Here is a 72,089-nt window from a genome sequence, read left to right on the forward strand (position 1 = left end):
GGCTAGAGAAAAATAAATAGATAATGTGTTTAGAGTGCACTCCACTAAATAGATATACTTAGGATCCATTGCAACGCATGGGTCGGCACATTGGTACTAGTAGTAAGAAACAAATTCCGAGTTTGGCACGAGGTTCAGTGGCTTAGTGCATCGGCCTATGAGTCAATGACATGTGGACCTTAAATGTGGCTGGCCCACATGTCATTCTCATGGTGGTGGCGTGGTTCGCGACTCACTCGTTCGAGATGAATCGGCCGGTGGTGGCGTGGCCGTGGCGAGGGTGCCACAGCTGGGCGTCGGGGCGTTACGAGGCGTAGATGGCCAAACCAGTGGGTACTACCTGTAGTGCAGAAGTACTCCAGCTGAGGATTGATGCTCGGGACGAAATGTGTCACAGCCGCTGGATGAAAATTCGATGGTGCGGGAGTACGGATCGGAGCATAGGAGCGGAGCAGGCAAACCGCGTCCAATCGGGTGTGGCTGTGGTAACTTGATGGTTGCCGCAGTTCAGCTGGCCCGCATGTCATGCACACAAAGGCAGAGGAGCGGTGGGCCGAGAGGGATGAGGCGCACGTCGGGGGACGTCATGCCGTGGGTTGGAGCGGCATCGTGCTAATCGCGTGTGGCAGTGGTAGAAACGTGATGGTCGTCGTGGTTCAACTTCCATGGACAAGCTGTCATGTCTGCTGACACATGCATTGCATACCGCTCACTGCAAGGAGCAGTAGTAGAGAAAACTTGTTCCTACCATTTTTCCGATAAAATTCTCGAGATATCATTAGTTTTTACACATGGGATTACTCCTGCAAGGGTCAATCACAATAGGTGTTTTGTAAAAAAATGCATCTTGATGTTCCCTGCAATGCAAGGGCATCTTGCTAGTTATAGAAGAAGCCCACACGGGCATCTTGCCGCAGGGTGTGCCACCGACCCAATCTCAGTTTTTTTCAGACGCTTAGGTGCACCGGATGCCGTGCCGTGCTACAAAATGTAAAAAAAACGTCTCCAATTTTTTTTAAACCTGTTATCTTCAAACCAGCCACACCCGTCCCTCACCTCATCAAAACAGCCCGAGAATATATTTTGAGTGAAGCATGATTTATTTTTACTCATATATGTATATCAAAACTAGAGTGTTTATCTTTCATGCTCGTGAACAAGTATTATTCTACTACTTTGGATCCATTGCAACGCACGGGCCAGCACATTGGTAGTACTGGTCTCTATATCTACTCTCTACTCTTATAAAAAACATTGTTGATGATGGTGTGCCTGCCATCCTGCAGTATAGGCCGTCCGATTTATATCTGACGCATAGGAAGGAAACTATGTCAATTTTGCAAAAAGATACCCACACCCCTCTCCACATTTGCAAATAAGGCCTTCCCTCGTTCATCCTTTTCTCCCACAAGATAAACTACTCATACAAATGCATCTTGATGTTCCGTGCAACGCACGTGCATCTTGCTAGTTCTACTACTTTCTTATAAAAATCAGAGTTGGTGATGATGGTGTGCCTACCATCGTGCAATATAGGCCGTCCGATTTATATTTGACGGATAGGAAGAAAACTATGGCAATTTTGCAAAAAGATACCCACACCCCTCTCCACATTTGCAAATAAGGCCTTCCCTCGTTCATCCTTTTCTCTCACAAGATAAACTACTCATACAAATGCATCTTGATGTTACGTGCAATGCACGAGGATGTTTCCTTGGGGGTCTCTCCAGCGCGGTGTGGCCGTAGTTGCAAGTTGACGCCCCTTAAGATGCCGACGTTGAGGGGCACTCGAATTTTGTCCAATGAGCATGTAAGTGATGAGTTTAATCACGTAGTAAATGCATTCTAAAGACTACTTCCGTGTCCATTTCCTAATTCTCCCCCTGCCCACTGTTTCACAGGTTAGGCTCGGTGCCACTGGAGATTGGCTTGCATATGTATGCGAGGGTACCAACATCAATTTGCACAACATTTACAACTGTGACACCGTTCCCATAGAACCTTTGTCCAACATTGGGATCAGCCATGCAACGGGCCACCGCCTGAATTGGTACGATGGAACCATGGTGCGATTGAAGAAGATAGCAATCATGGAAGCCCCGATAAGGTCGTCCTCCAACCAAAATTACACTCTCATCACGGTGTTCGACATCGCGATTGCTTTCACGAACCTTGCACATGGCGGTCAAAGGTGGACCATGCTGTCTGCGGCCGATTTGTGGCCATACGAGTATGAAGACGCTGTGCTCCTTTCTAACTGCATCTTCGCGGTGACAAACCAGGGGCCTTGTTTCGTATGGGACACATCCTACGGTATACTCCCTCTCTTCTAGTTTATTTGTTTTGAATTTTTTTCATTTTATAAGTTTCAAATTCAAATTTAGAGCTCCCCATCACATTTGAGATTACAATGTCCATTAAATCGTTGCGTGCATGTACTAGTAAGAAACAAATCTCGAGTTTGGCATGAGTTCGTCCAGCGGTAGCACCACACTACTGGAAACAGAGAATTTGCCATCAGTCAGTTCTTTGCCGTCTGCCAGCGGATGGCAAAGAACATCTTTGCCATCTGCTTACAAAAAACAGACGGCGAAGAACTGACAGATGGCAAAGAACCTGGTTGCCATCAGCCAGTTCTTTGCCATCTCCCAGCCGATGGCAAAGAATTTTTGCCGTCCGCTGGCAGACGGCAAAGAGGTGGGTGGGGTCCAGTGCTATAAGGGCCAATCAACCCACCTCTTTGCCATCTGCCAGCAGATGGCAAAGAATCTTTTCCGTCTGCTGGCAGATGGCAAAGAAGTGGGTGGGGCCTAGTGGATGACAGAGCTGTAACGGCCCACTAGCCCCACCTCTTTGCCATCTGCCAGCCGACGGCACATATTCTTTGCCATCAGCTGGCTGATGGCAAAGAGGTGGGGCTTTGCCATCTGCTGGCTGATGGCAAAGATGTGGGCCTTTGCCATCCGTTGGCTGATGGCAAAGAAGTGGGACTATCTCCTCCCCTCTCTTCTTCACAAAAAATCTCCTCCCCTCTCTCCCAGCCCGGCCCCACCCTTCTCTCTCTCCCAGCCCGGCCCCACCCCTCTCTCTGCCAACCTCTCCCAGCCACCACCGCACCGCGCCCCAGCCCCGCGTTCCCGACGCCGCCCAGCACCACCACCGGCCCGCCCCTCCCCGCCACCGCAGCCCGCCCCTCCCCGCCACCGCAGCCCGCCCCTCCACCGTTCCAGGCCGCGGCGCCGCCCCCTCCCCCAACCCTTGAGGCTCTTTCCCCTTCCCCCAACCCTAGCCGCCGCACGCAGCAGCCATGGCGGAATGCACCTTCAGCGCCTCGTCCATGCCGTGAAGCCATCCCCGCCCTGCTCGCCTTCGTCCGCCGCCGTCGCGGACCGTCTCCTCCGTCCCCGACCACACATCCCCGCCCTCGTCTGCCGCCATCACCGACCGGCTCCTCCGTCCCCGACAAGTCATCCCCGTCCTGCTCGCCGTCTTCCGCCGAAGAACCCGGCGGCTGTGTCAATTCTCTGCCTCCCCGACCACCTCTTCCAATTTTGTGAAGGTGATGCCCTCTTTGCTGCCCGACCACCTCTCCCTGTACATGTTCATGCTCTGCTGCTTATATGTTCAGAAAGCTGAGAACCATTTTGACTTATGTGATCTGAAGACCCCCCAACCTGCAGAAAATGTTTGAAGACCCCTGATTAAACATGCCTAGAGCTATGTGATCTACACCATTTTAGCAAATGGGAAATATGATATATGTGATGACTGCTGAGACAATCCACCAGGAGCATTAATTTGCTCAGAGACTAGAGAGTGTGCAACAGCAAGTTCCTGATTGATTCAAAAATTAGCATGAAAGCAAAAAAAGTAACACACACACACAGACAGACAGAGTATAATCTACGAGTAGAATAATCACCGTGAGAATTCGGAAGAAACGTTCAGTGAATTCGTCTCCCTTCAGCAGGCCAATATGTTGCAACTGCATAACATAACGACTATAGGCCGCATCACTAGCATTTGGATGATCACATATTTGGCACCACTCAGAAAATAGGTGTGCAACCTGTGAATCAACCAATAGAATGCATCAAAAATCCTAGCATGTATTCATTCTGATGTGTAAAAATGGACCTTTAAAATAATATGTTACACTGCTGATACATGTATTGTTCACAGAAGATCCCAATCGGTGAAAACTGAGAACCATTTTGACTTTTGCTCTCATTCCCACAGCCACACTCTACAGTTCACAAACAGAGACACACCAGGTGTGCTTCTTTCTCACTTGTGTAGTTTGCCTTCTATCTCAACTACTCTATTTTTCCAAGCCAAAATCTGGGATGAGGATATAAATCCTTTTTGTTTTGTTTTGATGAAGACACAAAAATCATGCTAGTTCTATTCTCTTCAGTTTGTACTTTGGAGCACATCAGGAAGCGCCCACACTGGTACAATATGAAAAATCTTGCATTTTGGTATCCTAATTCACAACATTCATTGGTGGATATAGTTTTGTTTCAAAGTATTGGTTGCAACATTAAAAAATATGGAGATTAGTCTCTGTAGGATAAGACTCCATTTCCATTTTCATAATAAAAAATGAGGCCGTGTCCTTTGATCAAAAAAAAATCTTGCCTATATTATCAACACTTACGGTTATAGTAGTACATATTTTGCTATACTCAGTGTCAACTCCTATATATTCCGCCAGGCTTAGTTGCATTTTAGAGTTGTCCTTGATGTTCGGCCCCCCTTATGTTTATTTCCTGGCTCCGTCGTTGCCTACTTCACATACAGATTGGATATTTAGTTGTATATTTAGCACCAACAAAACCATAAAGCTTACTATAGTCTCCATATATATATTTTATAGAAGATTAGATCACGTTTCTTTATACACACACAAAGAAGAATACCTTTCTATTATGATTACTTATTCATCATTATTTTAGGCATATTAGTATGGAAGCTAGGCTAGTATTGTGGTAGTGATTCCAGTTTGATCCGTTGAAATCTGCAGCTCTTTGTTCCAACTCCGAGGTTGGCGCTGATGTCATTGGTGAGAAAATTAGATGGAAAAAAACATCAAAAGCCCCTCAAAGAACATCCCACGATAATACCCAGTCTCATCTGCCGCCCTCTGATTATTGGCCAGCTTGTTGCACTATCCCATGTGAAGAAGCAATCTATCTGAGAAAGAAATTTTAAGAGGCTGGCCTATTAATTTTAAGGGGATTTTTAACCCAGCTTTTTCTGTTTAGTGCTGGTTTGGCTTGCCTTAGCTTTTATATTTGAACAATCAGGTTCACAAATAGATACCAACCTAGACACGAGCTGGATAAACCCTATCTGATTTTCTTTTCTCCACTTGAGATTTGCAGGGGGGGTTGCATTGGCCGGAGGAAAGGCAGAGGAGGGTGATGCTGATGATGCAGCAACATCATTAAGGGAGGCAAAGGAGGAGATTGGGCTTAATCCAGCCTTGGTCACTGTCGTTTCCTCGCTTGAGCACTTCTTGCCCAAGGTAAGATGTTTATGAGTTCTCGCTTATACCCCTACTGGAAAAAATCACATTGTACAGTGGACCGACTATTTAAGTGCACACTAAAAGGCATGTTAGTTTTTTTTCTTCTTAGACTTCCCAAAAACACATGCATGCAGCCAAGATTTAGGATATGCTTATAGATGTTTTGAGGATTATGTAGCAGGCTTTTCTTTACAGTCCACTTTTGCCGGATAGAATTTATCTTTGTCCCTTTGACACCACGACACCCAGACACGACACCCCTGACCCCCGACACCTCTTCGGCTTCCTGTTGACTGAAAAGGTGCTTTTCGGCCTTCCAGAGGCCGACGGGGTCATATATTTATGAATTATGAGTTAGGTCATATATTTTCCGATTTTGTTATGAAAAACATCATATATATTTGTGTTGATCGAGTGGATTTAAATGTGCAGTTGTTTCGTTGCTGCGAGGGTCTGGTGTTCGACGACCTCCCCGTGCGTTCAACGAGCTCCGCCCGGCGTTCATGGGTGAGCACAAATGACATCTCCTCCTCCCCCAATCATTTGTTATGTTCCGGTCTTCGTGCCGATGAAACATGCTAGCTGTAGGTAGATTGAATCATCAGTATGCGTGACCACTATGCGTCTCCCGTTCGAAAGGGTTACATCTATAAATATGCATGCATTTGCATATTTATAACCGTGATTCTTTCGAATTGTCCAACGTTATCCATGGACAGCCCGAGTATGTGTAGATTGGGTTCGTTTTCCCATATGCTCTGCTCCGGATCCGATGCCGAATTTCGTCAGCGCCTCCCTGTTGTTCTCCGGGTACACATCCTCTTTGCTTATTGTGGAGACGTGTATCAGGAGAACAGTGGGGAGGTGCTGCCGAAATTTTGCGTCGGATCCGGAGTAGAGCATGGGAAAGCGAACCCAATCTACACATACTCGGGTGGGATTAGGACCTATCTTTACCTATTAGCGTCTAGGTTGCATGGACGTAATAAAACTGACAAACTCTATTAACTGATGAATATGGTTTGCTGAATTATGTATATATTTCTTGTGTGTCCAGCAGCTAGGCAAGATGAGTGATCGTGCGTGGATGTACACCGGTCACACTAGTCAGAAAGACATGACCCATGAATGGATAACAAAAACCAAGGGGTTTGTGAGAGTCGCATTTGCAAATGGACAGAGACAAACCTGGTGCCCCTGTGTCGAGTGCGACAACTATCATAAGAGGTCAGAGTTTGAAATTATCAAACACCTGCAGAAGTGGGGTTTTACGCCTAATTATACGGTCTGGACATTTCATGGTGAGTCTGCCCAACGTGCCAGAGCTGAGGAGGGCCGTCGTCGCACCGACGAGCATGGTACCGGGATGGAAGACATGGTGGAAGACTTTGATGATGTTCGGGATTCGGATGATGAGATGGAGGAATCTGCAAAGGCCTTCAATGATATGTTGGAGTCTTCAAAACGTCCTCTCCACGAGCACACTAAGCTTTGTCAGTTGGATGCCATCGCACAAGTAATGGCTCTAAAGGCTCAATTCAACTTGGGCAGAGAATGCTACGACGCGATGATGACACTATTTGGACGCTTTCTACCCAAAGGCCATGTAATGCCTGCAAACCTGTACCAATCGGACAAAATCCTCCGTATACTTAAGATGCCCTATGAGAAGATAGATGCCTGTGAGAAAGGATGTGCCTTATTTAGGCTTGAGTATGCGGACTTGAAGTATTGTCCCGTTTGCCAGTCTTCCAGGTATGAAACTTGCTACTATTGGTAACATGTGTTGGATATGTGTTGGATATATTTGCGTTCATGACTATTGGTAATATGTGTTGAATATGCTATATTGGTCATATATATATATATATATATATATATATATATATGTTTGATTTTCTGTGAAAATGAATTGATATAAGAAAAAACAAAAATAAATGAGGCAATATAGGCTCTTTGCCATCCGCTGGCAGATGGCAAAGAGGCCACGTGGCAGCAACCTGTGTAGCGCTTGTCTGGCCTATTTGTTCTCTTTGCCATCGGCCAGCAGATGGCAAAGAGCCTGCATCCTTTGCCATCAGCTGGCGGATGGCAAAGAGCCTGCAGCCTTTGCCATCAGCTGGCCGATGACAAAGAGCCTGCACCCATTGCCATCAGCTGGCCGATGGCAAAGAGCCTGCAGCCTTTGCCATCTGCTGGCGGATGGCAAAGCACGCCGTTAGCCTCCTAACGTGGCTAACCCCGTTCCTCAGGCTTTGCCATCGGCCAGCTGATGGCAAAGGCTACAGGCTCTTTGCCATCTGCCAGCAGACGACAAAGAAGCCTTTACCAGAGTTTATTCAGCCGGCCCTTTGCCATCTGCTGGCAGATGGCAAAGCCCTTTGCCATCCGCCGTCCGTGGCTTTGCCATCTGCCATGGCAGATGGCGAAGTGCCTGATTCCAGTAGTGCCACAAGGCCTGGCGCAGGAGTTACATTTCCCTCTCGGGGCCCTCGGGACTGAGCTTCAGCATCTTACTACACCTGCCGTTGAGTCAATAACATGTGGACCCGCTAGGTGGCTTGTCCACATGTAATGCTCCCGAAGGCAGAGGGGCAGTGGGGCCGAGAGGGGTGAGTCGCAGGTCGACGGACGTGTGGTGTCATGGGTTCGAGCAGCGTCGTGGGAATCGCATGTGGCTGTGGTAGAAACTTGGTGCTCACTGCATTTCAGGTGGCCCACAAGTCATGCACACAAAGGCAGAGGGGTGGTGCGACCGAGAGGGGTGAGGCGCATGTCGGGGGACGTGGTGCCGTGGGTTGGAGCGGCCTCGTGGGAATCGCGAGTGGCAGTGGATGCAACGTGATGTTCGCCATAGTTGAACTTCCATGGACAAGTTGTCATGTCTACAGACACATGCATTGCATATCGATCACTGGAAGGAGTAGTAGAGAAAGCTAGGCGGATAAATAGTTCCTTATAGTCAAGCGGACCCACGCTACTACTTGTTCCAAAGACATGCACACCATCGGAATAGTCCATCAATATCAATATACACAGAGAGGAAATATATTTTTTACAAGAGAGGAAATAGTTCATCCATCCATAATGCCCTGCTGCTGGCGCAGCTTCTTCTTCTCCTTATTCTTCTTGTTCTCATTTTCCGTGGGAGACGGCCTCGCAACAAGCTCTCTGGGCCTTGCAGCTATCTCGAAACTCACACGGGCATCGAAGGTAGCATATTTTATCCGCTCGTACGTCAAGGGATAATTCTCCCATCCAGACGACCTTAATGCCAGCGTCTCGTCACCCTTCTGAAGAATTGTTCCGAGCACAAAATTTGGTACGTCGAATAGGGATGGTGTCGGTTTATCGCAATCTTCTACAGGAATTTTTATTTTGGTTTGTACGTCAGCGATGCTACAGGAATTTTTATTTTGGTTTATCGCAATCTTCTACAGGAATCTTCTACAGGAAACTTTTGTTTGTCCCCTGCGATGGCTGCCCCACAGAAGTATATGTCCTCCCGAGACAAGAAATCGTGGAGCTCACCTGGTATGGAGGGCACGTGTATGATGTGGTACACCAAAACATCATCTTCGAGGCACAGCTGAAGGACGACGGCGTGTTGGATCTTCCCAGTGGCACGCTCCGTGTACTCTGCGTCGAGACCGATGACCTTCATTTCCACCTTTTGGAGGGAGTTGGATACATTGTTGATCCACTTCCGAACAACCCTTGGGTGGTCGGTGATAGTGGCAACTATGCTCAACGAGCCTTCGACGAGGGCATGTTGGACGCTAAAAACCTGCATCTCGATCTCTTTCGCCATTTGGAACCGCTGGACCGGAGGGCTATGGTTTGGAGAATTAGGATTAGATGGCTAGTCTAACTGAAGAAGATGATTATTTAAAGGGGCTTCAGAACTACTCCAGGAGTATGTGAAGAGGTTAAAACAACGTGAATGCAGCGTGGGTTGGATGCAAATGAAGATGAAGGAGAGGTGAAGAAGCCGAGGAAAATCGGTTCCCGATGGAGAAGTAAATGGGAGAAGTGGCCTGTAGGCAGTTGATTAGATGGCTAGGTAGACTAAACGAAAAGGCTATGCGGGTAGACTGAGGAGTGGTACATGTCCGTGTACGTGCCCATCCTTCTAGCGCTAGATGTGCCACTGGCTAGTCGGTGTCACTCTTTCGAATCACCGTGGCGAGACACTTTTTATTTCTGCACCCCTCCTGACGGGTGGGACCTATGCAAACAGATATAAAAAATGTGTCGTAGCTGGTTCGGATGGATATTGGTGCGTGCGTGGGATACACAACATTCTATGGTTAATGAATATGCGGTTATCCTCAAAAAAGAAAAAGCCTTCTTTGCGCTTCCGCATGCACGAGAATTTGGTTCTGCTCGCAATATGGATGGTACCTGGAGGATGAAGTGAACCCAGAGGCATGCATGCTAGCACGGGAGACCTATTTCCGCTATACAGTACTACTCCGTATGTTCCTACTAGTAGTAGTACAACTGTGGTACACTTGATGGTCAAAATATTATTCATCCGGTCCTCACTGTGAAGTGACAAGACCCTGCGCCTGAGGTGGCACTAGTCCAGGTGGCATGTTCGGGTTACCAAAGTCAGCCTCACCTTGTGCATTGTGCAGTCACTGTCAGCGCTATATAGCATGCCTCGCCTCATCTCCCTCTCCCCTAGCACCACTCCATCTCCATACCCGTCTCGCCGGAGATCCTGAGGTCACTCTTCATCATCTCACTGTGCCCCCGCGTACCCTCGCCTCGCTCGCCTCCCCCAGTACCACTGTTCCCTCGCTAGCCGCTCCAGCATCGAGAGCCTTCTCCCCCGTAAATCAAGCCCCCAAAATCCCACCTTCCAAACCCCACCATGGCCGAACGCGAACCGCGCAACATCCATATGAGCCGTGATTGGAGCAAGCTCCCCAGTGACATCCTTGACCTATGTTGTTCGTGTATGGATATGTTGAGCGCCGTGCGGCTGGCTGCATGCTCGAGGGACATGCACACGGCCATCGTCGAAGCGAGGCCTAAGCTTTTCAAGACACCCTACTTGCTGCTATCTGGTCTTGCAAGATTTTCTCACCATGATATGGAGGCGTACATGATGCCCCTCGACTTCAATCCAATCTCCATTAGCCGAAACTTCTTTGCAGGTATGTAGCGGGTCGCCGTACATCATTTCCCTCGATTTTGATCCGATCACCATCGCCCGAAATTTCTTGGCAGGTATGTACTGGCTTGGCATGAATTCCCACTGGATGGCTGCCGTCAGAGAAGACGGGAAAAATTTGGTGCTCGTGAACTTCCAGACCTCCCATGAGATTATCCTTCCTCCGTTGAATTATATAGAGTTTTACCATCACGGTCCAAGTCATCTAGATTACCACGTCAGTTGGACAGACCTTGTTTTGCAGAAGATTGTAATCTTCCAAGTGCCCACACGACATGCGGATTACGCAGACTTCAAGCTAATTTCCTTGTTCGACCGCGAACTCGCCTATCTTTACGTCGGTGCCTTCTTTAGCTGGAGACAACTCAGCTCACAGTGGATCATCGTCGAAGCTGATACACACTTCTGTGATGCTATTGAAAACAATGGCATCTTCTACGCGATCGACAAAGCAGATGGCACCACGTATTGCTGGGACGGCGCGTGTAAGTTATTTCCATCTGATGTTAATGATAATGCCATGACACTGTTTGAACTTTTTGTGATGATTGGCATATCCCTGTTTGAGCAGAATTTGAGTAGAACTATGGCAATGTATTAGAGACGACATAAATCAGCTATATTTGGAATGAGTTAATTCATGTGATTGACCATGTCATTACAGCCAATTTGTACCCCTGAATAATCAAACGGTTAGGAAGATATGGATATTCTCCTTATTTTATAGTAATCTATATACTACTAAATATGAGTGTGTATCAATGGCCATGTTAGTTTCCTCATTTTCATGATGTAGAAACATGCATCACACTGTTGGTTTCATCTAACCATACATTAGGGAAGTAAATATGCATATGGAGAACTCTATATTTGGAAGTAGTGAAATCCTGTAATGCTTACCATGTGCACATACCTATATTCGCCCTTCAGCAATCAATGGCTAGAATAATATCCTCACAAAAAATTTGCCCATAGAACATGAGTATATAACAATGCATGGTCTGTTAGTTTCCTTGAAGAATTTGTTTGTGAGGAAAGAACATGATTACATAACATGCATGACATGGTAGTTTCCTGTGAAGAATCGATTGCGAGATAACATGAGTATAACCATGCATGGCGCTTCTATATTTTCGAACCCAGTATACATTTCCCTGTATTTTCCTCCCAGTTCCAACAGGGACATATCAATGATATTTCTTGCATTATCCTACTCATACTTTGAACAATGCTGATCTTACATTAACAATGCCTGTCCTTTTTGATATGATGCAGTGTCCCTACAGTTACTGCCCTTTGTAATCACACCACCTTTGCCAAAAATAGGGAAGCACAACTGGTTCCTCGCTCGATCAGACGACGGCAAAAGACTGATGATCATTCGGACACATGAGCCGGAAAAGTTATATTGCAAAAACCCCACTGTGTACAAGCACCATGAAATAGTGAGTATCTGGACAGTGGCTGTTACGTCTATGAGCAGGATACCAGCTTGTTGGGGCCTTCAGGATTTTTGAGTTGGAGGCGGGTAAACACCCTTGGTTCACGCTCTCTGTTTCTCGGACTCAATTATCCGATTAACCAGGAGATCACCGTTGGCAAGGACCTTGATGGCAGAGAGGCTCTGTTTGCTATGGAAAACTGCGTCTACACGGCAAGCCCTAGGACTTCGGGAGCAAGCTCCCCTGATTGTCAACGATACAGCTTGCAGCCAAAAGAACGTGAGAATGACAAAGGCATCTGGATGAACTTTGATCCTTGGACGTCTCAAGTCCGACAGGCAGTGATGTGGTTCAAGCCTTCAGGTTGATAGGTAATTGGGCTGTTGCGTTGAAAGGGTGGAGTACTGGTGTCTCCGGATCACTGGTCGCTGAAGCGGGGCTGCAAATTATGATGGTGTTGGATCATCCCTCCTCGAATTACTTATTGTCTTTGCTGCTTGTTATGGATGGGTAGTTCTCTCTTTTGTTATGCATATTCCTTGTCATTTGGTCATCCTCGTCTATGTCACTCTTACTATGTAATAGTTGCCTCTATTTAGAATGTCTTTCTCGTCTGGATCACGAGAGTCTAAGCGCTGCAGATGGGTGCGTTTTGGTGGTGTAGCAAGACTTCTTATGAACTATCATGTCTTGTTGTTTATGTCAGTAGTAGTCACTAGTCAGTGTTTGAATGTTGTATATATCGTTGTTTCGAACTATTTATTTTCTCGAACTGCTGGTGGGCTAAATGAGGGCATCACCATTCTCCAATGTTCAGAGTATATCTCCTTTTTTTAAGTTATAACTTGAGCTCAGTGTCTTTTCAATGATGTACACTTGTTTGGGCCAGTGAGGTGTGGTTGAATATGGGCCGAGTAGTAATGCAATGCCAAACAGGTCAATTATGACTCTCAGGCCGGGCTCTCAAAAGATCCTCAAGAAAAAGGCCGGGCTCTCAAAAAAAGAAAGAATAAGGACTCTTAGGCCGAAATTGGGCGCCACCGGTGTTTTCGTGCGCTTCCGCGCCGAGAGCATATTGGCGCGTGTTCGAAATTCATGCTACCTTTTCATCCCCAATCTCCCGCCCCTCCCGCACCTCTGGAATCTCGATCCCTACTCTAGTTCCCCCAAATCCCCCTCCTATACTCCCTGTACTCAAGCGCACTATCATGTCGCTGGTCAACGCGGATCTCCGAGCCGGAGATCCTGAGGTTCGTCCTGCCTTCGGGCGCCGCGTGTTGTCGCTCAACAGCGGCATGGTGGCACTTGACGACCAGTTTGCCGGCAAAGTGCTGATGGTAACCATCAACGGCGACCGGCCTCCCGTCTCGCCGGACGACCTTGTCAAAGCTCTTGGCATTGCGCACGGCATCCAAATAAGTGACTTGCTCATCGAAGTCTGTCCGCCACTGGTTGATTTCTTCGTCAGGTTTCGGACAAATTTCAATTGCAGTCGCGTGTTCGAATCTTCCCGGCGTTTGTTTTGTGATGGCGCGCTGGCGAGCTTTGATCGGTGGCACCCAGGATGGGGCTCAGTGCCCTCTGAGCTTGTGTTTTTAACAAAGATTACCTTCCACGGCATGCCTCGACGTGCTTGGAACAGCGAGTCCATGAATGAGCTTATCAACGACCTTGGAGGTGAGCTCGTAAGTATGTTTGTTCCTCCAGACAGCTGGGCTCTGACGGTTATGGCATGGATGAAGAAGCCGTCCACCATACCGAAGGTGATTGGTGTTGAGATACTGGTGCAGGAACCGGGGTTGTACTATTCGTCGCCACCAAGGCCGCCGCGGACCACGTTAGGAATGTACCTGTATCGAGTGTTCAAGCATGTCGAAGAAGTGGTCAATCCATCAATCGAAGTCATGCCGCCGCCGCTGGTGCCAGGGTCCGTTGACAACGTCTATTACAGGAGTCAACGTCATACTTTCCCCGTGTTGCTCGGAACGATGGATGGCACAGGGCCTACTCCATCGCGCGGCGGAGGCCACTGCTTCTTTGGGAGAAGAGGCAGGGCTGGCTGCCTAGATGTGCTCTAATTTGATGTAACAACTGAATATTGTCAGATACTAGTTAAATCGGAGTTATGGGTGTGAAGCACTCATGTGCCAGTACATTTGATTGTGACCTGTTCTATTTTTGTACCTGGACTTTTTTTAGAAAGGGTTGTACGTCAACTTAATGTGCTAGCAGAACTTATTGTGTTGTCTGTCTGTTTTCTTTGCACAACATTCAAGATATTTCCCCGTCATTGATAAATACGATGAACCGTTATGTACGACTTTGTTGGTTTCAACATAGCCCTACCCGTAGCGATCCACTGCTTCCACCATGATTGTGCCGCCTGCGTGAAATTTTTGTATGCAAGTTCAGTGTGCTATGATGTTCTATATGATTGTGTCAACTATATAAGTTTTTACTGAGCATCAGCAATGCATTTGGCTGAATGATGTATTTGTGAGCATCGACCGATGGGTCTCTCTCTCACACACACACACGCACGCACACACACACACAAGTGGGACCCGTTGAATTATTTCTTCGCTTGTGACAGCTTTTAATTAGGTTCCATTGTACTCTTAACTTTTTTCTTAAGTTATTAATTGAGCTCAGTGACTTCAAAAAGTTGTACAGAAGCCTTGTTTGGGCCTTTCCGGCGTCGCTGAATGTGGGCTGGGTAGCCATATCAAGTTGTATTGTACTACACATGTCTTTTTTTGAACATCAGCAATGCAACTAGGCCGACAGTTGTACACAATATCCAGGTCAACTTGTTATTCTCCGCCCCGCTGGGCTGCAAATCTTTCCTAGGAGGGATGCATTAGGCTTAACAAGAAAATGGGCTTTAAGAAATAATAAATGGGATGTAATTATAAAAACTGGGCAGTAACTATAAAAAATGCACCAAATACGTAATTAGTTTAAAAAAATATTATTTTGGATTTTGAAAAGTTTAATTTCATTACTTGTTGCGCGTGTAATACAAATTTATTTTAAAATTATATTTAATCTGACTAGAATTTTCGGGATAAAAATATTTCGGATCCCATCAAAATGTGGGAAATTTTATTGAATTATGTTTTGAGTGGTTGGTTGGAATTATTAATCGTTGTCCTAGCTAGAAAATGGGTTGTACTTTTGACAAACTGTAAATGGGTTGTAGTAAATTCCATTAGAATTCAAAAATGGGTTGTACATTCTTACAAATCGTAAATGGGCTATATGTTCTCTACCACACACTTGTGGGCCTACTAAGTTGGCGTGTCCCCTAAATAAAACTAAGTTGACGCATATAGAAGGCTTTGTCAACTTATAGTCAACACACGGTTCTAGCAGCAGTAGCCGTTTGATGTCCATCCAACGGATGTCGTGCTTCTTCTTCAATCTCGGATATTCTTGCTTCATCCGCCTAAAAAATAATTCCTCCCCCTGACATCTGGGCACGCCATTTTGGAGGCTGACCTAGGGGCCTACTAAGTTGACGCGTACCAAGGGCTCTGTCAACTTAGTCAATATAAACGATTCTAGCTGCAGTGACCGTACGATGTCCATGCAACGGCCGTCATGCTTCTTCAACCTCTGGTCTTCTTGCTCCAGCCGCCCAAACCAGCGCCGGCCGTGCCGCCTACTCCTGCCTCCCGTGTCCGGCTGTGCTGCCACCGCTGGCCATGCCATCCCTCTATACTCACGCACACCTCCTGTTATTATCCGGCGACGGTAGCCTCGCACCGCAGCCGAAGCAGTCAACCCACGTACTCCCCTCCACGTGGGCATCCACTGCCGCGTCTTCCCCGGCTCTGCGTCGTTCCCTTCCTAGGCCTCGCCGTCGTCCACCGCCTTGGTGCTCTCAGCGCGGCGTGGTCAACGTGGTCAACGAACGGCATCCATCGGAAGTGGACTGTACGTGGAGAGGTTGACAGCTAGGTCCATGGCCGCACACAAGGAAATGCCTCCTTATTACGTGCAAAATAATGATTCCTCCGCCTGACAGCTGGGACCCACCGGAAGGGCCTCTGTATTTCGCAAAAAAAAACGTTTCCCCCGCTGACAGCTCGGACCCACCAGCTATATCTTCGCACACAAGGAAGTGCCTCCTTATTACGCACAAATAAATGAATACCCCCCTGCTAGCTGGGACCCACCATAGTGGGAGGCTGACTTGTGGGCCTACTAAGTTGACGCGAACGGAGGGCTTTGTCAACTTAGTCAATATGAACGATTCTAGCTGCAGTGACCGTACGATGTCCATCCAACGGCCGTAGTGCTTCTTCAACCTCTGGTCTTCTTGCTCCAGCCGCCAACCAGCGCCGGTCGTGCCGCCTGGTCCTGCCTCCCGTGGCCGGCTGTGCTGGCGCGGAGGCCTCACCGCCCCCTACTACTCCCGCCGCTGGCCAGGCCATCCCTCTACTCACCCACACCCCCTGTTATTCTGCGGCGACGGCAGCCTCACACCGCAGCCGAACCAGTGAACCCTCGTACTCCTCTTCGCGTGGGCATCCACTGCTGCGTCTTCCCCGGCTCCACGTCGTCCCCTTCCTAGGCCTCGCCGTCGTGCACCGCCTTGGTGCTCTCAGCGCAGCATGGTCAATATGGTCAAGGAACGACTTCCATCGGAAGAGTACTGTACATGGAGAGGTTGACAGCTGGGTCCGCGCTACAGCAAGGAAGTGCCTCCTTATTATGCGTAAAATAATGATTCCTCCACCTGACAGCAGGGACCCACCGGACGGGCCACCGTATTTCATGAAAAAAATGTTTCCCCCCTGACTGCTGGGACCCACCAGCTTCATCTTCGCACGCAAGGAAGTGCCTGACAGTCGGGACCCACCTGGTCGAAGCATACGTACCGTTGTCATTCTGGTCGCGAACGTGTACGTACATACTGGTCGATTGGTTTGTCTGTAGGCTACAGCGATGAACTATGGCCGAGTAAGGAAGGGCACGTGTCGTAGTAGAGGCGCGCACGTAGCATGTACACGTACGTACAGCCACGATGCAAGAAAGTAAATACGGCCACGTACGTACATACGGGCGGGGTCTCGAACGCCTACTCGCGCATACGTACGGCCAGGGCTCGTGTACATGGCTGGGTCCAAACAGAGAAATTGCATCGTCGTGTTCATCGGGAGCCAACCGGCTTGGATGGAACAACCGATCAAAATGAGGCCCGGCGTACCGCAGAACGGAGGAAACAGCCTCGTTTCGACCGCCTACGGTCGAAACGGGATCCTGTTCACCGGGAGGGGTGTGGAGTACCGCAAAACGGAGGAAACAGACTTCTCTTGGACCTCCTACGGTCGAAACGGGGTCCTATTGATCGGGAGGGGTGTGGCGTACCGTAAAACGGAGGAAACAGACTTGTGTTGGAGCGCTACGGTCGAAATGGGGGTCCTATTCATCGGGAGGGGTGTGGCGTACCGCAAAACGGGACTCCACGGGCTACTGTTCATCTCCACCGTCGACCTCCTCCAGCCTCCACGGGCTACTGTTCATCCACCATCGACCTCCTCCAGCTTCCACCTGCGACTGTTCATCCACGGGCGCCTGTTCATCTAGCCTCCACCGCTCCTCCACCGGCTACTAGTTCAACCAGCCCTCTCCACGGGGTCCTGTTCAACCACCCCTCCACGGGCTACTGTTCATCCAGCCCTCCACCGGCTACTGTTCATCCAGCCCTCCACAGGGTCGTCCTATTCATCCAGCCCTCCACGGGGTCCTGTTCATCCACCTCCCAACCGGCTCGATCGATCGGGGTCCTGTTCATCCAGCGGCAACGACCTCTACTACCACGGGGTCCTGTTCATCCAACCCCCCACCGGGAACTATTCATCCAACCCCCCACCCAACAACGCTCACTGTTCATCAAGGAAAGGAGGCAATAGTTTGATCGGCTTCAGTTAGCAGCAGTAGCGAAGGAATCGCTTGATCGGGTTCTGTTAACAGCCAGATCGATCGATCGCTCGGGTTCAGTAACGCGTAGCCTGCAGTGCAATTGCTCGGGTTCAGTAGGCGAACGCCTCGCTCGGGTTCAGTTAGAGCCCAACGCCTCGCACCCACGTGCGTACGTGTACGAGAGAAACGTGCATCGCTCGGCCCCCGACCACCCACCGTAACCGGGAAATCCCCGATATTTTCCTCGCCCTCGCTTCTACCAGGGTTTTTTCCGTCATGGACGTCCCAAAAAATGTCATGCAGCTGCGTCTCCAGCCCGCCTAGGACGAAAAGCCCATTTTATGTCATGATTTTTTGTCATAGAAGTAGGAGCCCACCACATCTATGATGATACCGGGCTTTGTCACAATTATCGTCATAGAAGTGTCATAAGCATGATAGAAACAAATTTCGTTCGGCCCAAAATGTCACGGATGTGTCTTTTTTTTGTAGTGCCCCCGGCCACCTCCATATTGTCTGGCCATCTCCACCTCCATAGTGTCCAACCATCTGCACCTCTTCCGCTTCTGGCAAATGGGTAGGGAACTGTAGATCAGGTTCGAAGGGGTGACATACATCACCTCTGTGCTGAGGGGGTAGGCCATCTAAACACCAAAAGGCCCCCTGGAAAGCATACTTTTGTGGGTCCCACGTGCCACCTGGATCAAACATAGAATGACCACTAGGCCCAAAGGCACCGCCAGCCGCCATGGGTTCAAAGCGACACCCTTGAAGTGTTGGGAATCATTGCATGGAAAACAAAAAAAATTCTATGCACACGCAATGATCTATCCATGGAGATGCATAGCAACGAGAGGGAGAGTGTGTCTATGTACCCTCGTAGACCATAAGCGGAAGCGTTTATCAACGCGGTTGATGTAGTCGTAAACCTTCACGATCCGTCCCGATCAAGTACCGAACGTACGGCACCTCCGCGTTCAGCCCACGTTCAGCTCGATGACGTCCTGTGAAGGAAATATACCCTAGAGGCAATAATAAAGTTATTATTTATTTCCTTATTTCATGATAAATGTTTATTATTCATGCTAGAATTGTATTAACCGGAAACATAATACATGTGTGAATACATAGACAAACATAGTGTCACTAGTATGCCTCTACTTGACTAGCTCGTTAATCAAAGATGGTTAAGTTTCCTAACCATAGACATGAGTTGTCATTTGATTAACGGGATCACATCATTAGGAGATTGATGTGATTGACTTGACCCATTCCGTTAGCTTAGCACTTGATCGTTTAGTATGTTGCTATTGCTTTCTTCATGACGTATACATGTTCCTATGACTATGAGATTATGCAACTCCCGTTTACCGGAGGAACACTTTGTGTGCTACCAAACGTCACAACGTAACTGGGTGATTATAAAGGTGCTCTACAGGTGTCTCCAAAGGTACTTGTTGGGTTGGCGTATTTTGAGATTAGGATTTGTCACTCCGATTGTCGGAGAGGTATCTCTGGGCCCACTCGGTAATGCACATCACTATAAGCCTTGCAACCATTGTAACTAATGAGTTAGTTGCGGGATGATGTATTACGAAACGAGTAAAGACACTTGCCGGTAACGAGATTGAACTAGGTATTGAGATACCGACGATCAAATCTCGGGCAAGTAACATACCGATGACAAAGGGAACAAACGTATGTTGTTATGCGGTTTGACCGATAAAGATCTTCGTAGAATATGTAGGAGCCAATATGGGCATCCAGGTTCCGCTATTGGTTATTGACCAGGAAGTGTCTCGGTCATGTCTACATAGTTCTCGAACCCGTAGGGTCCGCACGCTTAACGTTCGTTGACGATATAGTACTATGAGTTATGTATGTTGGTGACCGAATGTTGTTCGGAGTTCCGGATAAGATCACGGACATGACGAGGAACTCCGGAATGGTCCGGAGATAAAGATTGATATGTGGATAGTAGTGTTTGATCTCCGAAAAGGGTTCCGGAATCCATCGGAAGGGGTTCCGGATGTTTCCCAAAATGTTTGGGTACGAGAACACTTTATTTGGGCCAAAGGGGAAAGCCCACAAGGTTTTTGGAAAGCGCAAAAGGAAGTTTTGCGGAGTCCAGGGGCCAGATGCCAGGGTCCCTGGCGTCTGGGTCCAGACGTCGGGAACCCTGGCGTCTGGTCCTGGAGTCCGAGAAGGACTCTTACCTTTCGGGTGAAACCGACTTTTTGGAGGCTTTTACTCCAAGTTTCGACCCCAAGGCTCAACATATAAATAGAGGGGTAGGGCTAGCACCCAAGACACATCAAGAAACACCAAGCCGTGTGCCGGCAACCCCGTCCCCTCTAGTTTATCCTCCGTCATAGTTTCTGTAGTGCTTGGCGAAGCCCTGCGGAAATTGTTCTTCACCAACACCGTCACCACGCCGTCGTGCTGCCGGAACTCATCTAATACTTCGCCCGTCTTGCTGGATCAAGAAGGCGAGGACGTCATCGAGCTGAACATGTGCAGAACTCGGAGGTGCCGTGCGTTCGGTACTTGGATCGGTCGGATCGTGAAGACGTACGACTACATCAACCGCGTTGATAAACGCTTCCGCTTACGGTCTACGAGGGTACGTAGACTACACTCTCCCCTCTCGTTGCTATGCATCACCACGATCTTGCGTGTGCGTAGGAATTTTTTTGAAACTACTACGTTCCCCAACATCCTGGCCTTCTCGATCCAGCAAGAGAGGCGAAGTAGTAGATGAGTTCCGGCAGCACAATGGCGTGGTGACGGTTGGTGATGAAGAACAATCTTTGCAGGGCTTCACCAAGCACTACAGAAACTAGATGGAGGATAAACTAGAGGGACGGGGTTGCATGGCACACGGTTTGGTGAATCTTGATGTGTCTTGGGTGCTAGCCCTGCCCCTCTATTTATATGTTGAGCCTTGGGGTCGAAACTTGGAGTAAAAGCCTCCTCAAAGTCGGTTATGCCTGTAAGGAAGAGTCCTACTCAGATTTCCAGGACCAGACGCCACAGTCCTTGGCGTCTGGCCAAGACGCCATGGGCCTCAGCGTCTGGCCCAGGGCCAGACGCCAGGGTCTCCGGCGTTTGGCCCCCTGGCCTCCGCAAAACTCCTTTTGCATCTACCTAAAGCCTCGTGGGCTTAACCCCTTGGCCTAACCATATCATCCTATATATCAATATTTACCTCCGGACCTCCTCGTCATGTCCGTGATCGCATCCGGGACTCCGAACAACATTCGGTCACCAACATATATAACTCATATAATCCTATATCGTGAACGAACGTTAAGCGCGTGGACCCTACGGGTTCGAGAACTTGTAGACATGACCGAGACACCTCTCTGGTCAATAACCAATAGCGGAACCTGGATGCCCATATTGGCTCCTACATATTCTACGAAGATCTTTATCTGTCAAACCTTATGACAACATACGTAATTCACTTTTTCCATCGGTATGTTACTTGCCCGAGATTCGATCGTCAGTATCTTCATACCTAGTTCAATCTCGTTACCGGCAAGTCTCTTTACTCGTTCCGTAATACATCATTCTGCAACTAACTCATTAGTCACTTTTCTTGCAAGGTTCTTATGATGTGTATTACCGAGAGGGCCTAGAGATACCTCTCCGATACTCGGTGTGACAAATCCTAATCTTGATCTATGCCAACTCAACAAACACCTTCGGACATACCTGTAGAGCATCTTTATAATCACCTAGTTACGTTGTGACGTTTGATAGCACACAAGACATTCCTCCGGTATCCGGGAGTTGCATAATCTCATAGTCGAAGGAATATGTATTTGACATGAAGAAAGCAATAGCAATAAAACTGAACGATCAATATGCTATGCTAACGGATGGGTCTTGTCCATCACATCATTCTCCTAATGATGCGATCGCGTTCATCAAATGACAACACATGTCTATGGTTAGGAAAGTTAACCATCTTTGATTAATGAGCTAGTCTAGTGGAGGCTTACTAGGGACACGGTGTTTTGGCTATGTATCCACACATGTATCAAGTTTCTGGTTAATACAATTCTAGCATGAACAATAAAGATTTATCATGATATAAGGAAATATAAAATAACAACTTTATTATTGCCTCTAGGGCATATTTCCTTCATGAATGGCAAAATTTGTGCTCGCCCAAGATCGTTTAGCTCCAACCTACCAGAATTGATAAAATCAACCCCGAACCAAGCACATACTTTGACCAAAAGGCAAGGATACCAGATAAATCCTTTCTCGCAAAAAATCTCGAACCAGCACACCATCAGAAACTAATTCGCAACATAAATCATTAATAATAACTGAATTATTCTCAGCTAAATTCATGTCATCAGAGGATGCAAGAGTACGAGTCCCACTCCTCCCCTCATTTGGTAAGACGCATTCACTACAATCCTCAATAGCAAGATAATCAAAATCTAAGATTTTTCATAGCTCATGGTTTACCCTTCCTTGAACTAGAATTATTAACCACAATTCTCACTCCACTCAATCATCAAGGAGAATGCAAGTATTTTGAAGGAAAACATGACTTACTTAGGTTTAACGAGTTCCCACCCTCCTCGTTGAAATCTTCCCCGGCCAGCCAGAAGCGGTTACCGGCCGGGGAGACCCCTACCCCGTCGTCACGGGGCGAGAGAGGCTTGTTGGGGATCGTAGCAGAAATTAAAATTTTCTACGCATCACCAAGATCATTCTATGGAGTTTACTAGCAACGAGAGGGGAGGAGTGCATCTACATACCCTTGTAGATCGCGAGCGGAAGCGTTCAAGAGAACGGGGTTGATGGAGTCCTACTCGTCGTGATCCAAATCACCGATGATTCAAGCGCCGAACGGACGGCACCTCCGCGTTCAACACACGTACGGAGCGGTGACGTCTCCCAAGCCTTGATCCAGCAAGGAGGAGAGAGAGGTTGAGGAAGAAGGCTCCAACAGCAGCACGACGGCGTGGTGGTGGTGGAGTGACAGTTCTCCGGCAGGGCTTCGCCAAGCACACGCGGAGGAGGAGAGGTGTTGGGGAGGGGAGGGGCTACACCTTGGATGTGGTGCTGCAGCCCTCCCCTCACCCCTCTATTTATAGGGAGAAGGGGGAAGGGGGCCAGCCCCTCTAGATGGGATCTAGAGGGGGGCGGCGACCAAGGGGGAGGTGGCTTGCCCCCCAAGCAAGGGGGGGCGCCCCCCTTTAGGGTTTCCCCCAAACCCTAGGCGCATAGGCCCTAGGGGGGTTGGTGCCCAGCCCACTAAGGGCTGGTTCCCTTCCACCTACAGCCCATAAGGCCCTCCGGGGCAGGTGGACCCTCCCGGTGGACCCCCGGAACCCCTCCGGTGGTCCCGGTACAATACCGGCATACCCCCGAATATTTCCGGTGACCGTATGGTGACTTCCCATATATAAATATTTACCTCCGGACCATTTCGGAACTCCTCGTGACGTCCGGGATCTCATCCGGGACTCCGAAAAACATTCGGTAATCACATACAATCCTTCCTTATAACCCTAGCGTCATCGAACCTTAAGTGTGTAGACCCTACGGGTTCGGGAATCATGCAGACATGACCGAGACACCTCTCTAGCCAATAACCAATAGCGGGATCTGGATACCAATGTTGGCTCCCACATGTTCCACGATGATCTCATCGGATGAACCACGATGTCGAGGATTCAAGCAATCCCGTATACAATTCCCTTTGTCAATCGGTACGTTACTTGCCCGAGATTCGATCGTCGGTATCCCAATACCTCGTTCAATCTCGTTACCGGCAAGTCACTTTACTCGTTCCGTAATGCATGATCCCGTGACTAACTACTTAGTCACATTGAGCTCATTATGATGATGCAATACCGAGTGGGCCCAGAGATACCTCTCCGTCATACGGAGTGACAAATCCCAGTCTCGATCCAAGCCAACCCAACAGACACTTTCGGAGATACCTGTAGTGCACCTTTATAGCCACCCAGTTACGTTGTGACGTTTGGTACACCCAAAGCATTCCTACGGTATCCGGGAGTTGCACGATCTCATGGTCTAAGGAAATGATACTTGACATTAGAAAAGCTTCAGCAAACGAACTACACGATCTTGTGCTATGCTTAGCATTGGGTCTTGTCCATCACATCATTCTCCTAATGATGTGATCCCGTTATCAATGACATCCAATGTCCATGGTCAGGAAACCGTAACCATCTATTGATCAACGAGCTAGTCAACTAGAGGCTCACTAGGGAGATGTTATGGTCTATGTGTTCACACATGTATTACGATTTCCGGATAACACAATTATAGCATGAACAATAGACAATTATCATGAACAAGGAAATATAATAATAACCATTTTATTATTGCCTCTAGGGCATATTTCCAACAATCTCCCACTTGCACTAGAGTCAATAATCTAGTTACATTGTGATGAATCGTACACCCATAGAGTTCTGGTGTTGATCATGTTTTGCCCGTGGAAGAGGTTTAGTCAACGGATCTACGACATTCAAATCCGTATGTACTTTACAAATATCTATGTCTCCATTTTGAACATTTTCACGAATGGAGTTGAAGCGACGCTTGATGTGCCTGGTCTTCTTGTGAAACCTGGGCTCCTTGGCAAGGGCAATAGCTCCAGTGTTGTCACAGAAGAGAGTCATCGGCCCCGATGCATTGGGAATAACTCCTAGGTCAGCAATGAACTCCTTCATCCAGATTGCTTCATGTGCTGCCTTCGAGGCTGCCATGTACTCCGCTTCACATGTAGATCCCGCCACGACGCTTTGCTTGCAACTGCACCAGCTGACTACCCCACCATTCAAAATATACACGTATCCGGTTTGTGACTTAGAGTCATCCAGATCTGTGTCGAAGCTAGCATCGACGTAACCCTTTACGACGAGCTCTTCGTCACCTCCATAAACGAGAAACATATCCTTAGTCCTTTTCAGGTACTTCAGGATGTTCTTGACCGCTGTCCAGTGTTCCATGCCGGGATTACTTTGGTACCTTCCTACCAAACTTACGGCAAGGTTTACGTCAGGTCTGGTACACAACATGGCATACATAATAGACCCTCTGGCCGAGGCATAGGGGACGACACTCATCTTTTCACTATCTTCTGCCGTGGTCGGGCATTGAGCCGTGCTCAATCTCACACCTTGCAATACGGGAAAGAACCCCTTCTTGGACTGATCCATATTGAACTTCTTCAATATCTTGTCAAGGTATGTGCTTTGTGAAAGACCTATGAGGCGTCTCGATCTATCTCTATAGATCTTGATGCCTAATATGTAAGCAGCTTCTCCAAGGTCCTTCATTGAAAAACACTTATTCAAGTAGGCCTTTATACTTTCCAAGAATTCTATATCATTTCCCATCAATAGTATGTCATCCACATATAATATGGGAAATGCTATAGAGCTCCCACTCACTTTCTTGTAAACACATGCTTCTCCATAAGTCTGTGTAAACCCAAACGCTTTGATCATCTCATCAAAGCGAATGTTCCAACTCCGAGATGCCTGCACCAGCCCATAGATTGAGCGTTGGAGCTTGCATACTTTGTCAGCATTCTTAGGATCGACAAAACCTTCCGGCTGCATCATATACAATTCTTCCTTAAGGAAGCCGTTAAGGAATGCCGTTTTGACGTCCATTTTCCATATTTCATAATCGTAGAATGCGGCAATTGCTAACATGATTTGGACGGACTTCAGCTTCGCTACGGGTGAGAAGGTCTCATCGTAGTCAACTCCTTGAACTTGTCGATAACCCTTAGCGACAAGTCGAGCTTTATAGATGGTAACATTTCCATCCGCGTCCGTCTTCTTCTTAAAGATCCATTTATTTTCTATCGCTCGCCGATCATCGGGCAAGTCTGTCAAAGTCCACACTTTGTTTTCATACATGGATCCTATCTCGGATTGCATGGCTTCAAGCCATTTGTTGGAATCTGTACCCGCCATTGCTTCTTCATAGTTCGAAGGTTCACCGTTGTCCAACAACATGACTTCAAGGACAGGGTTGCCGTACCACTCTGGTGCGGAACGTGTCCTTGTGGACCTATGAAGTTCAGTGGTAACTTGATCATGATCGTCATCATTAACTTCCTCTCTAGTCGGTGCAGGCACCACAGAAACATTTTCTTGTGCTGCGCTACTTTCCGGTTCGAGAGGGGTCATCTCATCAAGTTCCACTTTCCTCCCACTTACTTCTTTCGAGAGAAACTCTTTCTCCAGAAAGGACCCGTTCTTGGCAACGAAGATCTTGCCTTCGGATCTGAGGTAGAAGGTATACCCAATGGTTTCCTTAGGGTATCCTATGAAGACGCATTTTTCCGACTTGGGTTCGAGCTTTTCAGGTTAAAGTTTCTTGACATAAGCATCGCATCCCCAAACTTTAAGAAACGACAGCTTAGGTTTCTTTCCAAACCATAATTCATACGGTGTCGTCTCAACGGATTTTGACGGAGCCCTATTTAAAGTGAATGCGGCAGTCTCTAAAGCATAACCCCAGAATGATAGCAGTAGATCGGTAAGAGACATCATAGATCGCACCATATCCAATAGAGTGCGATTACGACGTTCGGACACACCATTACGCTGTGGTGTTCCAGGCGGCGTGAGTTGTGAAACAATTCCACATTTCCTTAAGTGTGTGCCAAATTCGTGACTCAAATATTCTCCTCCACGATCTGATCGTAAGAACTTTATTTTCCTGTCACGTTGATTCTCAACCTCACTCTGAAATTCCTTGAACTTTTCAAAGGTCTCAGACTTGTGTTTCATTAAGTAAACATACCCATATCTACTCAAGTCATCAGTGAGGGTGAGAACATAACGATAGCCACCGCGAGCCTCAACGCTCATTGGACCGCACACATCAGTATGTATGATTTCCAATAAGTTGGTTGCTCGCTCCACTGTTCCGGAGAACGGAGTCTTGGTCATTTTGCCCATGAGGCATGGTTCGCACGTGTCAAATGATTCATAATCAAGAGACTCCAAAAGTCCATCTGCATGGAGTTTCTTCATGCGTTTGACACCAATGTGACCAAGGCGGCAGTGCCACAAGTATGTGGGACTATCATTATCAACCTTACATTTCTTGGCATTCACACTATGAATATGTGTAACATCACATTCGAGATTCATTAAGAATAAACCATTGACCAGCGGGGCATGACCATAAAACATATCTCTCATATAAATAGAACAACCATTATTCTCGGATTTAAATGAGTAGCCATCTCGCATTAAACGAGATCCAGATACAGTGTTCATGCTCAAAGCTGGCACTAAATAACAATTATTGAGGTTTAAAACTAGTCCCGTAGGTAAATGTAGAGGTAGCGTGCCGACGGCGATCACATCGACCTTGGAACCATTCCCAACGCGCATCGTCACCTCGTCCTTCGCCAGTCTCCGCTTATTCCGCAGCTCCTGCTTTGAGTTACAAATATGAGCAACCGCACCGGTATCAAATACCCAGGAGCTACTACGAGCGCTGGTTAGGTACACATCTATAACATGTATATCACATATACCTTTGGTATTGCCGGCCTTCTTATCCGCTAAGTACTTGGGGCAGTTCCGCTTCCAGTGACCGTTTCCCTTGCAATAAAAGCACTCAGTCTCAGGCTTGGGTCCATTCTTTGTCTTCTTCCTGGTAGCTTGCTTACCGGGCGCGGCAACTCCCTTGCCGTCTTTCTTGAAGTTCTTCTTACCCTTGCCTTTCTTGAACTTAGTGGTTTTATTCACCATCAACACTTGATGTTCCTTTTTGATCTCCACCTCCGCTGATTTCAGCATTGAATATACCTCAGGAATGGTCTTTTCCATCCCCTGCATATTGAATTTCATCACAAAGCTCTTGTAGCTAGGTGGGAGCGACTGAAGGATTCTGTCAACGACCGCGTCATCCGGGAGATTAACTCCCAGCTGAGACAAGCGGTTATGCAACCCAGACATTTTGAGTATGTGTTCGCTGACGGAACTATTCTCCTCCATCTTACAACTGTAGAACTTGTTGGAGACTTTATATCTCTCGACCCGGGCATGAGCTTGGAGAACCATTTTCAGCTCTTGGAACATCTCATATGCTCTGTGCTGCTCAAAACGCTTTTGGAGCCCCGGTTCTAAGCTGTAAAGCATGCCGCACTGAACCAGGGAGTAATCATCACTACGTGACTGCCAGGCGTTCAGAACGTCTTGAGTTGCTGGGAAAACAGGTGCATCACCTAGCGGTGCTTCAAGGACATATGCTTTCCTGGCAGCTATGAGGATAATCCTCAGTTTACGGACCCAGTCCGTGTAGTTGCTACCATCGTCTTTCAGCTTGGTTTTCTCTAGGAACGCGTTGAAGTTGAGGGCAACAATAGCGTGGGCCATTTGATCTACAAGACATATTGTAAAGGTTTTTAGACTAAGTTCATGATAATTAAGTTCATCTAATCAAATTATTAACGAACTCCCACTCAGACAGACATCCCTCTAGTCATCTAAGTGATACATGATCCGAGTCAACTAGGTCGTGTCCGATCATCACGTGAGACGGACTAGTCATCATCGGTGAACATCTTCATGTTGATCGTATCTGCTATACGACTCATGTTCGACCTTTCGGTCTCTTGTGTTCCGAGGCCATGTCTGTACATGCTAGGCTCGTCAAGTCAACCTAAGTGTATTGCGTGTGTAAATCTGGCTTACACCCGTTGTATACGAACGTTAGAACCTATCACACCCGATCATCACATGGTGCTTCGGAACAACGAACCTTCGCAACGGTGCACAGTTAGGGGAAACACTTTCTAGAAATTTTAGCGAGGGGTCATCTTATTTATGCTACCGTCGTTCTAAGCAAATAAGATGTAAAACATGATAAACATCACATGCAATCAAATAGTGACATGATATGGCCAATATCATTTTGCTCCTTTTGATCTCCATCTTCGGGGCGCCATGTTCATCATCGTCACCGTCATGACACCATGATCTCCATCATCATGATCTCCATCATCGTGTCTTCATGAAGTTGTCTCGCCAATTATTACTTCTACTACTATGGCTAACGGTTAGCAATAAAGTAAAGTAATTACATGACATTTCAGTTGACACGCAGGTCATAAATAAATTAAGACAACTCCTAGGCTCCTGCCGGTTGTCATACTCATCGACATGCAAGTCGTGATTCCTATTACAAGAACATGATCAATATCATACATCACATATATCATTCATCACATCCTTCTGGCCATATCACATCACATGACACTTGCTGCAAAAACAAGTTAGACGTCCTCTAATTGTTGTTGCAAACTTTTACGTGGCTGCTATAGGATTCTAGCAAGAACGATTCTTACCTACGCCAAAACCACAACGTGATATGCCAATTTCTATTTACCCTTCATAAGGACCCTTTTCATCGAATCCGATCCGACTAAAGTGGGAGAGACAGACACCCGCTAGCCACCTTATGCAACTAGTGCATGTCAGTCGGTGGAACCTGTCTCACGTAAGCGTACGTGTAAGGTCGGTCCGGGCCGCTTCATCCCACGATGCCGCCGAATCAAGATAAGACTAGTAACGGCAAGTAAATTGACAAAATCAACGCCCACAACAACTTGTGTTCTACTCGTGCATAGAAACTACGCATAGACCTAGCTCATGATGCCACTGTTGGGGATCGTAGCAGAAATTAAAATTTTCTACGCATCACCAAGATCATTCTATGGAGTTTACTAGCAACGAGAGGGGAGGAGTGCATCTACATACCCTTGTAGATCGCGAGCGGAAGCGTTCAAGAGAACGGGGTTGATGGAGTCGTACTCGTCGTGATCCAAATCACCGATGATCCAAGCGCCGAACGGACGGCACCTCCGCGTTCAACACACGTACGGAGCGGTGACGTCTCCCACGCCTTGATCCAGCAAGAAGGAGGGAGAGGTTGAGGAAGAAGGCTCCAACAGCAGCACGGCGGCGTGGTGGTGGTGGAGTGACAGTTCTCCGGCAGGGCTTCGCCAAGCACACGCGGAGGAGGAGAGGTGTTGGGGAGGGGAGGGGCTGCACCTTGGATGTGGTGCTGCAGCCCTCCCCTCACCCCTCTATTTATAGGGAGAAGGGGGAAGGGGCCGGCCCCTCTAGATGGGATCTAGAGGGGGACGGCGGCCAAGGGGGAGGTGGCTTGCCCCCCAAGCAAGGGGGGGGCGCCCCCCTTTAGGGTTTCCCCCAAACCCTAGGCGCATAGGCCCTAGGGGGGTTGGTGCCCAGCCCACTAAGGGCTGGTTCCCTTCCACCTACAGCCCATAAGGCCCTCCGGGGCAGGTGGACCCTCCCAGTGGACCCCCGGAACCCCTCCGGTGGTCCCGGTACAATACCGGCATACCCCCGAATATTTCCGGTGACCGTATGGTGACTTCCCATATATAAATCTTTACCTCCGGACCATTCCGGAACTCCTCGTGACGTCTGGGATCTCATCCGGGACTCCGAACAACATTCGGTAATCACATACAAACCTTCCTTATAACCCTAGCGTCATCGAACCTTAAGTGTGTAGACCCTACGGGTTCGGGAATCATGCAGACATGACCGAGACACCTCTCTAGCCAATAACCAACAGCGGGATCTGGATACCCATGTTGGCTCCCACATGTTCCACGATGATCTCATCGGATGAACCACGATGTCGAGGATTCAAGCAATCCCGTATACAATTCCCTTTGTCAATCGGTACGTTACTTGCCCAAGATTCGATTGTCGGTATCCCAATACCTCGTTCAATCTCGTTACCGGCAAGTCACTTTACTCGTTCCGTAATGCATGATCCCGTGACTAACTACTTAGTCACATTGAGCTCATTATGATGATGCAATACCGAGTGGGCCCAGAGATACCTCTCCGTCATACGGAGTGACAAATCCCAGTCTCGATCCGAGCCAACCCAACAGACACTTTCGGAGATACCTGTAGTGCACCTTTATAGCCACCCAGTTACGTTGTGACGTTTGGTACACCCAAAGCATTCCTACGGTATCCGGGAGTTGCACGATCTCATGGTCTAAGGAAATGATACTTGACATTAGAAAAGCTTCAGCAAACGAACTACACAATCTAGTGCTATGCTTAGGATTGGGTCTTGTCCATCACATCATTCTCCTAATGATGTGATCCCGTTATCAATGACATCCAATGTCCATGGTCAGGAAACCATAACCATCTATTGATCAACGAGCTAGTCAACTAGAGGCTCACTAGGGACATGTTATGGTCTATGTGTTCACACATGTATTACGATTTCCGGATAACACAATTATAGCATGAAAAATAGACAATTATCATGAACAAGGAAATATAATAATAACCATTTTATTATTGCCTCTAGGGCATATTTCCAACAAGGCTGACCAGCTGCAAAGATCGGCGGGGAAACCATAGAGAGCGTCGTGGCATGTGCACAACTTCCCTGACCCCCCTATTTCGCCGCATCTTGACCTCATTGTCTTCGCTCAAGATCAGTACCTCTAGGAGCCCGGTGACGGCAACGCCATCACCATCGCGACTGCATCCTATTCCTAGCCGAGAAGGTGTTGTATCCGTGAGCGAAAGGCAGCCCACCTCGACCTTTGAGCCAAATTTGCCGATTTAGCCTCCTCCAGACCCAGAGGATGGGCTCGATCAAGGAACAACACCCTTTTGCCGAATAGCCACTTTTCCTCCTCCACGTTCACCTCCCTTGAGATATCCAGTGCCTTCTTCCACATCTCCCGCAAGTTCGTGAACCACAAACTGATCTCAAGGAGCGTCGCCAACTTCAGCGGATCCCGCCCGCGATCTTCACCGTACGCGCTTCCCACTTCGTCATCGCAATTCGGATGGAACGGAGATCTACACCGATTGCAGGAATTAGCATTGGATTCACAGAGCCGAGAAGAGGGAACAAGTGATGGGACAACCGCTATCAAGAGAGGAGAAAGAGCTCGGAGTAGGCAAAGGGTGGGGGTTGGGGTAGTTATGGCGAGATGGGAATGGTACCTTTTCGCCTCCCACACTTCCAGTGTACCACTCCACTTCCATACATGGAGTTTCTTAGCTCGAGCTGACATGAGCTCGGGTGAACAGTAAACTCCAAAAAATAGTTTTTTGTTTAAAAAATTCTGATTTTTGTACAAGAAACATTGATGTTCTTTCTATCCGTGCATATTTTCACGATGGAAACACATTTGTAAGGTGTGTGAAGAAAAAACAAAATGGATGCTACAAAAAGAGTGTTTTTGGAAGCATTTTGTAGCATTGATTTTTTTGCCCATACCTCCACCCTGGCGAAAGTTTGCACACGTAAACATCAATGTTTCTTGCGAAAATAATAAGAAATTTTAATTTGTTACTTTTTTTGGAATTTACTGTTCACTTGAGCTCACAATAACACTTTCGTCCACTTCCTCCCTACTTCACCAAAACGTATGTGCAAGTATTTGCCCGACCCAAGGAACACTAGAAAGTCTTACGTATTTTCAAACACAACAAACGGACGACGGATTATAAGCCGAACATTGGCCCGGTAATAGTGCTACATAGTTAACCCGCAATTTAAAAAAAAAATACGGTGCTACATAGTCAGAGCGAGTCGCGCATGGATCGGTCTGCAGATCGCATCTGGAAATTATTAACCTGGGTGGTCCCAGCCGGACTGTGCACAGACAAGGCAAGAGCAGAGAATTGTTTCCCAAATAATCACAGATAAGCTACGGCTAGTTTTCCAGATTATTCAAGTCTTGAGTATAATCACAACACACCGATTGTTTCTCGCCCAACGATCGCTGTGCAACTCCAGAAGGTATTATTGCTCTTCTCACGATGATCATGCTCAGGCTTGATCTGGCTTCTTCTTCTTCTTGCTGATGTCCTCGGCTATGGACTCGGCGTCCTCGCAGCTCCCGTAGAGGCCCCTCCTCACCATCCCCGCGCAGTAGAGGCCGTTCTCCCCCTTCCAGTGCTCCGGGTAGCTCCGCCGCGCCATCCCGTCCTCGCCGATCAGCCCATCGTCACTCTGAGAGAACAAAAGGAAAACACAGAGATGATCAGGCCGGCCGGATCATCACGCTGTGCATATATAGTAACAGTACAGATCGACATGTCTATTTTTAGGCGTGCACTTTCAGGATGCGTAGCACGAACGGTACATGAACGCACGCGCGCATGTTCCGGAAAGACGAGACCAGGAACCGAGCTGAGTTTTGCTTCTTGCCGAAGTCTCGTCTCTCGTCTCCAAAGGGGCATGCATATGCATGCACGAACCTCTTCTCTTATTTTTTATCAACAAAATGTACAAATTATGAGTCACAACACTGATGAGTCATGAATCATGATGTACCGATCCCTGTGCGACCAAGTTGGTACACAGGACGAGTGTGCATTGGTGTTCTATACACACGTGGGCATGTGGCAGCATGAGCTGGATGCATGGACGGATGCGTCTGCAATGGACGTAATAAACTTACCTTGAGCCACTTTTTGGTTGTGCTCCGGTAGCCGGTGGCGAAGACGATGGCATCGAATGGGTGCCGCTTGCCGTCAGCGAACTCGACGACGTTCCCGTCCACAGTCTTCATCGCCGGCAGGACCTGCACGTGTTCACATCCGTTTGAATTAAGCATGCAATTTATAATCCTTTACCCGCTCAGCTTCAAGTTAAGAGAGTGGACTTTCTAAATCCGCAGCAGGTATGGCTCTATCTAGAGTTCTACACCATCCATTTTTTCGCATCAAGATTTATAAACAAAACGATATATAAACTTGAAACTTTTCCAAATCAACAAAAAACCTAGAATTCCTCGCAAAAACAACAGAACTTCTCTGTATAGAAAAGATTTCAGTTTTTTCGGTGGAGCTATATACGATTTTATGTTCAATAAGCTATATCATTTTAAGCATTGAAATTGCACCAAAAATCAAAAATATTTTTCTACACATTGTGGTTATAATGTCTTGTTAACCCGAAGTGTTTTAAGTTTATAAATTGCTTTGGTTGAGAAAAAAAAGGAAGGCTCTATCATATGTTTTCAATTCCTAAATAGCTACAACTCGCTATCTATTTTTCTAGCCATGCAACCATACCACATACTCCCTCCGTTCCTAAATATAAGTCTTTTTAGAGATTTCACTATGGACTACATACGGAGCAAAATGAATGAATCAACACTCTAAAATATGTCTATATACATCCATATGTAGTTTATAGTGAAATATCTAAAAAGGCTTACATTTAGGAACGGAGGGAGTACTATGCATGCAACGTTAAGTTTTTTTTCATTACTCTATGCATGCAACATTATAAATTGCATTTTTTTTCATTAATTACTCTATGCATGCAACGTTGCCACATCATAAATTCATGTGTGTTAATTATTCGCAGGTTATTTTTGAATGAGATTTTGTATTGGCATTCGTGGTATTCTGAGCAAAAATGAAAAAAGAAATCGAAGCTATATTCGAAAACACTGTTTGCATGAATAGTAAGGTCTCAATTATATTTTCTTTGCTAAAAATACCACAGGTGTAATTACTTCACGAACTTCCACACGTGCGTACAGTGGTGACCAAGTTTGATACCCCAAATTTTTGAAATTTTACATTTTTTCTAGTATTTTTAAATTTTACTATTCATGTGCGTGCGCATCTAACTATGTTCACGTGTGTATTTTCCCTCTTGTAGCCATCTATATTATGTAATCTGTTTGTTGATGACTTTGAGTTCATTGCTTCCGTCAACTTTAAAAAAATGGTTTAACGTATCACAATAAGCGCTTCAACCTGATTTTCAAATTAGTATAAAATCCAACATCTATTAATTTCCACTGACCTGGATCTCGCCGGTCTTGATCTTGGCGTAGGTGCCGACGTCAACGACAGGGTAGGCGGGGGTGTGGATCTTCATGGAGAAGGGTCCGATGGCGGGCCGGCGGAGGCCGTAGCGGGAGGTGTCCCCGAACACGACGCTGCACATGAAGAGCACGATCCTGTCGATCAGCCACAGCGGCAGGTACCTGTATAGCGTCATCGCCACGTTCCAGATCTCCTTGGTCACAAGGTGAAACTGCATGCAGCCACAGTAACAACAAATAGTTAATCAATTCACACGACCGCTGCAGCGCATTGCAGCCAATTATTTAGCTGGCTGCGGACAAAACGACAATGGACTTTACTGGTTGCATCACATGGTCCATACTGGAAATACAGAAGGCCATATATATACCATATACGACTAATTTTCTGTATTTCTGGGAGCATGTACTCCCATTTTCAATATACTTTGTTTACGCATTGGTTATACCTCTTTATCATTTTCAATATACTTCTTAAATATTCTAAGATATCTCAATACGAGTCTTGTTAAAAAATATCATTTGCGACGTACTTTTTATAATATACCTTTTTTTCACATACAAATAAATTAGTATATACGTAAACCTTCGAAAATATGAGACACACATGATTTTTTTCATGAAACTAATTTTAGGGTATCTAGTAATTATTAATGAAATATATTAAAAATAATAAAAAGGTATAAAAGATTTATCTAGTACTCCCTCTGTCCTTGACAGAGTGTACTTCCAACTTTGTTGGAAAGCCAAATATTTTTATGTTTGATCGTATTTATATAATAATACACCAACTTTTATGTCATCAAATTAGTAGTGTTATATTCGTCATAAAATATATTTTCATCACATAACTATTTGTTTTCACAAACATTAATATATTTTTTCACAAACTCGGTCAAACTTTGAGATAGTTTGACCCTTCAACAAAATTGGAAGCACACTCTTTAAAGGACGAAGGGAGTAAGTTTGATATTTGCAAGTTGTCTTTACTATTTGACCTATATAAGCGTCAGAGACAGGACTCAGTCATCTGCTAATTAAGCGGCCTGTTGACTACAAGCGAGACTGCAGGATCCTATGTTGCCAATCATCAATTTGCCACCGATTGCGGTTGCTCATTACGCGGTGCCGAATATTAGTGCCTACCAACCGTGACCCGCGTGCGTGTGTGAGAATGATATCTGTCGTTAATTATCCTGCAGATCGACTGGCTCCGTTGCGGCATTGAATAATCGTGTTGTGCTGCTCCTGCAGCGATTTGTTGGCATCGATCCGGTCGAGATCAGGCTATATGTGGGAACAGTACAGGTGCATGGATCCAAGGATCAAACGTCAGAAACTACATAGGGTAGTACAATATATTCCTATTAGCTAGCTATGGGCTCTACGTGCATGCAGTGTCGATCGAGCGGAGTGGGTACGGTGGCAGGCTGGCAGCAGTCCTAGTGTCGCCTTCTTTCTTAGAAAAATCCGAAGGTTCTTGGACGGGGGAGGGCACACTGACCGAGCTGTTGCGATGTTAACTACATAGAGTACTACTCTGATTTGAGAACAACCGAATGGTTGCTGCAGTGATAGCAACGACGGTTTTTGGTAGAGCTCAAGGTAAAACCATGACCTGGATTGGTTCGGCTCCTCCGGATGTGTTAGAACTGGTTGCGATGGATTGTACTGATATTAACTGAGTAATACAAGTTTTGAACCCGCAAAAAAAAAAGAATGGTTGCTGCAGTGGTAGCAACGACGGTTCAGAGGTTCAGAACGAGCACGGCGCCCGATCTGCTAGGTCGTGACGTAAAAAATACGAGCAGAAATAAGACCATGAATGCACAAACAGGATCGATCATTCGGAGCCGTCCAGCGGCCGTAGAGCGCGCGGTACAGCTCAACTCCTACATGCAAAACGGAGCGAACCACGCACGCAGCCATGCACACCGGGAGCGCCAACTTGCCGTCTAGACCTCGTCGCCCTATGACTCGTGGGCCCGGCACGCGTGCGTGCTCGTACACGCAGACACACGTGAAACAATGGGCATGGCTTGATGTAAAACACTGGCTAGTAACTGATTTAGATACTACCAAGTCCTTTTGCTAATCTCCTAAAAAGTTGTTAATTTTTGGCAAGTTTTACCATCGCAAATGTCGTTAGCAAATTTTTGGTAGCAACCAAACAGACCCTAAGTAAGAAACATTTTTTTTTGGAGAACAAGTAAGAAACATCAAGCATACTACTATAAGTAAGAAACACTGCACATACGTACCCTGAGTAAGAAACATTAAAAGCAACTGGCCTCACTGTGGGCCCTTAATTAAGAAACGTTAAACATACTGCTGCTACTTGGCAAGTAACTGACCTCGCTGCGGACGATGATGGAGGTGGCGGCGCCGGCCTCGGCGAGGTCGTAGGCGATCTCCATGCCGGAGTTGCCGGACCCGACGACGAGCACCGCCTTCCCCTCCATCCCCTTGCCCGTCTTGTACTCGCAGGCGTGCATCACCTTCCCGGGGAATCCGTCCAGCCCCGGCACCTCCGGCAGCACCTTCTCGTCGTTCTCCCCGGCGGCGGCCACCAGGTGCCTGGCGGCGTAGCGTTCCACCAGCCCCGTGGCGTGGTCGACGGCCTCGACGAGCCACGCGCCCCGCGCCTCGTCGAAGCGGGCCTCGCGGACCTCGCGGCGGAGCCGCACGCGGACGCCGAAGCGGGCCGCGTAGTCGTCGAGGTAGCGCACGAAGTCGTCGCGCGGGAGGTAGGTCGGGGCCGCGGGGCCGTGCGGCGCGTGCGGCAGCGCCGAGTGCTGCTTGGCGAGGTGGAGGCGGATGCGGTCGTAGGTGCGGTTCCGCCACAGCGACCCCACGCAGTCGTCGCGCTCCAGGACGAGGCTCCGCACCCCGCGCAGGGACAGGCACGCGGCGGCCGCCAGCCCGGACGGGCCCGCCCCGACGATGATCACCTCCTCCTCGTGCTCCTCCTCCTCACGTGGTTTCTCCCCCTCCGCCGCCTGCGCCATTGGCGTCCCTCGGGGTTCACGCCGGGGTGACAGAGGAGGAGAGAAGGTGAGACGTAGGGCGGCGAGGAGTAGAAGCTAAGCGATGGGTTTTTTGGGGGCTTTATAGGAGGCGGGGTGGGTTGGTGGACGCGTGTCACGGCAGCTGCAAGCAAGGGTGGAGTGCCGTGGAAGGGTCCTCGCGGCGGTGCCGGGGCCCACGTAACGCTGGGCATCTGCTAAGCAAATACTACTACTAGACAGGCCGTGGTCACGGGTCCTCTACGTGCATGGAGGGTCCTCTATGTAATGGATACAGCTCCTCTACAAAAGGAGAAATGGAATGGCTACAATGGCAGCCGTCAGTTGTCAGTTGGCATGCAGCAGTCCTGCTGTCCTCTTCTTTCGTAGAAAGACCCCAAGATTCGAAGGCCATTGATCGGTCGATGAAATTATACCTCAAAGTTAGGGCATTTCCGATGTTGACCTGTAAGAGCATCTCCAGCCGCGTTCCAGAAAGGCTTCTTCAGGCGATTTTTTCGCGCCGGCGCCGAAAAATCGGTCCAATCACGCCCTCAGGAGCCCGATTTTCGCCGGCCTGGGCCGAAATAAGCGCCGGCAGACCCAGGCCGAACCCGGCGCGCTGGGCGCTCGAGGGTGCCGGGACGAGCAGTTTTGGCACGAAAGAGCCGCGGGCCCGCCGCGTCAGCGACACCGCGCCTCGTCTTCCCCCAACGCCTCGGTTTCCCGCGGGAATCAATGGCAAGGCTGCCGCCGGGCAGCCTTGCCATTGATTCCTCACGGGCGGCGCGTCACGGGGCGGCGCGCCGACGCCTCCCCTCCCTCGCACGCGTACACACGGGCGCGGCGCGACTATATAAGCCGATGGCCTCACTCGCCTCCGCCACACCAGCCCTAGCCGCCGAGCTCTCCCTCTCCCGTGCGCCGCCGTCGAGCCCTCCCTCTCCCTCTCCCGTGCGCCGCCGTCGAGCCCTCCCTCTCTCAATTGCCGAGCGTTTCCCCGGAGATGAGGCGGCGGCCAACGGCTTCGGCCGCCGCTCGCTCCGCGAACAGGAGTCTTGGCTCCTGTTCCAGGCGAACATCCCGGCGCCGTCGGACATGCGCGCCGGGCCGACGGGGTGGAGGCTCAGCAACGGGGGAGTGCCCATTCCCCCGTTGCCCGACGCCGTGGCGCGCCCCTCCTACTTCGCCGAGGAGGTAGAGGTCGTGCGCGCCTCCCTCACCGACGACCAGCTCGCCCTCCCCAGTACGCCGCCGACAACCAAGCGGCGTGGACAGCGTACTTCCAGCGCCGGCAGCAGCAGAGGATGGCGTCTACCAACGGCGCGCCGGTGGTGGCCGACCTGAAGAACAGCGAGGGACGCCACCTGTGGTGGGGTGTCCCCGGCCGCACCCTCGAGGGCGTTCTGACGTACCTCGAGGGCGGCAACGACCCTATTGGAAATATGCCCTAGAGGCAATAATAAAATGGTTATTATTATATTTCCTTGTTCATGATAATTGTCTATTGTTCATGCTATAATTGTGTTATCCGAAAATCGTAATACATGTGTGAATACATAGACCACAATATGTCCCTAGTGAGCCTCTAGTTAATTAGCTCGTTGATCAATGGATGGTTACAGTTTCCTGACCATGACATTGGATGTCATTGATAACAGGATCACATCATTGGGAGAATGATGTGATGGACAAGACCCAATCCTAAGCATAGCACAAGATCGTGTAGTTCGTCTGCTAGAGCTTTTTTAATGTCAAGTATCATTTTCTTAGACCATGAGATCGTGCAACTCCCGGATACCGTAGGAGTGCTTTGGGTGTACCAAACCTCACAACGTAACTGGGTGGCCATAAAGGTACACTACAGGTATCTCCGAAAGTGTCTGTTGGGTTGGCACAGATCAAGACTGGGATTTGTCACTCCGTATGACGGAGAGGTATCTCTGGGCCCACTCGGTAATGCATCATCATAATGAGCTCAATGTGACCAAGTGGTTGGTCATGGGATCATGCATTATGGTACGAGTAAAGTGACTTGTCGGTAACGAGATTGAACGAGGTATTGGGATACCGACGATCGAATCTCGGGCAAGTAACGTACCGATTGACAAAGGGAATTGTATACGGGATTACTTGAATCCTCGACATCGTGGTTCATCCGATGAGATCATCGAGGAGCATGTGGGAGCCAACATGGGTATCCAGATCCCGCTGTTGGTTATTGACCGGAGAGTCGTCTCGGTCATGTCTGCGTGTCTCCCGAACCCGTAGGGTCTACACACTTAAGGTTCGGTGACGCTAGGGTTGTAGAGATATTAGTATGCGGTAACCCGAAAGTTGTTCGGAGTCCCGGATGAGATCCCGGACATCACGAGGAGTTCTGGAATGGTACGGAGGTAAAGATTTGTATATAGGAAGTCCAGTTTCGGCCACCGGGAAAGTTTCGGGGGTCACCGGTATTGTACTGGGACCACCGGAAGGGTCCCGGGGGTCCACCGGGTGGGGCCACCTATCCCGGAGGGCCCCATGGGCTGAAGTGGGAAGGGAACCAGCCCCTGGTGGGCTGGTGCGCCCCATGGGCCTTCCCCCTGCGCCTAGGGTTGGAAACCCTGGGGGTGGGGGGCGCCCCACCTGACTTGGGGGGCAAGTTCCCCCCTTGGCCGCCCCCCCCTTGAGATTGGATCTCTAGGGGCCGGCGTCCCCCCAGGGCCCCTATATAAAGAGGGGGGAGGGAGGGCTGCGCACCCAAGCCCCTGGAGCCTTCCTCTCCCCCCGTAACACCTCTCCCTCTCGCTGAGCTTGGCGAAGCCCTGCCGAGATCCCTACTGCTTAAACCACCACGCCGTCGTGCTGCTGGATCTCCATCAACCTCTCCTCCCCCCTTGCTGGATCAAGAAGGAGGAGACATCTCTCCCAACCGTACGTGTGTTGAACGCGGAGGTGCCGTCCGTTCAGCACTAGGATCATCGGTGATTTGGATCACGATGAGTACGACTCCATCAACCCCGTTCTCTTGAACGCTTCCACTCGCGATCTAGATGCACTCCTCCCCTCTCGTTGCTAGTAAACTCCATAGATTGATCTTGGTGATGCATAGAAAATTTTAATTTCTGCTACGATCCCCAACAGTGGCATCATGAGCTAGGTCTATGCGTAGTTTCTATGCACGAGTAGAACACAAGTTGTTGTGGGCGTCGATTTTGTCAATTTACTTGCCGTTACTAGTCTTATCTTGATTCGGCGGCATCGTGGGATGAAGCGGCCCGGGCCGACCTTACACGTACGCTTACGTGAGACAGGTTCCACCGACTGACATGCACTAGTTGCATAAGGTGACTAGCGGGTGTCTGTCTCTCCCACTTTAGTTGGATCGGATTCGATGAAAAGGGTCCTTATGAAGGGTAAATAGAAATTGGCATATCACGTTGTGGTTTTGGCGTAGGTAAGAATCGTTCTTGCTAGAAACCTATAGCAGCCACGTAAAAGTTTGCAACAACAATTAGAGGACGTCTAACTTGTTTTTGCAGCAAGTGTCATGTGATATGATATGGCCAGAAGGATGTGATGAATGATATATGTGATGTATGAGATTGATCATGTTCTTGTAATAGGAATCACGACTTGCATGTCGATGAGTATGACAACCGGCAGGAGCCATAGGAGTTGTCTTAATTTATTTATGACCTGCGTGTCAACTGGAACGTCATGTAATTACTTTACTTTATAGCTGACCGTTAGCCATAGTAGTAGAAGTAATAGTTGGCGAGACAACTTCATGAAGACACGATGATGGAGATCATGATGATGGAGATCATGGTGTCATGTCGATGACGATGATGAACATGGCGCCCCGAAGATGGAGATCAAAAGGAGCAAAATGATATTGGCCATATCATGTCACTATTTGATTGCATGTGATGTTTATCATGTTTTACATCTTATTTGCTTAGAACGACGGTAGCATAAATAAGATGATCCCTCGCTAAAATTTCAAGAAAGTGTTCCCCCTAACTATGCACCGTTGCGAAGGTTCGTTGTTCCGAAGCACCACGTGATGATCGGGTGTGATAGGTTCTAACGTTCGCATACAACGGGTGTAAGCCAGATTTACACACGCAATACACTTAGGTTGACTTGACGAGCCTAGCATGTACAGACATGGCCTCGGAACACAAGAGACCGAAAGGTCGAACATGAGTCGTATAGCAGATACGATCAACATGAAGATGTTCACCGATGATGACTAGTCCGTCTCACGTGATGATCGGACACGGCCTAGTTGACTCGGATCATGTATCACTTAGATGACTAGAGGGATGTCTGTCCGAGTGGGAGTTCGTTAATAATTTGATTAGATGAACTTAATTATCATGAACTTAGTCTAAAAACCTTTACAATATGTCTTGTAGATCACATGGCCCATGCTAATGTTGCCCTCAACTTCAACGCGTTCCTAGAGAAAACCAAGCTGAAAGACGATGGTAGCAACTACACGGACTGGGTCCGTAACCTGAGGATTATCCTCATAGCTGCCAAGAAAGCATATGTCCTTGAAGCACCGCTAGGTGATGCACCTGTTTTCCCAGCAACTCAAGACGTTCTGAACGTCTGGCTGTCACGTAGTGATGATTACTCCCTGGTTCAGTGCGGCATGCTTTACAGCTTAGAACCGGGGCTCCAAAAGCGTTTTGAGCAGCACGGAGCATATGAGATGTTCCAAGAGCTGAAAATGGTTTTCCAAGCTCATGCCCGGGTCGAGAGATATGAAGTCTCCGACAAGTTCTACAGTTGTAAGATGGAGGAGAATAGTTCCGTCAGCGAACACATACTCAAAATGTCTGGGTTGCACAACCGCTTGTCTCAGCTGGGAGTTAATCTCCCGGATGACGCGGTCGTTGACAGAATCCTTCAGTCGCTCCCACCTAGCTACAAGAGCTTTGTGATGAACTTCAATATGCAGGGAATGGAAAAGACCATTCCTGAGGTATATTCAATGCTGAAATCAGCGGAGGTGGAGATGAAAAAGGAACATCAAGTGTTGATGGTGAATAAAACCACTAAGTTCAAGAAAGGCAAGGGTAAGAAGAACTTCAAGAAAGATGGCAAGGGAGTTGCCGCGCCCGGTAAGCAAGCTGTCGGGAAGAAGACAAAGAATGGACCCAAGCCTGAGACTGAGTGCTTTTATTACAAGGGAAACGGTCACTGGAAGCGGAACTGCCCCAAGTACTTAGCGGACAAGAAGGCCGGCAATACCAAAGGTATATGTGATATACATGTTATAGATGTGTACCTAACCAGCGCTCGTAGTAGCTCCTGGGTATTTGATACCGGTGCGGTTGCTCATATTTGTAACTCAAAGCAGGAGCTGCGGAATAAGCGGAGACTGGCAAAGGACGAGGTGACGATGCGCGTCGGGAATGGTTCCAAGGTCGATGTGATCGCCGTCGGCACGCTACCTCTACATTTACCTACGGGACTAGTTTTAAACCTCAATAATTGTTATTTAGTGCCAGCTTTGAGCATGAACACTGTATCTAGATCTCGTTTAATGCGAGATGGCTACTCATTTAAATCCGAGAATAATGGTTGTTCTATTTATATGAGAGATATGTTTTATGGTCATGCCCCGCTGGTCAATGGTTTATTCTTAATGAATCTCGAACGTGATGTTACACATATTCATAGTGTGAATGCCAAGAAATGTAAGGTTGATAATGATAGTCCCACATACTTGTGGCACTGCCGCCTTGGTCACATTGGTGTCAAACGCATGAAGAAACTCCATGCAGATGGACTTTTGGAGTCTCTTGATTATGAATCATTTGACACGTGCGAACCATGCCTCATGGGCAAAATGACCAAGACTCCGTTCTCCGGAACAGTGGAGTGAGCAACCAACTTATTGGAAATCATACATACTGATATGTGCGGTCCAATGAGCGTTGAGGCTCGCGGTGGCTATCGTTATGTTCTCACCCTCACTGATGACTTGAGTAGATACGGGTATGTCTACTTAATGAAACACAAGTCTGAGACCTTTGAAAAGTTCAAGGAATTTCAGAGTGAGGTTGAGAATCAACGTGACAGGAAAATAAAGTTCTTACGATCAGATCGTGGAGGGGAATATTTGAGTCACGAATTTGGCACACACTTAAGGAAATGTGGAATTGTTTCACAACTCACGCCGCCTAGAACACCTCAGCGTAATGGTGTGTCCGCACGTCGTAATCGCACTCTATTGGATATGGTGCGATCTATGATGTCTCTTACCGATCTACCGCTATCATTCTGGGGTTATGCTTTAGAGACTGCCGCATTCACTTTAAATAGGGCTCCGTCGAAATCCGTTGAGACAACACCGTATGAATTATGGTTTGGAAAGAAACCTAAGCTGTCATTTCTTAAAGTTTGGGGATGCGATGCTTATGTCAAGAAACTTCAACCTGAAAAGCTCGAACCCAAGTCGGAAAAATGTGTCTTCATAGGATACCCTAAGGAAACCATTGGGTATACCTTCTACCTCAGATCCGAAGGCAAGATCTTCGTTGCCAAGAACGGGTCCTTTCTGGAGAAAGAGTTTCTCTCGAAAGAAGTAAGTGGGAGGAAAGTGGAACTTGATGAGATGACCCCTCTCGAACCAGAAAGTAGTGCAGCACAAGAAAATGTTTCTGTGGTGCCTGCACCGACTAGAGAGGAAGTTAATGATGACGATCATGATCAAGTTACCACTGAACTTCGTAGGTCCACAAGGACACGTTCCGCACCAGAGTGGTACGGCAACCCTGTCTTGGAAATCATGTTGTTGGACAACGGTGAACCTTCAAACTATGAAGAAGCAATGGCGGGTCCAGATTCCAACAAATGGCTTGAAGCCATGCAATCCGAGATAGGATCCATGTATGAAAACAAAGTATGGACTTTGACAGACTTGCCCGATGATCGGCGAGCGGTAGAAAATAAATGGATCTTTAAGAAGAAGACGGACGCGGATGGAAATGTTACCATCTATAAAGCTCGACTTGTCGCTAAGGGTTATCGACAAGTTCAAGGAGTTGACTACGATGAGACCTTCTCACCCGTAGCGAAGCTGAAGTCCGTCCGAATCATGTTAGCAATTGCCGCATTCTACGATTATGAAATATGGCAAATGGACGTCAAAACGGCATTCCTTAACGGCTTCCTTAAGGAAGAATTGTATATGATGCAGCCGGAAGGTTTTGTCGATCCTAAGAATGCTGACAAAGTATGCAAGCTCCAGCGCTCAATCTATGGGCTGGTGCAGGCATCTCGGAGTTGGAACATTCGCTTTGATGAGATGATCAAAGCGTTTGGGTTTACGCAGACTTATGGAGAAGCCTGTGTTTACAAGAAAGTGAGTGGGAGCTCTGTAGCATTTCTCTTATTATATGTGGATGACATACTATTGATGGGAAATGCTATAGAATTCTTGAAAAGTATAAAGGCCTACTTGAATAAGTGTTTTTCAATGAAGGACCTTGGAGAAGCTGCTTACATATTAGGCATCAAAATCTATAGAGATAGATCGAGATGCCTCATAGGTCTTTCACAAAGCACATACCTTGACAAGATATTGAAGAAGTTCAATATGGATTAGTCCAAGAAGGGGTTCTTGCCTGTATTGCAAGGTGTGAGATTGAGCACGGCTCAATGCCCGACCACGGCAGAAGATAGAGAAAAGATGAGTGTCGTCCCCTATGCCTCGGCCATAGGGTCTATTATGTATGCCATGTTGTGTACCAGACCTGATGTAAACCTTGTCGTAAGTTTGGTAGGAAGGTACCAAAGTAATCCCGGCATGGAACACTGGACAGCGGTCAAGAACATCCTGAAGTACCTGAAAAGGACTAAGGATATGTTTCTCGTTTATGGAGGTGACGAAGAGCTCGTCGTAAATGGTTACGTCGATGCTAGCTTCGACACAGATCTGGATGACTCTAAGTCACAAACCGGATACGTGTATATTTTGAATGGTGGGGTAGTCAGCTGGTGCAGTTGCAAGCAAAGCGTCGTGGCGGGATCTACATGTGAAGCGGAGTACATGGCAGCCTCGAAGGCAGCACATGAAGCAATCTGGATGAAGGAGTTCATGATAATTGTCTATTGTTCATGCTATAATTGTGTTATCCGGAAATCGTAATACATGTGTGAATACATAGACCACAACGTGTCCCTAGTAAGCCTCTAGTTGACTAGCTCATTGAACAACAGATAGTCATGGTTTCCTGACTATGGACATTGGATGTCATTGATAACGGGATCACATCATTAGGAGAATGATGTGATGGACAAGACCCAATCCTAAGCATAGCTCAAAGATCGTGTAGTTCGTTTGCTAGAGCTTTTCCAATGTCAAGTATCATTTCCTTAGACCATGAGATCGTGCAACTCCCGGATGCCGTAGGAGTGCTTTGGGTGTGCCAAACGTCACAACGTAACTGGGTGACTATAAAGGTACACTACAGGTATCTCTGAAAGTGTCTGTTGGGTTGGCACGGATCGAGACTGGGATTTGTCACTCCGTGTAACGGAGAGGTATCTCTGGGCCCACTCGGTAGTGCAACATCATAATGATCTCAATGTGACTAAGGAGTTAGTCACGGGATCATGCATTACGGTACGAGTAAAGAGACTTGCCAGTAACGAGATTGAACAAAGGTATTGGGATACCGACGATCGAATCTCGGGCAAGTAACATATCGATTGACAAAGGGAATTGCATACGGGATTGATTGAATCCTCAACATCGTGGTTCATCCGATGAGATCATCGTGGAACATGTGGGAGCCAACATGGGTATCCAGATCCCGCTGTTGGTTATTGACCGGAGAGGCGTCTCGGTCATGTCTGCATGTCTCCCGAACCCGTAGGGTCTACACACTTAAGGTTCGGTGACGCTAGGGTTGTAGAGATATGAGTATGCGAAAACCCGAAAGTTGTTTGGAGTCCCGGATGAGATCCCGGACGTCACGAGGAGTTCCGGAATGGTCCGGAGGTGAAGAATTATGTATAGGAAGTCCAGTTTCGGCCACCGGGAAAGTTTCAGGGGTTATCGGTATTGTACCGGGACCACCGGAAGGGTCCCGGGGGTCCACCGGGTGGGGCCACCTATCCCGGAGGGCCTCATGGGCTGAAGGGGGAAGGGAACCAGCCCTTAGTGGGCTGGGGCGCCCCCCTTGGGCCTCCCCCTGCGCCTAGGGTTGGAAACCCTGGGGGTGGGGGGCGCCCCACTTGACTTGGGGGGGAAGCCACCCCCCTTCCCCCTTGGCCGGCGCCCCCCCTTGGAGATCCCATCTCCCAGGGCCGGTGCCCCCCAGGGGTCCTATAAATATTGGGGGGGGGGGAGAGAGGGCAGCAGCACCACAGCCCCTGGCGCCTCCCTCTCCCCCTGCAACACCTCTCCCTCCCGCTAGTGCTTGGCGAAGCCCTGCCGGGATCCCGCTACATCCACCACCACGCCGTCGTGCTGCTGGATCTCCATCAACCTCTCCTTCCCCCTTGCTGGATCAAGAAGGAGGAGACGTCGCTGCTCCGTACGTGTGTTGAACGCGGAGGTGCCGTCCGTTCGGCACTCGGTCATCGGTGATTTGGATCACGGCGAGTACGACTCCATCAACCCCGTTCATTGGAACGCTTCCGCTCGCGATCTACAAGGGTATGTAGATGCACTCCTTTCCCCTCGTTGCTAGTATACTCCATAGATGGATCTTGGTGATGCGTAGGAAATTTTAAAAATTCTGCTACGATTCCCAACAGTGGCATCATGAGCCAGGCCTATGCGTAGTTACTATGCACGAGTAGAACACAAAGCAGTTGTGGGCGTAGATGTTGTCAATTCTTCTTGCCACTAGTAGTCTTATCTTGTTTCGGCGGTATTGTGGGATGAAGCGGCCCGGACCGACCTTACACGTACGCTTACGTGAGACAGGTTCCACCGACTGACATGCACTAGTTGCATAAGGTGGCTAGCGGGTTTCTGTCTCTCCCACTTTAGTCGGAACGGATTCGATGAAAAGGGTCCTTATGAAGGGTAAATAGAAATTGGCATATCACGTTGTGGTTTACGTAGGTAAGAAACGTTCTTGCTAGAAACCTATACAAGCCACGTAAAAACTTGCAACAACAATTAGAGGACGTCTAACTTGTTTTTGCAGCATGTGCTATGTGATGTGATATGGCCAGAAGATGTGATGAATGATATATGTGACGTATGAGATTGATCATATTCTTGTAATAGGAATCACGACTTGCATGTCGATGAGTATGACAACCGGCAGGAGCCATAGGAGTTGTCTTTATTATTTTGCATGACATGCGTGTCATTGAATAACGCCATGTAAATTACTTTAATTTATTGCTAATCGCGTTAGCCATAGAAGTAGAAGTAATCGTTGGCGTGACAACTTCATGAAGACACAATGATGGAGATCATGATGATGGAGATCATGGTGTCATGCCGGTGACGAAGATGATCATGGTGCCCTGAAGATGGAGATCAAAGGAGCAAAATGATATTGGCCATATCATGTCACTATTTGATTGCATGTGATGTTTATCATGTTTTGCATCTTATTTTCTTAGAACGACGGTAGTAAGTAAGATGATCCCTTATAATAATTTCAAGAAAGTGTTCCCCCTAACTGTGCACCGTTGCGAAGGTTCGTTGTTTCGAAGCACCACGTGATGATCGGGTGTGATAGATTCTAACGTTCGCAGACAACGGGTGTTGACGAGCCTAGCATGTACAGACATGGCCTCGGAACACAAGCAATACACTTAGGTTGACTTGACGAGCCTAGCATGTACAGACATGGCCTCGGAACACGGAGGACCGAAAGGTCGAGCATGAGTCATATGGAAGATACGATCAACATGGAGATGTTCACCGATCTTGACTAGTCCGTCTCACGTGATGATCGGACACGGCCTAGTTAACTCGGATCATGTTTCACTTGGATGACTAGAGGGATGTCTATCTGAGTGGGAGTTCATTGAATAATTTGATTATATGAACTTAATTATCATGAACTTAGTCTAAAATCTTTACAATATGTCTTGTAGATCAAATGGCCCACGTTGTCCTCAACTTCAACGCGTTCCTAGAGAAAACCAAGCTGAAAGATGATGGCAGTAACTATACGGACTGGGTCCGGAACCTGAGGATCATCCTCATAGCTGCCAAGAAAGATTATGTCCTAGAAGCACCGCTAGGTGAAGCACCAATCGCAGAGAACCAAGACGTTATGAATGCTTGGCAATCACGTGCTGATGATTACTCCCTCGTTCAGTGCGGCATGCTTTACAGCTTAGAACCGGGTCTCCAAAAGCGTTTTGAGAAACATGGAGCATATGAGATGTTCGAAGAGCTGAAAATGGTTTTCCAAGCTCATGCCCGGGTCGAGAGATATGAAGTCTCCGACAAGTTCTTCAGCTGTAAAATGGAGGAAAATAGTTCTGTTAGTGAGCACATACTCAGAATGTCTGGGTTACACAACCGTTTGTCTCAGCTGGGAGTTAATCTCCCGGATGACGCGGTCATTGACAGAATCCTTCAGTCGCTTCCACCAAGCTACAAGAGCTTTGTGATGAACTTCAATATGCAGGGGATGGAAAAGACCATTCCTGAGGTATATTCGATGCTGAAATCAGCGGAGGTGGAGATCAGAAAAGAACATCAAGTGTTGATGGTGAATAAAACCACTAAGTTCAAGAAGGGCAAGGGTAAGAAGAACTTCAAGAAGGATGGCAAGGGAGTTGCCGCGCCCGGTAAGCCAGTTACTGGGAAGAAGCCAAGGAATGGACCCAAGCCTGAGACTGAGTGCTTTTATTGCAAAGGAAGTGGTCACTAGAAGCGGAACTGCCCCAAATACTTAGCGGACAAGAAGGCCGGCAACACCAAAGGTATATGTGATATACAAGTAATTGATGTGTACCTTACCAGTACTCGTAGTAGCTCCTGGGTATTTGATACCGGTGCGGTTGATCATATTTGTAACTCAAAACAGGAGCTGCGGAATAAGCGGAGACTGGCGAAGGACGAGGTGACGATGCGTGTCGGGAATGGTTCCAAGGTCGATGTGATCGCCGTCGGCACGCTGCCTCTACATTTACCTACGGGATTAGTTTTAAACCTCAATAATTGTTATTTAGTGCCATCTTTGAGCATGAACATTGTATCTGGATCTCGTTTAATTCGAGATGGCTACTCATTTAAATCCGAGAATAATGGTTGTTCTATTTATTTGAGAGATATGTTTTATGGTCATGCCCCGCTGGTCAATGGTTTATTCTTGATGAATCTCGAACGTGATGTTACACATATTCATAGTGTGAATACCAAAAGATGTAAAGTTGCTAACGATAGTCCCACATACTTGTGGCACTGCCGCCTTGGTCACATTGGTGTCAAGCGCATGGAAGCTCCATGCAGATGGACTTTTGGAGTCTCTTGATTACGAATCATTTGACACGTGCGAACCATGCCTCATGGGTAAGATGACCAAGACTCCGTTCTCCGGAACAATGGAGCGAGCAACCAACTTATTGGAAATCATACATACCGATGTGTGCGGTCCAATGAGTGTTGAGGCTCGCGGAGGATATCGTTATGTTCTCACTCTCACTGATGACTGAAGTAGATATGGGTATGTCTACCTAATGAAACACAAGTCTGAAACCTTTGAAAAGTTCAAGGAATTTCAGAGTGAGGTTGAGAATCAACGTGACAGGAAAATAAAGTTCCTGCGATCAGATCGTGGAGGGGAATATTTAAGTCACGAATTTGGTACGCACTTAAGGAAATGTGGAATCGTTTCACAACTCACGCCGCCTGGAACACCTCAGCGAAACGGTGTGTCCGAACGTCGTAATCGCACTCTATTGGATATGGTGCGATCTATGATGTCTCTTACCGATCTACCGCTCTCATTTTGGGGCTATGCTTTAGAGACTGCCACATTCACTTTAAATAGGGCTCCGTCGAAATCCGTTGAGACGACACCGTATGAATTATGGTTTGGGAAGAAACCTAAGCTGTCATTTCTAAAAGTTTGGGGATGCGATGCTTATGTCCAGAAACTTCAACCTGAAAAGCTCGAACCCAAGTCGGAAAAATGCGTCTTCATAGGATACCCTAAGGAAACCATCGGGTATACCTTCTACCTTAGATCCAAAGGCAAGATCTTTGTTGCCAAGAACGGGTCCTTTCTGGAGAAAGAGTTTCTCTCGAAAGAATTGAGTGGGAGGAAAGTGGAACTTGATGAGGTGATAGTCACTCCTTCCGAACATCAAAGTAGCGCAGCGCGGGAAGATGTTCCTGTGGTGCCTACACCGACTGGGGAGGAAGTTAATGATGATGATCATGAAGCTTCGGATCAAGTTACTACTGAACTTCGTAGGTCCACAAGGACACGTTCCGCACCAGAGTGGTACGGCAACCCTGTCCTGGAAATCATGTTGTTAGACAACGGTGAACCTTCGAACTATGAAGAAGCGATGGCGGGCTCGGATTCCGACAAATGGCTAGAAGCCATGCAATCCGAGATAGGATCCATGTATGAAAACGAAGTATGGACTTTGACTGACTTGCCCGATGATCGGCGAGCCATAGAAAACAAATGGATCTTTAAGAAGAAGACAGACGCGGATGGTAATGTGACCATCTATAAAGCTCGACTTGTCGCTAAGGGTTATCGACAAGTTCAAGGGGTTGACTACGATGAGACTTTCTCACCCGTAGCGAAGCTGAAGTCCGTTCGAATCATGTTAGCAATTGCCGCATACTATGATTATGAGATATGGCAGATGGACGTCAAAACGGCATTCCTTAACGGTTTTCTTAAGGAAGAACTGTATATGATGCAGCCGGAAGGTTTTGTCGATCCTAAGAATGCTAACAAGGTATGCAAGCTCCAGCGCTCAATCTATGGGCTGGTGCAAGCATCTCGGAGTTGGAACATTCGCTTTGATGAGATGATCAAAGCGTTTGGGTTTACACAGACTTATGGAGAAGCCTGTGTTTACAAGAAAGTGAGTGGGAGCTCTGCAGCATTTCTCATATTATATGTGGATGACATACTATTGATGGGAAATGATATAGAATTCTTGGAAAGTATAAAGGCCTATTTGAATAAGTGTTTTTCAATGAAGGACCTTGGAGAAGCTGCTTATATATTAGGCATCAAGATCTATAGAGATAGATCAAGACGCCTGATTGGTCTTTCACAGAGTACGTACCTTGACATGATATTGAAGAAGTTCAATATGGATCAGTCCAAGAAGGGGTTCTTGCCTGTATTGCAAGGTGTGCAATTGAGCACGGCTCAATGCCCAACCATGGCAGAAGATATAGAAAAGATGAGTGTCATCCCCTATGCCTCGGCCATAGGGTCTATTATGTATGCCATGCTGTGTACCAGAACAGATGTAAACCTTGCCGTAAGTTTGGTAGGAAGGTACCAAAGTAATCCCGGCATGGAACACTGGACAGCGGTCAAGAATATCCTAAAGTACCTGAAGAGGTCTAAGGATATGTTTCTCGTTTATGGAGGTGACGAAGAGCTCGTCGTAAAGGGTTACGTCGACGGTAGCTTCGACACAGATCTGGATGACTCGAAGTCACAAACCGGATACGTGTATATTTTGAATGGAGGAGCAGTAAGCTGGTGCAGTTGCAAGCAAAGCATCGTGGCGGGATCTACATGTGAAGCGGAGTACATGGCGGCCTCAGAGGCAGCACAGGAAGCAGTCTGGATAAAGGAGTTCATTACTGACCTAGGGGTGATTCCCAATGCGTCGGGCCCGATGACTCTCTTCTGTGACAACACTGGAGCTATTGCCCTTGCGAAGGAGCCCAGATTTCACAGGAAGACCAGGCATATCAAGCGTCGCTTCAACTCCATTCGTGAAAGTGTTCAAAATGGAGACATAGATATTTGTAAAGTACATACGGACCTGAATGTAGCAGACCCGTTGACTAAACGTCTCCCTACAGCAAAACATGATCAACACCAGGACACAATGGGTGTTCGATTCATCACAATGTAACTAGATTAATTACTCTAGTGCAAGTGGGAGACTGTTGGAAATATGCCCTAGAGGCAATAATAAATGGTTATTATTATATTTCTTTGTTCATGATAATTGTCTATTGTTCATGCTATAATTGTGTTATCCGGAAATCGTAATACATGTGTGAATACATAGACTACAACGTGTCCCTAGTAAGCCTCTAGTTGACTAGCTCGTTCATCAACAGATAGTCATGGTTTCCTGACTATGGACATTGGATGTCATTGATAACGGGATCACATCATTAGGAGAATGATGTGATGGACAAGACCCAATCCTAAGCATAGCTCAAAGATCGTGTAGTTCGTTTGCTAGAGCTTTTCCAATGTCAAGTATCATTTCCTTAGACCATGAGATCGTGCAACTCCCGGATGCCGTAGGAGTGCTTTGGGTGTGCCAAACGTCACAACGTAACTGGGTGACTATAAAGGTACAATACGGGTATCTCTGAAAGTGTTTGTTGGGTTGGCACGGATCGAGACTGGGATTTGTCACTCCGTGTAACGGAGAGGTATCTCTGGGCCCACTCGGTAGTGCATCATCATAATGAGCTCAATGTGACTAAGGAGTTAGTCACGGGATCATGCATTACGGTACGAGTAAAGAGACTTGCCGGTAACGAGATTGAACAAGGTATTGGGATACCGACGATCGAATCTCGGGCAAGTAACATATCGATTGACAAAGGGAATTGCATACGGGATTGATTGAATCCTCGACATCGTGGTTCATCCGATGAGAACATCGTGGAACATGTGGGAGCCAACATGGGTATCCAGATCCTGCTGTTGGTTATTGACCGGAGAGGCGTCTCGGTCATGTCTGCATGTCTCCCGAACCCGTAGGGTCTACACACTTAAGGTTCGGTGACGCTAGGGTTGTAGAGATATGAGTATGCGGAAACCCGAAAGTTGTTCGGAGTCCCGGATGAGATCCCGGACGTCACGAGGAGTTCCAGAATGGTCCGGAGGTGAAGAATTATGTATAGGAAGTCCAGTTTCGGCCACCGGGAAAGTTTCGGGGGTTATCGGTATTGTACCGGGACCACCGGAAGGGTCCCGGGGGTCCACCGGGTGGGGCCACCTATCTCGGAGGGCCTCATGGGCTGAAAGGGGAAGGGAACCAGCCCTTAGTGGGCTGGGGCGCCCCCCTTGGGCCTCCCCCTGCGCCTAGGGTTGGAAACCCTGGGGGTGGGGGGCGCCCCACTTGACTTGGGGGGGAAGCCACCCCCCCTTCCCCCTTGGCCGCCGCCCCCCCCCCCCCTTGGAGATCCCATCTCCCAGGGCCGGCGCCCCCCAGGGGTCCTATAAATAGTGGTGGGAGGGAGGGCAGCAGCACCACAGCCCCTAGCGCCTCCCTCTCCCCATGCAACACCTCTCCCTCCCGCAAGTGCTTGGCGAAGCCCTGCCGGGATCCCGCTACATCCACCACCACGCCGTCGTGCTGCTGGATCTCCATCAACCTCTCCTTCCCCCTTGCTGGATCAAGAAGGAGGAGACGTCGCTGCTCCGTACGTGTGTTGAACGCGGAGGTGCCGTCCGTTCGGCACTCGGTCATCGGTGATTTGGATCACGGTGAGTACGACTCCATCAACCCCGTTCATTGGAACGCTTCCGCTCGCGATCTACAAGGGTATGTAGAGGCACTCCTTTCCCCTCGTTGCTAGTATACTCAATAGATGGATCTTGGTGATGCGTAGGAAATTCTAAAAATTCTGCTACGATTCCCAACAGTTCGTCTGCTTAAGCTTTTCTAATGTCAAGTATCATTTCCTTAGACCATGAGATCGTGCAACTCCCGGATACCGTAGGAGTGCTTTGGGAGTACCAAACGTCACAACGTAACTGGGTGGCCATAAAGGTACACTACACGTATCTCCGAAAGTGTCTGTTGGGTTGGCACAGATCGAGACTGGGATTTGTCACTCCGTATGACGGAGAGGTATCTCTGGGCCCACTTGGTAATGCATCATCATAATGAGCTCAATGTGACCAAGTGGTTGGTTACGGGATCATGCATTACGGTACGAGTAAAGTGACTTGTCGGTAGCGAGATTGAACGAGGTATTGGGATACCGACGATCGAATCTCGGGCAAGTAACGTACCGATTGACAAAGGGAATTGTATACGGGATTACTTGAATCCTCAACATCGTGGTTCATCCGATGAGATCATCGAGGAGCATGTGGGAGCCAACATGGGTATCCAGATCCCGTTGTTGGTTATTGACCGGAGAGTCGTCTCGGTCATGTCTGCGTGTCTCCCGAACCCCTAGGGTCTACACACTTAAGGTTCGATGACACTAGGGTTGTAGAGATATTAGTATGCGGTAACCCAAAAGTTGTTCGGAGTCCCGGATGAGATCCCGGACATCACGAGGAGTTCTGAAATGGTCCGGAGGTAAAGATTTGTATATAGAAAGTCCAGTTTCGGCCACCGGGAAAGTTTTGGGGGTCACCGGTATTGTACCGGGACCACCGGAAGGGTCCCGGGGGTCCACCGGGTGGGGCCACCTATCCCGGAGGGCCCCATGGGCTGAAGTGGGAAGGGAACCAGCCCCTGGTGGGCTGGTGCGCCCGATGGGCCTTCCCCCTGCGCCTAGGGTTGGAAACCCTGGGGGTGGGGGGCGCCCCACCTGACTTGGGGGGCAAGTTCCCCCCTTGGCCGCCGCCCGCCCCCCTTGAGATTGGATCTCTAGGGGCCGGCACCCCCAGGGCCCCTATATAAAGAGGGGGGAGGGAGGGCTGTGCACCCAAGCCCCTGGCGCCTCCCCCCCGTAACACCTCTCCCTCTCGCTGAGCTTGGCGAAGCCCTGCCGAGATCCCCGCTGCTTCCACCACCACGCCATCGTGCTGCTGGATCTCCATCAACCTCCCCCCCTTGCTGGATCAAGAAGGAGGAGACGTGTCTCCCAACCGTACGTGTGTTGAACGCGGAGGTGCCGTCCGTTCGGCGCTAGGATCATCGGTTATTTGGATCACGATGAGTACGACTCCATCAACCCCGTTATCTTGAACGCTTCCGCTCGCGATCTACAAGGGTATGTGGATGCACTCCTCCCCTCTCGTTGCTAGTAAACTCCATAGATTGATCTTGGTGATAGGTAGAAAATTTTAATTTCTGCTACGATCCCCAGCAGACCCGTCGTTGGCATACCCCCCGGTGAGGGCGGCCGCCACGGCCACGGCTCACCGCCGACGCGACGGGCAATGGTTTCCCAGGAGGTTCGGCTCCTCCTCTTCTTCCTACTCATCACGCTCTTCTTCGCACTCCTCCGGCTCTCCGGCGCTGCTCGGCGTCAAGGCCGAGCCCGCGGCGGAGAGGCCTCTCGGCCGGCGCACTCGCAGCACCGGCATCGTCATCAACGAGGGCGGCCGGGGTGCCTCCTCTTCGGCTCCTCTGCGTTTCGTCAAGCCCAAGACGGAGCCGGGGCTCGCGCCGGTGAAGACGGAGCCAGGCCTCCTCGCGGTGAAGACGGAGCACGGCGGCAACGTCGAACTCGACGACGACGCGACCCCGGAATGGGCGCGCGCGGACTCCCTGAAGATGGCGAGGAAGCGCCAGTGCGCCGCGCAGCGCCGCTGGGGCCGCTACGAAGGAGGAGGAGTCATCATCGACGACAGCGACGACGAGGACGCACCGCCACTGCCACCAGTCCGCCATGGCGTCACCGGGCAGGGGTCCAGCAGGGACGCCCGTGTCAAGGAGGAAAAGGCCGCCGCCGACGACGACGGCGGCTAGGATGGCGGCGGCGACGGTGACTACTCCGCATTCAGCCAGTTTCTTTTTTAGATTAGATATATTATGTAATAAAAATCCGCGACTATTGTGTAATATATGCCGAACTTCGCCGAACTTTGCCAAAATTTGCTATATATTTGCCTTTTTTGAACGCGCCTGGGGCGGCCCTGGGGCGGGCGGCTGGGGACCAACTCGTCCCCAGGCTGATTTTTTGCGCCGGCTCACCCCTAGGCGGCGATTTTAGGCTCCCCATGGGGGCCAACTGCTGGAGATGCTCTAAATTTGCTGTGGCATCTGTCCATGGACAGGGGATCAGTTCGCCAACACTGATACGCGAGGCGAGCATTCAACGCTGCCCGCATAAATTCAAACCACTTTTGAACTAACCAGACGAAATTCATGCAAACACGACAGATTTCATATAAACACGACAAAATCCATTACATTTCAAACATTTTTGTAACTAAAAACTACACCGGACTAAGGTAAAACTAGTCTACGGGCGGCACCAACGGATATCCATTGCCACGACATGGATACCCTTGACTAGTCTACGGCCGGTCGCATCGGATCTCCATTGTATTCCCCATGTTCGGCAACCCGCCCATCCAACTGCCGTGAGCCCCAGAGGTATATGCTTCAGCGCAAAGGGTGGCTCGCTTCCCCATGTTCGGCAGCGTCACTCACCGGAGTGGAACCGCTGGGATGTGCTTCAGCCGAAGGGGAAGGGGCTGAAGGTGCCCTGCGACCGAGCGAGACACCGGTTGTGTACGCCGGCGTCACCTCGGCGGTGGCCTTTATGGGACCCAAGCGGCGGTGGCCTCTCATGTTCTACTTCCCCTCGATGATGGTGGCGGGCGCGGATGTGCTAGACGCTGCCTCGTCGATCCCCGCGGAGCTGGCTTCTTTCTCCATCGGCAGTGTGCAATTATGCAAACATTGACGGCGGATGGCTCACGGGAGGTGCGGTGCGACACGGTGTCGTCCACGACAGCCATGGAGCTTGTGTTGCCGCGGTCCACAACGCGCCGGATTGGAGCTTCTGCCTTCACGAGCTGGCCTGCAGCGGCCTGGAGCATGGATGGGGTTGGATCGGAGAGTTGCCTGGCTCTTATCCGGCCGGCTTGACGGGCCACCTAGCCGACTTTTATGCCAGAGAACTCGTCTTCTTGCTCGCCGGATGCCATAGAGAGTGCGGTGCGATTTTTTGCCCGACTTCTGGCATCGTTTAAATAGCGTCGGGGGGGGGGGGGGGGATGGTCGGAGCCAACCAGTGTTGTGTTTAATGGCAGGTGGCTCGCCAACGGACGTGTGGCCGGAGTAGATTTCTCCACACGCGCATGCGTTTAATGGAGAAAGGCGAGTAGTCTCTGCTGTATGAATGTGACGAGAAGGGGTGTTCAGCTGGGTGTGTAGCGGGCAACTCTCTCTCTCTCTCTCTCTCTCTTTCTCTCTCTCTCTCGGCTGGCTCGCCGCTTCAATGCCAGCGCTAGTGAGTGGTTGCATCCATTCTGCATCGGCGTCAATGCGGAGCGACCGCTCTCCAGCGGCATGAACGCGGGCAGCTGGCGCCGGGTGAAAAGCGCACGCAGACGAGGGACGATTTTTTTGGTCGGCCAGGGCGGCCAGACGTGAGCGTGGTAGTGGTCCGGACGCCCGCAAAGGCTCCCTATTTTTCTCCGGTTTGCGGGAAAAAGTATGACCGGACCGTCCAGCTGACCGATACAGGTCTGCGGTAGATGGCACAACACGTGTGGACCGCGTGGTCCACACGTATGTGGGGGGTTTGAGGGTCTGCGGTGGAGATGCCCTTACCTCCAAACCACCCGCAAACATTCGTCTGCGGACAAAGGGACCAGTCCGCGGACACAAATGCGGAAGCCAGTCATCCAAAACTATCTGCATACATTTTAAAATAATTTTAAACAAATCAGACGAATTACATGCAAACCGGATGATTTTCATACAAACTAGATGATAATATTCACGTTTCGGACATATTTTAACTAAACTATACCAGGCTAGGGTAACTCTAGTCTAATGTTTGCCGGGGTGGATCCCCACTCCCACGACATGTCTTCCCTATGTTCAGCAGCCCGCTCATCGGACTGTTGTGAGCCCAGAGGGATATGCTTCAGCGGGAGGGGAAAAGTAGCCTCCGCGTAGCATGGATCAAGGTTGGTTTTGGCCGGGGGAAGACGGTCGCCGTGGTCTACGCCCCCGCTCACCGGGCAAGTCACCGGTTGTGTCACCCGGCGATGCGGCGGCATTGGCCTTCATGGGACCCAAGTGTCGGCAGGCTCCCATGATCTACTTTTCCTCGTTGTTTGCGGTGGATTCTTTTCCCACCTACCTGATGTGTTGCCGCCATTCCTCGCGGCGGAGTTGTCGGGAGATGGCGTTGGCTAGCCTGGATTGGCGAGGAGGAGCTGGCAATGGCGGTGGCACCGGACCCGGAGGATTTTCCGGTTAGCCAACCCGTATCGGCCTGGCTCGCCGAGCAACCCAGGCCACTGCAATGCCGGATAACTCCTTCTTCAACTAGCCGGAGTCCATGGCGGGTGTTGTACAAGGCAAAGATGTAGAGCGGAGGTGAGGTGTGGTTAGCCTGGTGCCTAGCCACGTTTATATAGCAGGCGGATGCGAGGAGCCAGCCGGAGAGGTGTTTAATTCTGGCCAGCATAGAAACGAACATGTGGCTCTCGGGGCGACAAAGTAGGTTCCTCAGCACGCGTGCATGTTTAATGGAGGTAGGCGGGCACCCAGATGCTGTTTCAATGCGGAGAGAAGGCGTGCGGGCGAGCTGCTTCGATGCCGGCTTCAGTGAGCGGCCGCGGCCGCTCTGGACCTGCATGAATGCGGGCAGCTGGCTTCGGGCGGGAATGTGCGCGGGCGCAGACACTACTAGGGAAAAGCTTATACATAGGATCTTACTAGCAGCGAGTTTTAAATTAAGGCGCTGCTGCAATGTAGCAGTAGCGCGCTCCGGCAGTACTCGCTGCTGAAATAAACGTAGCAGTAGCGCGCCTCCTCTAAGCCGTGCTACTGCTATAATTCCCATGATCCCGCCGCGAAGCTAGTTCTAGCAGCAGCGCGTTAATTCGAAGCGCGCTACTGCTAGGTATTTTAGCAGTAGCGCCTTTACCTTTAGAGCACTACTGCTAAAACTAGCTATCTCCCACCCCCCACGCTCTCCTCTATCCGATCCACACTCACACTCACACTCACTCCATCTCCCCTCAACCCCCCCCCTGCGCCGGTCCTCCCCCGCCGACCGCCGTCGTCCCCGCCAGCCGCCATCGCCTACCCCTCTTCCCTCTGCGCCGCCGTCAACTCCTCCTCCTCGCTGGACTCGGTACCGCCCTCCTCCTCCGTCCTCCCTCGACTCGCTGCCGGCCGGACCCTCCTCGCTCCGCCCTTCCTCCTCCGTCCTACTATCTCCTCCCTCCTACAGTCGCCCCTCCTTCTCCCTCCTCCCTCCTCCATCCACAACCCCTCCTCCCTGCTACATTTTGATTTAGTAGGCTAGTTCATATGCAACATTTTGATTTAGTTCATATGATTTAGTTGATTTAGTAGGCTAGTTGATTTAGAAAATTTTGATTTAGTTGATTTAGTAGGCAAGTTGATTTAGTAGGCTAGTTGATTTAGTTGATTTATAGAACATTTTGATTTAGTTGATTTAGTAGGCAAGTTGATTTAATAGGCTAGTTGATTTAATAGGCTAGTTGATTTAATTGATTTATAGAACATTTTGATTTAGTTGATTTAGTAGGCAAGTTGATTTAATAGGCTAGTTGATTTAGTTGATTCATATAACATTTTGATTTAACAATTATTTTTCTTTCCTATGAAGTGGATCGTTAATCCTTGCTCATATTGCTTTAGGAAAATGGCGCCACCACCACCATGTCGATTGTGCAAGTCAAGGTGCGCCAGCAGCCTTGCAACTGGCAAGCTGTTCGGCATCTACTTCCAGCCGAGTTTTCGTCATGCGGCGATAAGAAATTATATGAAATGTAACAACTATTTTATTTTTAGTGTGGGCATTACTGCATTGTGTCATTTTGCTTTTTTTACACAGATCGTCCCATGCAATGTGAGGTTGAAATTCAACAAGCTGTCAGGAGACACTGCGACATTTGAGGCTCCTGGGGGCCGTACACTATGGAGGTCGAGAAAAGACGCAATATGTCGCATACTGGAGGAGATGGATGGGCCCGTTTCCTCGCCCACATGCGTCTTATTCGTGGTGAGTTGATCAGCTTCTCCTTCAGAGCAGAAAGACCCAAGCTGACTGTCATTTATATCAACCTAGTGGAAGATGATGAAGATGACGAAGATGATGAAGATAATGAGGACCCACTCGATGAAGATGATGAGGACCCACTTCATGAAGCCATCGTAGCTCAAAGAATGAGGCTGAGCGAGGAGGAGGTGTGCAACCTATGGGACATAATTCCACCACGTGCTGACTTTGTGAGGGTGCCATTCGTGACCCGCCTGACAAGTACCATGGTCGATCGACATGATGTGGTATGTTATACTTACAAATGCAAATTATCCGATGATATGCTTAGTGTAGAGTCCAATGATATGTTGTGTGGAATCTAGTCGATGATATGCTTTAGTGTAGAGTTCGATCACATGCTTATTAGTGTAGAATCTAAGGAACTATTAATAGTGTAGATAATCCATATATACCTATCTGCAAGAGTATGTGCGAGGCTATTTATTAATTGATATGTTTTTCTTATTCAGAAATTGGCAAAGAGCCTATCTGTGAGTTATGGTATCGAACCTGAAGAAGAAGGCTCAGCTGGACTACGCCTTACCGCAAGGGGCTCCGTCACAATCTGTACTTATCGCGTGGACACGGACGGTCGCACACACTTAAACTCGGTTGGGTGGAAGAGATTCCTAGATGGCAAGAATCTTCGTGTTGGACAGGCCATCCTAATTACTATCAGGAACACCCACCGCCCAGGCTTGAGGATAATGATCGTCTTCGATATCATCTAGAACTACATATGTGTGTGTGGCTATATCATCTAGAACTACATATGATGATCATCGTCGATATTATCTAGAACTACATATGATGATCGTCGTCGATATGACCTTGTACTGCTTGAGGATGCATGTTGACTATAGATGAAATTGTTATCTAGTACTCCCTTCGTTCCAAATTACTCGTTGTGGTTTGAACTAAAACCACGACGAGTAATTCGGAACGGAGGGAGTACTACCTAGTACCTATAATGCTTTATGAAATTGATATCTAGTAGTAGTATTTGGAAATTGCAGTTTATTGAAACCGAAACGGGGTAGGAAGCGGGGGAAAATGATGAAATATATAACAGCAGCGAGGGGCTAGGAAATCGCTACAGCTAACTAATAGTAGCGCATTCCAAAAAAGCGCTGCTGATATAGTCAACAGTAGCAGCGCGGGTGCGGACCGCGCTACTACTAACAGTTAACTGTAGCGCCGTATTAGTAGCGCGGCTGCCCGCGCTGCTGCTAGCCTCAAAACCCGCGCTACCACTAGGGTTTTCCCTAGTAGTGAGAAGAGGGGTATTTGGTCGGCCAGGGCGGTCAAAACGGACGTGGCAACGGCGTGGATGCCCACAAAGCCCCTACGCTCCCCCACCCCCTCTCCCTCCCCCTCACACACACACTTTGTTTCTGGTTTACAGGAAAAATCATCTCTTGGTTTGAGGATCCATGTTGAAGATGCCGATCAACTTTTTTTTAAGGCTAACCGATTAGGCAATTCTCTCCACCACATGCGGACATTCTATTAGTTGAGAGAGGAGCAAATGTGAGACATAGTAGCACACGTTTTTTTAGTGCATTTTCACAGGTTTGCACATATATATCAAGGGGTGGCCTTTTTCTATCAATAAAGTTGAGACAGAGCACACGTTTATTTTAGTGCATTTTCACAGGTTTGATATGTCTATCAATAAAGGTGAGACAGAGCACACGTTTATTTTAGTGCATTTTCACAGGTTTGCACATATCAAAGGGGTGGCATTTTTCTATCAGTAAAGGTGAGACTTTATTTTAGTGCATTTCTACAGCTTTGCCCATAGAGAGATATACAAAAATTCAAAGGAACACGAAGGTGCGGCAGCACGCACCTGCACATTTGTGTATAGCTGTTGGCTTGCGTCATGATCCAGAAATTTGCCTGACGGAAATTTCTAAAAATAGATGGAAATTTGTAACCCTGTCAATACAACACAATATACTTGTTTATCTTGTACTAATACTTCGTCCAATCTTTCTTCTACGTGTTAGAGTTATATTTTTTCTGAGGGAATGTTAGCATTATATTTATGATGACTTTTTGCATTCTGGCCTTTGGCCTCCCTGTATATGTATATATTATGGCTTTTGCCTTATGATAATACCAAGTTGCATATTTCTAACATGGTATTAGAGCTCTAGATTTTTTCGCACATGCAACTCGTGCTCTTCCGTTCCAATTCCACCGGCCGCCGCTGCTAATTTCTCCGGCCAGCTGCTGCTTCCAATTCTGCGTGCTCCTCGCTGATCCAGGCATCCAGCCCGCACTGGCCAAGTCTACGCCACCACCACGCTGCTCCCCGAGTTAATTGCAGGGAACTACTACACTTCGGCATGTCGTAACGAATCAGTATCATTAATCATTTTTTTGTCATGCAGTACCAGCTCAGAGCCTAAGTGTTGCAAAACGGTCTAAGCCACGTATAAACGCGTACTGATGGACTTCGTCCAATCTTTCTTCTACGTGTTAGAGTTATATTTTTTCTGAGGGAATGTTAGCATTATATTTATGATGACTTTTTGCATTCTGGCCTTTGGCCTCCCTGTATATGTATATATTATGGCTTTTGCCTTATGATAATACCAAGTTGCATATTTCTAACATGGTATTAGAGCTCTAGATTTTTTCGCACATGCAACTCGTGCTCTTCCGTTCCAATTCCACCGGCCGCCGCTGCTAATTTCTCCGGCCAGCTGCTGCTTCCAATTCTGCGTGCTCCTCGCTGACCAGGCATCCAGCCCGCACTGGCCAAGTCTACGCCACCACCACGCTGCTCCCCGAGTTAATTGCAGGGAACTACTACACTTCGGCATGTCGTAACGAATCAGTATCATTAATCATTTTTTTGTCATGCAGTACCAGCTCAGAGCCTAAGTGTTGCAAAACGGTCTAAGCCACGTATAAACGCGTACTGATGGTGTATCTGACCGCTGGACCCGTGAGTCGGAGGCTGACGTGCTTTTACAAAAAGAACCCTTACTTTTTATTTAATCACGCATATATCCTCTGTGAGTTAAAAAAAGGCCTTGCCACAAAAAACATGTTTTTCGGGGAATAACAGCCCGCGCGTGTGCCGCCGGGTTTCGAACTCGCGAGGTGCCGTTCGAAGGAGATGTTCGTTGCCGCTGCGCTACTACTCTTTTGCGGTAAAAGCACGCGTAAATAGTTTTGTACTTTGTGCCATTCGGTTTTTTTCTACAAAATAGAAAATCGCGCGCCCGTCCCCCGGAAATCTCGATCCCGCGCTCGTTTGCTTGCGCATCCTATGCGTCAACGTACGCGTATACGTCTTTAAACTCCGTGCCGTTCCGGTTTTTATACGATACTAACAAAAATATTATATGACATTAAAAAAAGTTTGTCACACCGTATAATTGAAAATATGTTCATTGCATAATATATTAAAAAGTTCATCGTATATATATTGAACATTTTATAATATACAATGTCTGAAGAATAAACCTGCTGGTCTCTGCCTTGTTTTTGGTTGATGTTCAAAATTTTTAAAATTACTCTGAAAGGTAAATAAAGTGTTTGTGCATTTGAAGAAAAAATGTTCTTTTCTCATGACGCTAAATTAAAAATCCTCTCTGACTACTACACCTCCCTTCTCGGCACTGCTTTTCAACCCACTTGGTCCTTCTCCCTCCTAGATCTATATCCCTCATCTATTCCCCAACTTCGATCTCTCGATGACCCTTTCACGGATGACGAGATTTCAGAGGCTTTCTTGTCCATGAATAAAAATGCTAGCCCTGGCCCGGACGGTTTTGGCCCTGGGTTCTACAGGAAATTTTGGCATATTCTCAAAGGTAAAATCCGCAACTTCTTCGCTGATTTTCATGCCCTGCGTTCGGACATCTCCTGCCTCAACCGAGCCCTCATTATTCTTCTCCTGAAGAATAATGACGCCAGGTCCCCAAATGACTTTCGCCCCATCTCCCTACAAAATTGCCCTATCAAAGGTGTTGCCAAACTCCTTACCAACAGACTTAAAGCTCATATCCCTCTTCTGGTCCACGCCGACCAAACTGGCTTCATGTCTGGTCGCAATATCTCGGAAAACTTCCTCTACGCCGCTGACATTCTTCACTGCTGCACCAAGAAAAAGGCTCCAGCCATCATCGTCAAGCTGGACTTTCGGAAAGCGTTCGACTCAATCTGTTGGTCCTCCCTCCTCCACACCTTACAGGTTAGGGGCTTCCCACCTCGCTGGTGTGACTGGATCCAATCTCTGCTTACCACTGGATCCATCGCTGTTATGCTTAATGGCATCCCAGGGAAGTGGATCCAATGCAAGAACGGACTCCGGCAAGGTGACCCCCTATCACCTTACCCGTTCATTATTATGGCCGACATTCTACAACAAATGATCATTAACGCTCACAAGGATGGTACGCTTTTACACCCTGTGTCCCCACCTCCCGTGCCCTGTTCTGCAATATGCGGACGACACTCTAATCATTGTTAAAGCTACCACGAATGCAGCCAAGCACCTCAAACACATCCTAGATGCCTTTGCCGCAGCCACTGGTCTACAAATCAACTTCACCAAAACGACTTTCATCCCCCTTAATGTGGATCCGCAGGATGCCGCTCTAATGGCCTCTGACCTTGGGACGAACATCTCCTCCTTTCCTCAAACCTACCTAGGACTACCCCTCTCCCCGCATAAGCTGTCGCCCTCTGCATTCCAGCCTGTCATCGACCGATGCGACACCTATCTGGCTGGCTGGTGTGCCCTACTCCTCTCGCGTGGAGGCAAATTAGTTCTCCTCTCTGCCGTCCTAGATAGTCTCCCCACGTATTTTATGCTTTCTTTTTCTCTGCCCGTCCAGGTTATTGAAGTGATCGATAAACGTAGACGCACTTTCTTCTGGTCCAACGATGAAACCTGCTCCGGGGCTAAATGCTTGGTTGCTTGGGATAAAGTGTGCACTCCTAGAGATGCAGGTGGTTTGGGTGTTAAAAACCTTCGCGCACAAATTTTTTGTTTACTGCTGAAATTTGCTTACAAATTTTTACACTCCACCTCCCTCCCTTGGAAGGATTGGGTTTTGCATCACTCACCTCTCCACATTGGCTTTGGCAAGAACAGCTCCTTTCTTGCTAAGACCATTTTCAAACACCTACAGAACTTTAGAGAGATTTCCTAGTGCATTGTTGGAGACGGTTGCTCCACCTTCTTCTGGTTAGATCGATGGCTAAAGCTAGAACCTCTGGCTATAGTCTACCCAGCCCTTTTTTCCCACCATACAAAACAAAATGCCTTGGTAGTTACAATTATGCAGGAAGGGATCGAACTTGCTCTTCGTAATCGGCTAACCACTACTACGATTGCAGAACTTGCTTCTCTAAACTCTTTGTTGCAGGATTGTGCTCTTCGCAGGTATCGGACACTCGTCGCCTGCTCAACGGGTCCGCCTTCTTGACCCGGGGTGCGTATGTGGCTCTCTCGGATCATCTCTCCGATCCCATGCTCGCCGCCATCTGGGACTCAAAAGTGCCCAAAAAGGTTATGATCTTCGGATGGCTCTTCTACCTCGACCGTCTCAACACCCGAAAGAACTTGCATAAAAAAAGCATCCTGGATACAGAAGCTTGTCCAAGATGTTCTCACCAGGTTGAAGATCGCGAGCACCTGTTCTTTACATGCCCGGCTGCTCGGGGCATTTGGCAGGCTACCTCCATTCGCCCGTGCTTTACGCCTATTAGTGACCTCTTCTCTACGAGGTTACCAACTGCTTTGCCAACTTCAGTCCGCTCCTTCATGTTCCTAACCGTCCTCTGGAAGATCTGGGACGCAAGGAACAAAAAAGTCTTCCAGGGAATAGACCTTCCCGCTGCTGATTCCATTAGGGCTATTATTGATGACATAACTATATGGGCTCCTCGGCTCAAAACCGAGAGCCTAAAGGAACACGCCGGGCTGTGGCGTGACTTCCTCTCCTCACAAAACTTGTGAGCCCTGTACTCTTCTGCTGTGTTTGAAATATATTCAGGTGGGGAGACCCCCCCTCCCCCGGTTGACCATTTCAAAAAAGAAAAGAAAAAATGTTCATACATTTTTGGGAAATGTTGAACGCGTATTTAAAAATTGTAAATGTATTTTATAAAATGTTCATCATGCATGGCACTAAATAATACTAACCCACATAAAAACTTGCCGTGCGCGGGTCTGGTGCTTTTCAGTAAATAGTACTAACATATAATTAAAAAAACTGATAAAGAATGTGCTGGCCTCAGAAGAAAAAAAATGCTGGCCTCACTGGGCCGCGATTGGGCCGTCCTGCAGCCCATGCTACGCTGGCTCGTCTACCTCGAGGGGATCTGGGACTCGGGGACGAGGCACAAAGCGGCAGGGTTCGAATCCAGCGCCGGTTTCCCGTTCGGGCGCCGGCGACCATGCTGCTGCGCGGCCCTCAACCCTCGTAGCCTAACACCAGATCTGGGCGACGCCCACGCACGTGGATGCTTATTGGTAGGTATCAGAACAACTGTATTTTATGCTAGCTCATATTATTACTGGTATATATAATTTATTTGTGTATGTATGGAACTTTTTAATATATTATGCAATGAACATATTTTCAATTATATGACGCGACAAACATTTTTTTAATGTCATATATTATATTTTTAGTATCGTATAAAAATCGAAACGGCTAGGAGTTTAAGGCGTATACGCGTACTAGTTGACGCATAGGATGCGCAAGCAAGCGCTGCAAACGACTAGGCGCGGGATTTTCTACTTCGTAAAAAAACGAATGGCCCAAAATATAAAAACTTATACGCGTGCTTGTTGACGCAAAAGGAGTAACGGCGCAGCGGCAGCGAGCTACCCAGTAGAGCTGCACGTCGCGGGTTCGAATCCCTGCGGCAACCGCGCGTGCGTTTAAAAGATTTTTTGTGGCAACACCTTTTTTTAACAAACAGAGGATATATGCGTGATTAAATAAAAAGTAAGGGTTGTCTTTGTAAAAGAGCATGCCACGTCAGCCCTGACGCACGGGTCCCAGCGGTCAGATACACCGTCAATACGCGCTTATACGGCTGTCAGACCGTTTTGCAACACTTAGGCTTAGAGTTGGTAGGGCATAGCGAGTAAGTTGGACTAGTAGCCCTATTTCCGATTTCTAAACAGATTTTCATTCTTTTCCCCCGAAACTCCCGGAGCGCCGCCAAGGGCGATTAGGGTTTTACGGGTGGAACTCGATGGCGCGCGCCGATCTACGGCGCGGCGCACATGATTGTGATCCCGAGGATGGCTTCATCAGCGGGGAATGGCCATGGGAAGGAGCCCCTGTCGCCGGGCGCGGCAAGGGCGAAGCTGGCGGAGGCCCTAGGTAAACTGGACATTACTGAAGAGGAGGCGACGCCGCTGGTTCTCGATGATAGAGAAGAAGTTCAGCCGAAGAAGTGGATGATAGCGGGGAAGGTTCTGCACCGACGTGTTCTACACATACAGACAATCATCAGCGCACTTCATCCGGCCTGGGGTAACCCTAAAGGTTTGATCTTTAGATCGGTAGAGGAAAACACGTTCGTGGCTGAGTTCGCGAGCAGGAGAGATCGTGATCGAGTTTGGGAAGGTTCGCCTTGGCATGTAAGTAAAAACGCCGTCGTCTTTTCGGAGTTTGATGAATGCATGCGGCCTTCTGAACTGAGCTTTAGCAAGATTCATATGTGGGCAAGGGTCATCAACTTGCCTTTCAATCTACGGGGAGAGAAGTGGTGTGCTGCAATAGCTCAACAGATTGACAAGCAAGCATCTGGGGTGCAGTTTGATCTTGTTAATGGCTATCTCAGAGCTAGAGTTTCAGTTGACATGGACAAACCGTTAAGGCGCTGGATCTTAATTGAGTCAGCGAGGAGGAAACAGACGGACTTGTATGACATCCAATATGAGAATGTTCCGCACTTCTATTTCTCATGCGGAAGGTTGGGCCACTCCGATTTGCATTGTCCGACCCCGGGGACTCGAGATGCCAATGGGGACCTCCCCTTTGGAAGAGGACTGCGGGCGCCGGAAGATCGCAGAGCGCCGAGTGCTGGCGAGAACTCGTCTCGAGATCAATCAAATAGGCAAAAGAACAAAGCTGAGACAAGAGGTTCGAGGAGTGCAGCTGAGAAAGGAGTTGAAGTTAATTCTCCGGTTAAGAGCAAAAATCTAAATAAACGCAAGGGAGGGCCGCAAGAGAAGAAACAAGAGTACAGGAGGGTTATACCCTTGCTGATGGACAAGGCACACGACCCAGAGGATGGCCAAGGGGGCGATGTAGAGGTGCTCTCGGACTCCTCTGAGAAAAGTGGTGAAGGCGAGAGGTTGCTAAAGAAGAAGAAACCTACCCCGGTCAACTCCGGTGAGACGGCAGAGGCTGCGGTGCAGCCCTGCCGGGCACAATGAATTGCCTCAGTTGGAACTGTCGCGGGCTTGGGAACCCAGCGACAGTTCGCGAGCTTCGCAGTGTGGTGAAACAAGAAGGGCCCGGTCTCTTATTTCTGATGGAGACTAAGATTGCGGCAAAGAGGGTAGAAAGTCTGCAAAATCTCCTGGGCTTTGCGGGCTGTTTTGTAGTTGATAGTGAAGGTCTAAGCGGTGGCATTGGTCTATTCTGGACAAGTGAGGTTCAGGTTGATCTTCAGAGTTTCAGTTCAGGGCACATAGACGTGATGGTGCAGAATAGTAATCTGAATCGAGATAAATGGAGATTTACGGGGTTTTATGGGGCCCCTCGAGCATCAGACAGACACCATAGTTGGAGATGTCTTCGGACTTTGTTTTCTATCCAACATCCGGCATGGTTATGCGTAGGGGATTTCAATGAAACACTGTATGCTACGGAACATTTTTCGCTCGCTGCCCGGCCTGAATGGCAGATGCGTGCGTTCCGTGAAGCAGCTGATGATTGCTTGTTCCAAGATATGGGGTGGTCTGGAACAGAGTACACTTGGGATAATGGTCAAACAGGTGACGATAATGTCAGGGCCCGAATTGACAGAGCGTTTGGGAACCCAGCATTGATCCAGATGTTCGGGCACTCAAGAGTTCGGCACATAAGTACCACGGACTCCGACCATTGCTTGGTCTTGGTCGAATTCCGTACCGATGTGGCCGAGAGGAGAAGGGGAGGGAAGCAGTTTCGCTATGAAGATGTATGGCAGACACATGCAGACTATGATAGTGTTGTCTTGAATAATTGGCAAAAAGGAGCTGGTTTGCATGGCCTGGCGGGGGTGATTAATGCGCTTAATAACATGCAGAGTTCATTATCGACATGGGGCGCACGTGAGTTCGGCAGCCTGACGGCCAAAGTGAGGAAACTTCGACAGAGGTTGAACCAGCTTAGGAGCCGCGCGGGCAGGAGAGGTCCAACTGATGAAGAGAGAGCCATAGTCAAGAAGCTACGTGAGGCACTTCATCAGGAGGAAATATGGATGCGCCAGAGGTCCAGAGTACCATATTTGCGCGAGGGAGACAGGAATACAAATTTTTTTCACGCACAAGCAGCTCAACGCAGGAGAATGAACAAAATTGAGGGACTTGTGCGAGCTGATGGGTCGGTATGCTAGTCCTGGGCAGATGACCATGAGGAGGTACAACAGTTCTACACAACTCTGTATACATCTCAAGGAGTCAGACCCCTTGATGAACTGCTGGACTTAGTTCCAAATAAGGTGACATCACCTATGAATGCACACCTAGATAAGCCATTTACGGCAGAAGAGGTGAGGGTGGCGCTGTTTCAGATGGCCCCATCCAAAGCACCCGGAGTGGACGGATTTACTGCGGGATTTTTTCAGAGGCACTGGCCACTGCTGAAAGATGACATAACCCCGGCAGTGTTGAGCTTTTTGAATGGGGGCGAGCTTCCAGAAGGTATGAATGATACATCCATCACCCTCATCCCAAAGGTTCGGCATCCACAAAGAATAACCCAATATAGACCTATTTCTCTTTGTCCTGTGTTGTACAAGATTGCAGCAAAATGTATTGTTAACAGGATGAGAGATTTTCTTGATGATGTTGTAAGTGAGGAGCAAAGTGCTTTTGTGCCTGGGCGCCTCATTACAGATAATGTTCTTATTGCTCATGAGAGTATCCATGCAATGAAGAAAAGGAGGAAGGGAAAGAATTGGGTATGTGCTGTCAAGTTGGACATGATGAAAGCTTATGACCGCGTCGAATGGCATTATCTTCATGAGATTATGACCAAGTTGGGCTTCAGCTCGTCCTTTATCCGACTGATTATGAAGTGTGTAACATCAGTGCGGTTCGCGGTTCGAGTGAACGGGGAGTTGCTGCCGTTTTTCACCCCTTCTAGGGGATTCAGGCAAGGATGTCCCATGTCACCTTATTTATTCCTTCTGTGTGCCGAGGGCTTTACTACACTCTTAAACAGATATGGTGGAGTGTATGCAGACAAGGGGATTCGAGTATGCACCCAGTCACCGTGGATTAATCATCTACTATTTGCAGATGATAGTCTTACCTTCATGCAAGCTAAACTAGAGAGTGCAGAGCGTCTAGACAACATTCTCAGGATTTATGTGAGTGTTCGGGACAGTGTGTTAACAACGAGAAGAGCTCCATATTTTTTAGTCCAAACACTCCTAGTCCAGTATGAGCAATTGTGAAAACTGCGATGGGTATATCAGTTGAGGCATTCAATGAGAGGTATTTGGGCCTCCCCACAGCAGTTGGACAGATCACCTCAGACACCTTTGATTTCGTTGGAGAAAGGGTGAGGTCAAAGTTGAATGGGGGTACAGAAAGATTGGTGTCTTGCGCGGCGAGGGAAGTGCTCATCAAGGCAAGAGCACAGGCGGTGCCAACATACACTATGAGTTGCTTTAAACTCACGAAAAAAGTGTACAAAAACATCTCCTCACCGATGGCAAAGTTCTGGTGGAGCAGTTCTATTGATCGAAGATCTCTACATTGGATAGATT

At 48.4% G+C, this 72,089-nt stretch overlaps 1 protein-coding gene across 1 annotated transcript; it reads right to left on the bottom strand.

The window, feature by feature from the left end:
- Positions 1-32,618: 32,618 nt before the first annotated feature.
- Positions 32,619-38,066, bottom strand: LOC109751403 (probable indole-3-pyruvate monooxygenase YUCCA11). Its single transcript, XM_020310294.4, has 4 exons — positions 37,346-38,066; positions 34,970-35,203; positions 33,609-33,731; positions 32,619-33,157 (listed from the first exon to the last, which is right to left on the bottom strand). Exons 1-4 carry the CDS (start codon positions 37,997-37,999, stop codon positions 32,975-32,977), a joined length of 1,194 nt encoding a protein of 397 aa, XP_020165883.1. The 5' UTR covers positions 38,000-38,066; the 3' UTR covers positions 32,619-32,974.
- Positions 38,067-72,089: the final 34,023 nt, after the last annotated feature.

The sequence above is a fragment of the Aegilops tauschii genome, chromosome 5 (assembly GCF_002575655.3).
Source record: "Aegilops tauschii subsp. strangulata cultivar AL8/78 chromosome 5, Aet v6.0, whole genome shotgun sequence".
NCBI lineage: Eukaryota > Viridiplantae > Streptophyta > Magnoliopsida > Poales > Poaceae > Aegilops > Aegilops tauschii.

What these genes read in the sequence shown, in the direction of transcription:
- LOC109751403 (XM_020310294.4), bottom strand. Translation starts at nt 37,999, where the DNA reads ATGGCGCAGGCGGCGGAGGGGGAGAAACCACGTGAGGAGGAGGAGCAC. An exon ending in TCAAGACCGGCGAGATCCAG is followed by an intron (nt 33,732 to 34,969) that starts GTCAGTGGAAAT and finishes GAACACGTGCAG; the next exon opens with GTCCTGCCGGCGATGAAGAC. An exon ending in CAACCAAAAAGTGGCTCAAG is followed by an intron (nt 33,158 to 33,608) that starts GTAAGTTTATTA and finishes TTGTTCTCTCAG; the next exon opens with AGTGACGATGGGCTGATCGG.